This window comes from Nymphaea colorata, chromosome 3 (genome assembly GCF_008831285.2).
Source record: "Nymphaea colorata isolate Beijing-Zhang1983 chromosome 3, ASM883128v2, whole genome shotgun sequence".
Taxonomy (NCBI): Eukaryota; Viridiplantae; Streptophyta; class Magnoliopsida; order Nymphaeales; family Nymphaeaceae; genus Nymphaea; species Nymphaea colorata.
Window position 1 is genome coordinate 12,646,466 of NC_045140.1, and position 57,804 is coordinate 12,704,269.

At 36.6% G+C, this 57,804-nt stretch overlaps 1 long non-coding RNA gene across 1 annotated transcript; it reads right to left on the reverse strand.

Moving 5' to 3' along the window:
• Positions 1-35,401: 35,401 nt before the first annotated feature.
• LOC116249667 (uncharacterized) lies at positions 35,402-42,433 on the reverse strand. Its single transcript, XR_004171238.2, has 3 exons — positions 41,963-42,433; positions 41,664-41,780; positions 35,402-40,619 (listed from the first exon to the last, which is right to left on the reverse strand). It is a non-coding gene; the product is annotated as an uncharacterized LOC116249667 (long non-coding RNA).
• Positions 42,434-57,804: the final 15,371 nt, after the last annotated feature.

Consider the following 57,804-nt stretch of genomic DNA (forward strand, 5'->3'; position numbering starts at 1 on the left):
GTTTTGTAGAGGAGAGGACTGCTTGCATTCTACCGACCAAAAAAGCTACCGTCCGACCAAATGATGTCGCCTAACAGCCAGTTGTGCATGCCCTCACTTCGGGAACCCACACCGCTACACACCGAAACCGTGCTGTCGCTTGGAGCAGGTCGCCGAAGGTTGGAAGCTACATACGTCATCCTCCTCCTCGCGCTGGAAGTTGAATGGTTGAATCGATTCGGTCGACCGTTTAATCACTTGATTCGGCCTCTCATCCCGGGTTACATACAAAAATCGGGTGATACAGATTATAAGTCGGGTCCAAGACTAAGCCCGACCCATTACATCGATCCAACTCAAAAAGGAAGTGCAGGTCTGAGCTTTGGATTTATAGACTACCCAAACTCGGCCCGAGGTACATGTTCCAGACCCATGTCTATGAGGCTTGGTTGCCTAGTGTCCCACTACTGTGTCCCTGGCTCCACGCCGTGTCCCGCCATACACAAGGACGTGTCCTGCTTGGAGACATGTTGGCTTTGTCACGCAACTGTGTCCTATGTTTTGGTTGTGTCCTGCATCACAAGAGAATGTGTCTCACCCAGATTCGTGTTGAACGAGCTTCACCCAACCCGTTAACCGAACAAGGTTGAGTTCACCTTGGTTGCACTTGGCCGAGTGCTAGGTCGACTTTGGCTGTCGTTGGCCGAAGTTGCACCGTCGCTCAAGGCCTATAGCTCGCCATAGCTGGATTCTTGCATCAAACTAACGCCCGGCCTGATGCCGCCCATTGTTAACCTCCCTAGCAACCGAGAGGCCCTTTTGGGAATGAAGCAAGTGGCTGCCCTTGCCTCGCCCGACAGTGATTGATCTCACAGCCATGCCTCATCCGCCCCGCACGTCATCCGCTGCCGGGCCATCATGGCAGCCGATGGTAGGGTCGAATCAGATCCACCCCTCTTAAAATGGAGCCTGCCCTTAGGCTCCTTCGAGTCTCGCCTATCACCATGACGGTGAGCACTCCCTAAGTGGTACTTCCTTCCGCCGGGCATCCCAAAGAAGATGTCTCTGCTTCTCAGCCAAGGCAGGGTGGTTTTGATAGAACTGCCCCAGCTGTAATTATGCTGCCTCACCCTATGCTGCCGAGGAGGTAAGCTCTCGTTCAGTTTGCGCCAGCCCTGTTGAACCAAGCGAACATTGTCCTTAGCAATGAAGTTCTCCCATGATAGCTCTTCGGTAGGAAGAAGACTGCACCATGGCATGCTTCTGCCTTGAGCTTCTTCTAACTCGTGCCCCATGTTGGTCATCCGAAACCTGCCCCTACTTGTGGAGTCCTCGCATAACCTAAACCCAACTGAGGGACAGCGCCTTTGTCTTACTGCTCAAGGATAGAGGACTGATTATGCCTAAGGTTCCACCACCATATGTTGTGACCGGGAACGGTCCAGCCACCCCTCCTAGGCTGCTACAACACATTTCTGGAAGAAAGCTACGCTAAGTGGTATGTGTATTGGAGGTGTTGATGCCACCTTTGATGTCCTCCAACGAACCTTGTTTACTGCGGTGGTTGCGGGTGCCCGGGCATAAGCTGTCCTCCTTGGTTGAGAATTTCTTCCTCTCGGCCTGAGATGACATTGCTTCATTTAGTTGTGGGCTGGTCACTTCCCTTAGCCTGTACACTGTTCCTTTCCTCCGATTTTTCTTCTGTTGGAGGCTGCTACTCCTTGGTCGGAATCGGCCATTACTAAGCTCACGATGTTCTCAGCTTGGCTGCAGGGTGTAAGCATAGATGGCCATGTCTTCATCTTCCTCCTTAAGGATTTTCTTAGTTCTGTCAAGGAGGTGGGCATAATCTCTGTCGATCAGTCCCAACCAATGTTGTAAAAGGCATAGTGTATCGCATATCGATCGGGCCAACCTATACGTTGTATCGTAATGTATCGTAAATGTAGTGTAGCATATCGTAAATTTAATTTTCTAATTTTTAAAAAATATTAAAAAATAAAAAATAGAAAAAGGACATAAAAAACAGAAAAAATAAGCAAAAAATCAGAAAAAATTAAGAAAAATGTATTGAAAGGAACATTCATGTATATGAACAACACATTCCAAAATAAGAAATCAGAGATTCAAATAACATAATAAGCATCAGTCTTATCCTCTTAGCATGCCGAAGAGAATTAGATTACATCACAATTCATATGTTCGAAACATGTAGTTATCAACTTTCATGATTCAATGATAATCCTCGTCATTTGCATCATCATCTTCATTTTCTTCATTAATTGCTTCTATCCCCTCTGTTGGAATCTCACCAACATCAATTGCTCCCCAGCCGCTTCTTCTTCAATAATCTTTGTTGCTCCTTCAATGTTCAAAAAATCAAGATCGTCCTCGTCAAGGATTGAGGATGGTTCTTTTTCAACCGAAGAATCTAATACATCAAAATGGTCAAGGCTGATAGGATCATATTAAGTGTGATGCTTCCTCATATAAGTTTCTTCTATTTGCCTAAAGTGTAACAAGAGAAAATAACAAATTGTTAAAAATTAAAATATATATTAGAATTGGCTATTTTGCATAGCAGATGTATTTAATTTACCTTTGTCTCAACTTCATATATAAAGAACATAAAGAAGGTCATTCAACCTTTTATGTTCCAGTCTATTCCTTTTCTTACTATGGATGTGCTGAAATACGCTCCAATTTCTTTCACATCCAGTTGAACTACATGTTTGGCTGAGGATTCTTGTTACAAGCTTTGTTAATTCTGGAAAATCAAGCCCAAACCTATCTCACCACAAATCTAATAACAGATGGAAAAAAAGTATAAAGTCCCTTTGTGAAATACCTGGACGCAAAGATGACCTGCATCGAATTGCTGTCTCTCTCCCCATGCTACCAGAACCAGTATCATATTTGTTGATCGACACATGGATAGCTTCTTGTTCTCTATAATCACTTACTAATATCTCAATACAATCCAACATGCCATACTTGACCTCTCTGTTCTTCTTAAAAGTGGGAAGATATCTAATAGCAGGATTTAGGTAGTAGGCTGCTGCATGAAGTGGGCGATGAAGATGGCTAGACCACCTTTCATCTATAATCTTCCATATAGGCACGTACAACTTTTTTTATCCCTTCATATTATCCCTAATGGCCTCTTTTGTTCTGGCCATAGCCTCATATAAATACCCAATAGAAGGTCTATCTTCACAGTCAACTAATCTAAGGACTTTCACTAGAGGTACACAAATCTTCAATAAGTTCACATATGATTCCCAAAAGTCAGCATTGAATACGGTATCCACAACTGTCGTGGCCTTTCTTCTATAGGCATGTGGATATGCAGTCCAATCATCACTTGAAAACATCTGCCTAAGAGAATTTCTTTGCTTGACTATACCCTGTACAATCAAAACATTTGTAGCAAACCGTGTTTGTGCGGTTCGAATCTGTAGCACCTTGAACGTTTAGTCTCGTATTAAAGATTATGAGGAATCTTCAAGGGTCTCTCCCACATTGCAGGGGCCAATTTAAAGGTGGCTTCTAGTGCATTGGTGAAGGAAGGGTGACTGTGTGTTCTGGAGTCGCCATGGGTGTGCCTACACTCTGATACCACCAATGATAGGACCACCCAGCCGAGGCGCTGCCGAGCAAACGCTACCACCTTGTATTACCTTCGGAAATGGCTACCAAAAACTGAACTAAGAGAGGTTAACTCCTTGTTACGAGCAATGCCTGGCTAACATGACCCTGGCCTTACAACAACGCCCGACTGGTTACAGAGTTTCCCAACCCAGTCCTACCTCTTACTCACGACACTTCGGCTATGACTCCCTGTCGTCCCAACTTCACCAACAACAGTGGAGGCAGTGAGGTTGCCGTAGACTGAGACCTTACTTGAGATGCCGAGGCGACACTGTAGCAGAAAATGCAGCCGCAGTCACAGTAGCAGAATTCTACCGATGGACAGGGGCAACTTCACTGTTCTACAAGTTTGCGCTCATGGCTCCGATTGGCTTGTTCTATGGCTCATTGGAATCGTGTTGATGTCAGTGAAATGAAGATCTCACTCTTGTGTCTATCGGCACTGGAATCTGAAGATATGTCCCATGGATTAGAGATGTGATTTCTGTAGTCGTAGAGACAGTAGCGCAGGAATAGGTGCAGTGTCACACCTCTACAAATTTTGGGTTTCTGCATGGATTTCCTCGTGCTATGATTCGTTGGAACTGTGAGGAAGTAAGCAAGATGATGAGCTCACTCTTGCAGATTTCCAACACCAGAATCTGAATTTATGGCCCTGTGAACAAATACACATTCTGCTACAACAGGGTCTGCAGTATCAGAAACAGGGGACCAGAAAAGCTTCAATTCCGGTCGGCTCTGGCATCAGTTCTGGTCGGGCACCGGTGCATTGGAAGCATGACTCCTAGATTATGCTGCACGTCTGATTTCCCAACCGAAGAGGGTCTGCAGAATCAACGCTGATTTTTCAAAGTTGGAAGCGGTAACTGTTGGGTTGTTTCACGCACAGGATTGAGCAGCAGTAGTGGCCGCCAATAGGTGAGTGGGAATCGCCAGATTCCGGCCAACTCCGATGTTGGATTTGGTCAAGCACCAATGCGTTGGAAAGAGGACTCCCAGACGATGCTTCTTGTGAAATCCCGAGGTGAACGGATGATTGAGGAGATAACGCCCAATTTTTGAATGTGTGAGACGGTGGTCGGTCGGCCTGCTCCTCATGCTGAAGAAGAAATCACAGCAGGGGGAGGCAGCCGGAAATCTAGAGATTCTGGCCGGCTCTGGCGATAGTTTTGGTCGAGCTTGGGTTCATTAGAACCGCAACATTCTCAGGGTTACTCCAGTCCAATATCTAGGTGTTGTACGTGTCTTATGAGTTGGTTAGATTTTAGTTTTGTTTAGTTGGGCAGTTGTTGGTTTGATTTTATAGTTCAGTCTTTTTCTTTTATTTTATGTTTTACTGGTTTTCTAGACAAGGCTTGTCATCTTTAGTTCTCACTTTTGTTCTAGCATGGGTTGTTTAGGAGAATTGTTGACTTATTTGTTTGGTTTTCATTTTTCAATGTTTTTACTCCATTCTTTTGATAAATAAAATCTGATCAAGTCTAGTCCCAAATATGTATGTACATGTGCTATTTTAGGCTACTACATATAAGGTATTTGACAATCTTAGGATTTCTTTCGTGTTCACTATCATGCTCTTGCATCAGCATGTGTTGGAAAGAAAAACCAAGAAAGAGAGAATTATAAGAAACTCAATTTTAAGGAGTATTCAGTTAGCCCCATACATTGTATACTCTACTTGAAGTCGCCAGTCTCTTGGAAGTGGAATATCAATAAATTGACATAAGTAAATACTTAACTATCTAGGAAGTCTAGGTAGTGTTGTCCATGGCAGTTTCTAGTTGGGAAAGAATGTTGCTTCAGGAGTAGGGATGTAAATGGGATGTTAATCTTGGGCTATGAGTTTGGACTATACAGGTCTATGTCATAATGATTCACCTGGAAAAGTGCCACACCTGTGTATGTATCATGCAGCTCAACATGGGTGTAGGACATGGAAAATGATATTTGCTATTTTGATTCTGTGTGTATGTATGCATGTATGTTTGTGTAATCAGTCACTAGTCACACTTCTTGTATGCTTTTGGACCATTAGTCCTCTCAAAAGTACGTGTCACTATGGCAAAGTGCATCTACATTGTCAAACGTGAAAGACATTCTTTAAGTCTGTTTGTTTATGCAGATGCAAAGCTGTTCTCCTCCCATTAGACATTCTTTAAGTCTGTTAGTTTAGTGCCACCAACATTAAGCCCATTTGTTTAGTACCACTAGGAGCAACTGACTTTCAACATCTATTTATAAGGTAATGCTAATGAGCTATTTGTTTTTGTATTCATCAATGTTGAATTTGTTTAAATAATAACCACCAATTAAGCATGTTAGTTTCATGGTCCTAGTCTATAGATCATAGTTGGCAAACATGTGGATCGTCTGACCTTGGATTCCCAGGGTGGCTTGACCACTTATTTGGTCAAGTCATAATTTTTTATAGTATTTTTTAAAACATTTTTTATAGTATTTCTTAAAACAAAGAGTGGGTAATGCTAATGAACTATTTGTTTTTTATTCATCAATGTTGAACTTTTTTAAATGATAACCACCAATTAAGCATGTTAGTTTCATGGTTCCAGTCTATATATCATAGTTGGCAAACATGTGGATCGTCTGACCTTGGATTCCCAGGGTGGCTTGACCGCTTATTTGGTCAAGTCATAATTTTTTATAGTATTTTTTTAAAACATTGTTTATAGTATTTCTTAAAACAAAGAGTGGGTCCTGAAATGCTGGAAGTAACATAGTAAGAGAGAGAGAGATCAGCAGATAATTGCTGGATATTTCGGGTTCAGTTAATGAGATTAGCAAGATGAGTTGTGGGGAATAACTTTGAATAAAATCTGATTTGGCTTGAGCATGGGTAAAATGACTCAATTTTTACAAGGTCAAAGATTGACTGAAAGCATTGATAAATCAGTTTCAAACAAACTGTTCCAGAATTGAGCAAGTCAACCACAAACAGAATGATTCAATCACAAATAGGTTAGTGCATTGGATGCATAATAAGCAGCTGCGATAATGTTGCTGTACCTGCAGAAGTTCTGCTTAAGTTTTTTAATTTATCATCACTGCAGAAATTGATTGATCTGGTCAAATTGAATTCACAATAAGTTTCTATCCTTCCCATCAATTAAATTTTGGGCTGGGCTCATAATATTGAGGCTAAAGTGCCTGTTGATGACTGCCAAAGTGTTCCATATATGGTGGTTGATGTGCAGTAACTTGATCCGGATCTCCCTGTAGCATCTTCCCAAAATGTTATTATTCTTTTATTCTATTGAAATTTAAAATTAGTCCATCATAATGTAGACTTTTTTGTCAACCATTGTTTTTTATTTGACATTTGTAGAACAAGAACCTTCATAGGAATTCTACAAGTTAGAAGTTGTTTAGCTGAAATAGCTAAGTATCAAACCTGTTGCAGATGTGTGAACCCATCGGCAATGGATTTTTGTAAGGTAAAAATGAGATGGCTAAAATGCCTCCTTTTTTAGGTACCAACGTTTTCCCCCTCTTTTATATTTTGCAGCCAGAAACGCATTTAATGAAGGTTTTGAAAATTTAAAATTGTTGTAGTGAAAGGTTGTGCAATTTTCTTGCTTTTTGTTTTTTTAAATCATAGGTGGCAGAGAAATGATTGCCGATGTATTTCTAGATCACTCAAACTTATGCAAAGCCAACTTCAAGGTAGGGATCTACATCTATTCATGTTGTATCTTGCTAAAGTCTTTTCCAATAACTTGAAAATTTAGAGGGTTGACCTTTTAAGGTGTTTTTGAGGTTCAAGTTGATTCAATTTCCTTTATTTGTTCATTTAGCTATTTTTATCTAAATGGTTGTGGGCAGGTTTGGAGCTGGAACTGTTACAAAGGGTATTTATTGGGCTTGGTGGAGCAATTGATAATCTCTCCAGGTTGGTATGCAGAGAATTCAAATTATGAGTGCAAGAAATATGTGAATTTGTTTTTCTTTTTTTAATTTCTGCATTTCTGTTCATTTCAGTTAGATCGGTCTTATCTCTACCACAGCCTTCACCCTGTCCCGAACATTCACATCTACGGCCCTGTTCCTTCAGAAACTGTCGAGCTCGATGAAGAGCTCTTTCTTTATAGAGTTCGGGATTGGATTTGCCTGGGATGCTTGTTCATTTCCCCGTGGACGGCATGCCATGAGCTATACGCTCAAGCCATCACATTGCTTGGTGGCCAGCAGCCTAACCAAATGAGAACAATGCCTTCTGGGTGCACGAATTTGTGCTCAGTGAGCATGGGATATGATTTGAAGGATTTGATAATACCCTTGTTGAGAGCTGTGTTCTAGTAAAGTTTTGCTGCGCTTGCAAACACTGGATGTGGACTCATTCACCCTCAAGTCCCAAGTATAGAAAAGTATGAGGGTGCCCAAGTGCCAGTAGATCTTATTGCCTTTCAATTAATGAGGCGAACTCCTACTTGATCATCTTGATTGACTAGGCCTCCATGAAGTTCTTAAATTTTCAATTATGGGCATTTGACCATTCTCATCACCGCGAAGCGGAGAAATCGAGAGGGGAACTGAAAGGGCATCGACGAACAATGAAGGGCAAGTTGAAGGAGATTCTTGCAGATCTCAACAATCCCAATGGTGTGGTCTCCGATGCAGATCATCATGAATGTATCAAGAAGGCAACCCATTTCTGTTAGTTTCTGCATTTGTTTTATGATCATGGTATCTCTCTCTCGATTGAAGAACCGATTGCTTAGGTTCATGAGAACCTTTTCTTTGTCCACATGGAGAACTTTCCCTGTTAAGTTGCGTTGATTGCACGATGCTAGAGCATTACTATCCTGATCTTGATTCTGCTGCAAACTTTCGTGAAATTTTCATGAGTCTATGTGGAAATTGCTTGCGCATTAAGGATGTAGGCATCCTTGGAAGGTATGTTTCATTTTTCAATTTCTTTCTATTTTGGGTTCATCGTGTTTCGTTTGTTCGTTCTAGCTTTCCAAATTTCCATTTCTACTTGTATATTTATTATTATTTTTCTTTTTTTTAACTCATTTTTAACTTTCCATTGCCTTTTGGGTTTCCTTTTTTTTTTTTTTTGAGCAATGATTTTGAATAGTTTTTTTTTCTCAATTCTAGTGCTTAATCGAATCAGAAGTTATGGTTTGCGCCACTATTGTGTTAAAGGTTCATGTTAGATTATTTTGTTCTTCGTTTTTTTGTCGGGATCAATGTACGCATGGTAGGTGAAGTTTGAAGGTCTTCTAGATGCAGAATGAAATTGTTCTTTATTTACGTTTCTTATAATTTAGGACTCAAGTTTGTTATGCTTCATGTTTTCCGCTTCAATCTTCTTCATTTTGAGGTAGTATTGGGGAGGATAAGATACTGCCAAGCAATGTTGTTGCTCTTCTGACTTTACGTGCTGGATTCTATTGTTTCTCACATAAAAATTCAGGTTCACCTGAATATTTTAGGGAATTATTAGGTGCGAGTTTGATGCCTGTGTTCCGCCTCCACCTCTCTGCCTGTCGTTTGTATGTCCAATTTCAAATTTGTCATCGATTTCAGGTTACAGTAGCTTTGCTTTCATTAGTGGATGGTTGGATGTTCAAATGAAAGGCTTGTTTCCATTAGGCAGCCAATTTTCAAACTTGGCATTGATTTCAGTCAAAGATGCAGCAATTGCTGCTATCGGTGTCAATTGAGGAAATAAATATGTATAACCGTGTGAAAAAATAGAAACAGAAAAGATATGTGATAAAAAATAGAAAAATATACAAAGGAATCCAAGAGGGAGAGAGAGACATGCTTACCGGAGGGAGAGGGCCTTCGATGCGCATGCCTACCTGCCTCTATGCCGGTGATATTTAGTTAAAGTGCTTAATATAGCGGTGACGAGCTGCACTGTTATAGGCCTACCGCTATAAGAGCATTAGGGGCGAAACAACGCACCGGTTTAGATCTTCGTGTCCGGTATAGCTCTATAGCAAGTGTGTGAACCACCGATATAGTTCTGTAACAGTTATCATCACCACTGCCGCCGCAAGTTATACATACATATGTCATCTTAAAGTCCAATAAATGAAATTTACATCCCACAAGAAAACACTTCTGGTATAAACCTACTTAATGCTGATGATTTTTGTGATCTTAGAAGATTTGATTTTCTCATTATATTTTAAAACATTTGCATTTCGAAACCATAAGGCGTTGGACATCTTGTTATAATATGGTTAGGAGCATGAACACTATGGAATCTGGTCAAAAGGCCAACCAAAACAGCCTCCTGGGGATGTAGACTAACCCATTGGTAGTTGAATATTCATAGTTAAAATCTTTGTAGCGACAAATGGGAAAAAAATTGTCTCTGATTAAGACCTTTTAATTAGATAAACAATATTTTGTTAACGTATATGTGAGTTTATTGTAAATAAATTATTTAACATGTAGGAAAGTCTTGCACAAGGACGATTGTGCATCAAGGATTTGTTATATTAATTTCCTTATGTTGATCTAAATAAACAAAACGGGTGGATTGCAAATATTTTTACCTCTTTCTCTTTTTCTCATTCCCTTTCCTATCATGGCCATCGCCTCCTCTCAACTCTTTAAGCTCGTAGGTTTAGTCTACCATTTCTCAAAATTTAGAAATGCATTTGATTATGGTTGGATACGTAAATCTCATTAATTTGTTCAACTGTACACATCCAACAAGCACCTTATCTTTAAACTAAAATAGCAAAATGAAAGAAAATTTTGCCATCCAAATTTTTTATGAAAATACTTGGCAGCTGGGTGCGCAAGCCAGTAACATAGAGAAATTGGAATTATATAAAAGAATCTGTCCATGTCCTACTGTAATTTGTGTCATTCTTTAGCAAAGTCTATTTGGCTTACAAAATATGTGTCAAACTTGATAATCTTATGTGATAATCAAACAAACATATATATGACACTTTTTTATCAAATTTTATTTAAATGCATTGGCATTGAAATGCCAAAACGGTGCATATATATCTGCTAAATTTGTGTTTGCTTGGACCTTCAAAATTGTAAAAGTAGAAAAAATCAGAATTCAATGTGTCGACTTTCTCAACGTTGGATAACTTCATGACTTATTTTGTGGTGAAATAAGAAAGTGCATTTTCTTTAAATATTTTAGACATATTTAAAAAGACACATATCGACTAAGAAAGAATAGGTTAAGATACGTTTCCTTTTTCTGTTCATATATAAAGAATGAACTGAAAAACCATCAGCCACCTTCTAAAATAACATGAGAAATTGTGTTAGGAGATGAAATCTCTCATATTTATTTTTTGTTCACTCCACATTGTTTTTTATATTGGGGAAATCAACCATTGAATCATCTATCTTATTCAGTTCCTTGATAACCGATTTTTACGGTTTTAGGAATCACTGAAAACAGTTCTTCGAAACCTATGAAGGCAAACATGGGTGGATATGCGGAAATAGAGAATGTGGATGAGTTGGTCGAATCTCAATCCCCGAAAACAGTGGCGTAGCCACATTGTGGCTGGTGTGGCCAGTTGCCCACACCAGGCTCTTAAACGTTTTTTATTTTAAAATAGAAATCATAAATATTTATCTTTAATAAGGACTTCTAGCGAAGGGAACTTGCATTAAAGAATCTAGCTATTTTTGTTATCCATTTCATCTCTACTCATAATTCTGAATGATTCTTCTATTGTTTTGTTACCTTCCAAACACATTTTTCTTTTCTTCCACATACCAACACTTTGTTCAATAGTCAAAGGAACAAAAAGTTCACTTGACTACCTAAATTTTTCTTCAATTCAGCTGTCTCCTGTTTTTCTTTTTCAATTTTCTCAAGTAGCTTTGTCAATTTTTGGGCATGGTCTGATTCCTTGGGCACAAATGTGTAAGAAATGTGCTTTAACACATGTATATGAACCAGTGAATCATCCATTGCAGAGCTTACATAAGAATTGTGTGTAACCTCCACCACCAGGATGAGGAGGGTGAGAAGGGTTAGAAGGAGGAAGAAGCAGTTAGAAGAAGTGACCCAAGAGGGGAATGGATGATTCTAGAGAATCTGATGGTGTCGACCGTTTAAAAGAGGAATAAGAAGCAGAAAAAGGCCCTCGACTCTGATGAATCTGAATGCAGCAATGACTTGGAAGAGAAGGAAGAAGAGGTGGATGAAACAGAGGACACCACTGATTCTAACGAATCCGAAAAATCTGAAGACAGTGAAGAGGCAGAAGGTGGAGAACAAGAGATTAAGGGGAAATTGCTAATTGGGTGTCGCCAGAGCAAGCGACTAAGGAAAAGTGGCACCATACTCTAAAGAGGAACGACTTGATGGTATTTGGAGATGACACAGAAAAATGTTTCACAGTAGAGAGAGATGCTTTCGTTGCAACTTCCCCTTCTATTTTCCTATTGGTTCGTTTGCTTGGTGCTTGCGCAGTACAATAAAGTAATTTTTGAATTTCTTCTTTCTTCTTGAGGAATCATTTTCTTTCATCAAAATGGCGCGTAGATGATTACCTCCACAGTTCCCAACTGCTTCAAACTCTTTACTACCGCAGTTGACCCAGTATGACAAGGCAAAATAGTTCATGCAAGTAATGCCTTCGTATCTTTAACTTGGTACTATGACTATACATCAACTTATACTGATGAAATCCATGTTTTCTCACCCAGGATATTGATGCTCCCACTGTGTCCTCATAATATGTATATATATATACACCCACACACACGCGTATATATATATATATACACACACACACACACAACATCATTAATATATACAAACAAAATATTGTATTATCCCAATAATATTATCTACAAAATGGAAATTGAGTTACACAATTGGCATGAAAACCAATTAACAGACATGCACCTAATGCTCATCATCCATGGACTTCTTTAACCTCCAGGCAACACAAACTTCAGGGAGTGGTCGAAAGATAGCCTGGTGAGCTGTGACGGCCATGGTGGTCTTCGGATGGTCTTCTCTGTCTACCTGATCCTGACCTGCTTTGGCTTCTTAGCGAGGATGACAATCTACTAACATTCCACGGCTTTTTTTGCAGCTAGTCTGAAATGACATGGAGGCCCTAAAACTTGGCTGCAGCTTGTGTACTGGCCATGGCTGCTGTATCATGCATGTTTTGTGCAAGATGCAGCTTAACAGCACAAAATTTTATCATGATGGGGTAGGCAATGATCATGAAGAAAAGAATGTCTAGATCAATTTGTCTTGAATTCTCATGAGCAAACAATATAAAAGCTAAAAGCGAATTGTTAGATAAAGAAACAAGGATTTCCAACACATTTTCAGATACAAGAACTAGGATTTGAGGACAGACGGTGAGCAAAGTAACTGTTGTGATCATGCCTGACATGATCAGATACAAAAACTAGGATTTGAGGACACATGGTCATTACGTCTGCAATGAGAAATGGTTGTGAATATTAAATGATTTGAGCAAAACTATGCATAAAACTTGTTACCTTGAAAAGTTGGTTCTTATTTTGCAACAAAATTCGAGAAAAATAACTTTTTTCAAGTATTTATAGTTGCTTGAAGAGGACACATGGTGAGTGAAGAACAAAAAGAGACACCATTAGAACAATAGATAATAACATCAATGAAAGAGGACTATTTGGTTCAAAACCTCAGCATGCAAAAGAAGCTGACTAAGAATTTTTTAAAAAAAAATGGAAAGGAGGCCCAAAATTTCAAAGAATTCTTTGAAGCTGACTAAGAATTCTTTGAAGCTGGAAATTTCAAAGATTTTGGTTCAACACAAAAAAAATTATATACACCTCCTCCAAGAGAAAAAATGATGGTCAAGAAGAAGCACATAATAGTTTCACCACGAAAAAAAAAAACCGGAAGCCCAATAAACAGACAATAAAACTTTTTTTTTCGGATTTAAGATAAACTAAATTAACTACACCATGTAACAGACCTTTAGAGGAGAGAAGAATTTGAGGGACAAGTTTATTAGGGCCAAGGCTTCTCCAGTTTGAAAAACTGCATCTGCACTTAAACCAATACTTTCGAAGAATTCATGTCAACCTGCTACACAATTAAAGTGGCTGAATGTAAGAATCCAAAAAATTGGTGAGCACTAATAAAACCAGCAAGAAGCACATTTTGTCAACTTCTGTGGCTAAAATTTAGCAAACGTATGTCCCTTTCTCAAGGACTTGAAGAAGAATTTAAAGTACCATTGTATCAAAACATGGTAATAACAAATAAAACAGTCTACCAAACCTCACTATATCAGGATCTGGGTCCAATTTTTTTTCTATTAGTGCAGTTGCTTCAGAGAAAAACTATGAAGGACAAGAAAATTCTACCGCACTGATCTGTAAAAGAGCCAAAAAAAGAAAACTGTTACCTTCTAACTTTAAACCCTTAATGGTAGGATAGAACACATTCTTTCTCATTTAAAAACACAAGATCCATATTGCCATGAAACTTCTGACGGGACAGGGCCATTTATCAGAATTGTTGCAAATAAAAGGACTATGAAATATATGATACTAATATTGGCATCAAGTAAATTAAGATTTATAGATTTATAAAATCACACCCTTACACCAGTGGGCCCAACAAAAAAAAAGAAAAAGAAAAAACAAAAAAGCAGAAAAAGATTAAAGAAAAATTTTGCATCAAGTGTGCAGAAAAGAAAACGTTCAATTATGGGGAACTCCATAGTCCATTCCATGAAACATGGTAGTAGCAAACAATAAGGACCAAGAACAATGCAAAGAATTCATCCACATGTAAAACATTGCCAAAACATAGGAATTAAAGTTGAAGGCAGCAAGCCTTCCAACACATTCTATTTGAAGAAAAGAAAAGCAAAGCACTTGAAGCAAGTGATACATGACCGAAAATACAGGGAGACATATTCAGGCATAAGAAGAGCAGAATACATTATAGATGAACGAGTTTCATAACAAACAAGGACATTTTTATCTACCTTTACTTAAAGTGATTCTGAATGGCATCAAACGCCAAATCGTTACCTAGTCAAAATGGGAAAAACAAAAGACTCTTAGAAAATGCTTAAAACCAATTGTAAAGAATGGATGATCATGCTAAGAAGATCAATATTAGAGAAGGAAAAAAAAAAAAGATTAGTAACACTGTAAACATGAACAACATGTGTCTTTATCCGAGCATCATTCTTTGCAGACATGGTAATTGATGCAATAAAGACTGGGATTCCAAGTCAGGAATCAACAAACAAAAAACTTCCAAAAGCATATACAAAAAATAATTCCAACTAAAAAACATGGAACCAACCAATGCTTTTAATAGAAAACTTTGAACCTGGCAAGTACAAATATCTAACAATCTAAATAAAAACACAGAGGAGAAAAGGTGTGATCTAAAACAATAACACCAAACTGCCAAAATTAAGTACTCAAAAAGTTCTGTAAACATCGAAATACCGGTACAAGCTGACCCTGTTACGTCATTCAAACATACCAGAAACAAAAACCTAAAGTTTCACGAAGACCCCATTGAAAAAACAGAATGAAACATATTCTTTAAAAAAAGAAGCTAAAAAAAGGAAACAAAAAACAAGAAAACCTAAACCGTAGCTAGGGCTACAAATTTTAAGTCAAGAGCTCTGAACTGTTCCTTTGACAATTTTGTCTGACAATCTTCCTAGGGTTGATGGTGAATATCTATGCCTTTCTGTTTCTCTCTCTCCAAAATTTCGCACAGCTCACTTGGCAATTCATTTCTAGCCATTTCAAGCTGATAACGCACCAGCTCACTCCAGAAAATCTGGTGCGTCTTCAACGGTTCATAACTCCAGGACATCAGGCGTGGATCATAACTGCAGGAAATCGGGCGTAACTAATATGGCAGGAAATCAAATCAGCCACGAGAGTCAAGAGACTAAAATGCATCTTGATAAGGCTCCAGCAATAAACTAGAATTCCAGCAAATTAAGAGCAATAAATATGGAAGCAAAGCCAATCGAACGAGCAACAAAAACGCCTCTTCACAATGATGAAAGATTTCGGGAGAATGTCAGTTTCTCCTATTCAAAACCAAAGGAGAAATTCAAGGAAACTAATTGTACGCCAGAAACTGATTCAAATTCGAATAAGACATAGCAATGTATAAATACTGTGCTAAGGGAACCAGATCATCATGAAATTGATGACTGAGTCGTGGAGTAGAAATTTTTATTCCAAACCACGTTAATTTCTTGTGTTCATCATCTTCATCATTCTTTCTCTTTTATGGTATTAGAACTATAAAAGCATTGCGAGAAGCCGGCATTTAGTGCCACAACTAATTGATGACTGAGTCGTGGAGTAGGAATTTTTCTTCCAAACCACGTTAATTTCTTTTGTTCATCATTCTTTCTCTTTTATGGTACTGGAACTATAAAAGCATTGCGAGAAGCCGGCATTTTATAAGTGCCGCAACTACTTGAGGTAACCCCGTCCACCCTCACCGGAGAGAGTTTCTAGGCATGAATTTCTTTGAGGCGCGTCAATTTATGTGGTGTTGGATTCGGGCAAGTGTCTAGTATTTTTGGACAAATTTACAGATTTTTTGGACAATCTTGTGAAGAGATACAAAATTTACAAATGCCGCAGGTCTTCAACATGTCGACTTCCGCAACAAATTCGGCAGCTAAGTACCCCTATCCTTCCACTGTAAATGTGGCTAATTTTGTTTCAATCAAACTAACACACAAGAATTTCTTGTTGTGGAAAACACAAATTTTTTGTCTCATAGAAAGCCAAGATCTGCTTGGGTTTATCGATGGTACGATTCTCACGCCATCTTCTACCATTGAATCCTTTGAAAATGGTGAAACCGTGAGACGACCAAACCCTGATTATTCTGGTTGGAAAAAGTCAGACTGTCTTCTAAGAAGATGGCTTACTGGGTCTCTCATAGAAGAAGTCCTTGGACTTGTCGTGGGACTTGAAACCTCTAAACAAGTATGGAAAAACTTGACAAGAGCATTCGCTCGTGAGTCAAAGGACAAAGAAATCATGCTGACAAGAAAACTACAACTCCACCGCAAACAAGATAAACCTGTGACTGAATATGTTACTGGTTTCAAGGCTATATGTGATGAACTTGTAGCGATTGGGAGGCCTCTTGAGGATGACGACAAAGTCTTTTGGCTTGTTAACGGTCTCGAACCAGGATATGAGTCGTTCATGACTTCTATCCTCAAGCCGCTGATTCCCTCATATCTTGATGCAGTGTCACTACTTCAAGGGCATGAAACAATGAAGGACTTACATGTGGGAGAGGCTAGGTTGAACAACCAAATGGCCTTCTTCACACAACATTCCAACAATCAAACCAACAGAAAACGATACAACAATATTTGGCGCAATACCAATAGCAACAATAGTCGGTTCAACTCGAAGGGCCGTGGGTTCAATCCAGCAACTCAGACTCAAAATCAGCAATGATCGACCAATGGAGAGACGAACAAATCCAAGGTACCATGTCAGATTTGTGGCCTAAATAATCATAATGCCTTTAAATGTTATCACAGGTTTGATCATGCTTATCAACCACGTGATATGCCACGGGCATTTGCTGCTATGAAAATCGCTGATCCTACTAATCAAGACTGGTTTCTTGACACTGGAGCAAGTTCTCATGTGACTGATGATCCAGGTAAACTCAAAAGTTGCATCATATAAAGGAACAGACAAAATCATGGTAGGAAATGGCCAACATCTTGATATTACACATATTGGAGTTGCCGATATCCATGTGGGAAATCGCACAATTCCTCTCGACAACGTTCTTGTTGTGCCCGACATCAAGAAAAATCTTATTTCAGTTAGTCAACTCTTTTCTACTATGCCTTATGTGTTTGAATTCTCTTCAAATTTCTTTGCTATTAAGGACAAGGAGACCAACGAAGTAACTAAAACGGGGTCTAGAGAAGGTGTTCTGTATGCTCTCAAACCAAAACCGAAGAATGTGTTCTTTTCAACACGGTTGCGATCAACTCCTTTTGAATTGTGGCATGGACGACTTGGTCATCTACATCATAAAGTGTTAGAGTTTATGGGTGCAAATAAGTTGATTACAATGACAGAAAATTTGCCTAAAACGTTTACTTGTGCCAGTTGTCCAGTTGTTAGATGGGAAAGGCGTGCAGGCTTCCACTTCTTCCTATTGATGATGATTGTGATTTTTTATTTACTAAAGTGCATTATGACTTATGGGGACTGGCTCCTATTGCATCTTGCCAGAATCTAAAATATTATGATTTGTTTGTGGATCAATTCTCTAAATATTCATGGATTTATCCTCTAAAATAGAAATCTGATTTTTTTGCCAAATTTCTTGAATTTCACAAAAATGATTCAAACAAAATTTGATGCAAGGCTCAGAGTTTTTCAAAGTGATGAAGGGGGCGAGTTTAACAGTTTGGTTCTTACAGATTATTTAAAGGAGAACAGCATTAAACATTAAAAATCTTGTCCTAAGATGCCAGAGCAAAATGGTATGGTGGAAAGAAAACATAGATCGGTTATAGAATTATGTCTTACTATGTTATTTCATTGCCATCTTCCAGCTCAATATTGGGTTGAGGATTTTTCCACTGCAGTTTGGCTTATCGACCGACTTCCATCACAAGTTTTACACATGCAAAGTCTGTATGAGTTGCTTTTCAAGAAACGGCCTGATTATTCTTGTCTTCGCAATTTTGGATCTAGATGCTATCCTTACCTTAGAGGATATACGAATCATAAGTTTCAGCCCAAGTCATTACCTTGTGTGTTTCTTGGATATAGCAACCATCATAAAGGGTATAGATGTCTATATCCTCTCACTGGACGTGTATATATCTCCCATCATGTCGTGTTTGATGAAACCTATAAATCCCAAGATTTGACTCTCCAAGCATACTCTGATGCAGACTGGGAGGGCTGTCCAGATACACGCCGATCGACTTCAGGATACTGCACATTTCTTGGTCCAAATTGTATCTTGGAGCTCTAAGAAATAACCGACTGTTGCTCATTCGTCCTGTGAAGCTGAATACTAGGCCCTCACTGGAGCTGCTGCTGAAATTAAATGGCTTACCTTTATTTTACAAGATCTCGGTGTCTACCTCTCCAAAGCTCCAATTCTATTGAGTGACAACATTTCGGCACTACATACCACTATCAAAACAGTCTTTCATTCACGTATGAAACATTTTGGAACTCGATTATCAAGTCGCACTGGGAAATATGAATACTCAATTCGTCACAACCGAAGGTCAGCTTACAGATCTTTTTACCAAACCATTGTCTCAGCAACGATTCAGCACCTTGGCTTATGTATGCAACCTTCCCTTCGGTTGAGGGGGGATGATAATACACCAGCTCACTCCGGAAAATCAGGTGCATCTTCAACGGTTCATAACTCCAGGAGATCAGGCGTGGATCATAACTGCAGGAAATCAGGCGTAACTAATATAGCAGAAAATCAAATCATCCACGAGAGTCAAGAGACTAAAACACATCTTCATAAGGCTCCAACAATAAATCAGAATTCCAGCAAATTAAGAGCAATAAATATGGAAGCAAAGCCAATCGAACAAGCAACAAAAACACCTCTTCACAATGATGAAAGATTTCGGGAGAATGTCAGTTTCTCCTATTCAAAACCAAAGGAGAAATTCAAGCAAACAGATTGTACACCCATGGAAACTGATTCAAATTCGAATCAGACATAGCAATGTATAAATACTGTGCTAAGGGAACCAGATCATCATGAAATTTATGACTGAGTCGTGAAGTAGGAATTTTTCTTCCGAACCACATTAATTTCTTTTGTTCATCATCTTCATCCTTCTTTCTCTTTTACAGGCTTACAATTAACTTTATTCCAAAGTACTTGACAATGTTAGAGCAGCAGAAACCAAAATTTTCAAAGATCAGAATGTAGAATCCTGCGAACTACATAAGGAGTCAAGAAGAGCAATCTTGCTCTCTGTCTCCTCTTGGGTAACACAGTCGATTTTTATTTTTCTTTAGTCCATGTCTTAATTGATGAAGTTTCTTGAAGAATTCGTGTGGCATCTATGGATTTTCCTTGGCATATTTATGAACGCAGGAAAATTGGTCTCATTTCATACCCTCTTGTTGGGTTTTCCTAGGGTAAAAAGGCATGTCCTGGAGAGTTCCATTTGTTTGTTAGGAAATGGAATTAATTCCAGCTGCGACTTGAAGAATTAAGAGTTTTCAGTGGAAAGGTAAGCTACTTAAATGTGTTTACCAAGTGTAGTTTCCTGAAAGACGATTTCAGTTTTGATATTTGAGTTATTTCTTTTTTTATAAAAAGTTTGTCCATTGTAGAGCTCTGCCAAACACTTGAATATTGAGGCGCAGCCATGGGAAGATTGTATTTTATGGTTATGGTATATTAAAGGTAAAATACTTAGTCATCAGTGTTTAACCACCGATAATATTCTCATGTGCTACTGATTTATTAGCAAGTGGCTGTTTACTGTTTAAGCAATTGTGCTTTCAATGGCCAAAGACTAAAATATCACCTCTTCTTTTCTCTTTGACTTTCTCTCTCACTTTCCTCTTGGAAAAATCAAATGGTCACGTGCCTACCAATTTCTCTCTTTCTAAATCAGCCTTTTTTTCATTTTTTCCAATATATCAAGCTATTTTCCATTTTTTTTAACGGCCAAAGACTAAAACATCACCTTTCTCTCTATATATATATGTGTGTGTGTGTGTGTGTGTGTGGAAAAAGCAGAGAGGGGAAAAGAGAATGAATCTCAAGTTCTTTTAATATGAAAATTTGATTGTATTCATCTTTCATCTCAGCATCCTCCTTTCTATATCAAAATTAAACAAAGAGAGAAAAAGGATACACCAATAAGAACAACTTATGAGAATTAGTGGAAGAGCGGCCTGCTCATGGTTTTCATTCATTTGGCTTTTTTTCTAAAAGCAGTCGCATAGATGTGTTTGAGATGTTTTAAGAAAATGTTGAGTGTTTAGTTGTATAAATTAATTTATAACTTGAAAAGGCTACATATTTTTTTATTCTTATGAATCTTGATCTATTGCATTGGACGTTGGTCATTTCCTTATCTTGTAAAATTGGAAATTCCAGACTTCGAGTGCTTATTTTACTCACTAAATAAATGGCCCTATTTTTGCGATATAGAAGAGTTTTGACAAAATATAACTATAAAATTTTTAAAATAAAGCAAATACCTGTTAAGCAGTCGGTGGGCAAAAGAAGGGTTTCTATTAAGAAATTGAAAATGTGAAGGCACTTTTCAAAATTACAGCAAGATATCAAGGACGACGTGAAAATTTTCTATAATAACCCCGCCAACCGGTAAGGTTCTCTCAAAAATTTCCTGCCAAAAGTAAGAAGCCGGGAAGAGAGAGAGAGAACATCAGAGCACTGACACATAGACCCGGGCGGCGGGCCGAGCCACCGTGGGGTACCCGGGACCCAGGCCAGCTGCCACAAGCGGCCTTGCCGATTAGTAATTTTTTTTGTCGGTCTTGTTTTTAAAATTATTTTGAGAGATTGAGATTGATTGAAACTTAGGTACTGATCGTATTTGATGTGTATAAATTTAGTTCTTTCTTGCTCTTCTTTTTCGGTGTCCTTCATTCTCAATCGACTGATTGAGTTGATAAGCCTAGTAGTTGTTTCTTGCTTGATCTTTTTTGAGAAACTCTGTTGAAGAATGTTTGGGATTTCTAGGTCCGTTGGGCTTCAGGTGACTGGATTTGTGGAAGACCATTCAGTATGCCCATGGATTGGATGTATTCATGATTGTTTTGTTCCTTCTCGTTCTCATTTCTTGGTTATACCTGTATTGGGAAATTTGATGTTGACTCGTTGTTTTGTACACAATTCCAGTGAAGATCGTGCTCCTCCATCAAAAAATTCTTCATAATGTAACAATTACATTATAGAATGTAGCTGCATGTGCATACCAATCATACAGATCTATCTCACTTACAAAAAGTTCAGTAGAAGCCGTACGTTGGATTTAAAAACAGTTTAACACTTGGTATTTTTTTTAAAATTAAACCATAAAAAAAGTAGCGTATATATGTCTTCCCAGCCACTATGTGTGATCTCAATGTATTTAAATCTAAGAATCCACACCAATAATGTTTTCAATGTTTACAAAGACTGCTCCACAAATTAAATGAGAAAAGTAAGTGGTAACTACTTTTGAAAAACACCAAATGTCCAACTTTTCCTTCTGTTTTTCAAATGAACACTTGATCTCGTCAAAAGTATTAAAGTAATCATCAAATGATGAAATTATCCCATCAAATTGAAAATATTATCAAGAAAATGGAATTGAAAAGGAAAAACTCCTAATTAATGGCTCTGGTACAAACTCCAAAGTTATCTAGATCAAGATTGTGGGGATAAGTTTAAGTAGAAAGATGTAACTCACTAATAGCTATATATATGTAAAAGGTATTCTGAACTGACAAACAATATGAGCTATTAAGTTGAACCAAGTTGAAGAGTATGGTCTCAAAAATGTCAATGGCTGATATATATAAAAATGTATCTCAGGGTTTTTGATGTGGCAACATGCAGGATTGATTATGGAATTCTGCCCATAAGACGAAGATGTTTGTGGAGATATCTCAAAGATAAAAATTAAGGATGTAGAAGATATAGTTATAAGAATCATTCACAAACACCAAAAATGAGGACATTTTTCCTTTCTTAACTAAAATTAATTTTAAGACTGCTACTTGGATAAAAATAAAACAAAAGAATTAGTCAACATGTAAAAGTAGGCCAAAGAATGAGCAAACATGTAAAACTAATCCGAAGGTGGATATTAAAACCACCAAAAAGATTCTATAAGTTTGTAGTTCATTGTGTGAAAGCTGGGAACATCCTGACTGGTGAAATTGAGTTCCTTTTCTTTTTGTTGGCAATGTTGTGCTTTGATTGAAGGTGCCATGATTTATTGATATATATATTCACAATTTGATAGAGGGAAAAAGTAATGGCGAAAGCAACAAAATAAGTTACTTTTAAGGGTTGATTTCATCTTTCCAACAATGTCTTTCCTCCTTAAACAAAAATGTGTGGCTACATTTTCCCCAAGTGCAATGACATGTAAGGAATGGATCTCGCGAGACATATCTTTGATTGATTGGAACTGGAACTAGCTCAATGAGAGGTGCGCATCCTTATCTATACTGGTGATTTACTGGCTGGTATATGTGCCCTACAGTGGTGATTTCGTCGCCGCTAAATCCATGTATACCAGTGATGTTTAACATCGCTTCAAGTCTTCACCGCTATACAATGGTAGTTTTTGCCACCGTATATCTTGGTCTAACCAGTATCGGAGACACTGAGAGCCCGCTCGCTTCAGCTGCATGCTTATCTTATCGCTCAAGTGTCCCTCCCTCTCTGTTTTATGATTAACACTTGTAACTTTTCTACAAGTTAGCTATGTTTTTGTTTTAATTTACTTTTCTCTCAACAATATGGTAGAATTTAACCAATGTTGGATTTAACAAAGGTTGTATGTCAAATTAAACCATGTCAAGTTTAATGAATTTATTTTACTTCTGACGGTTCGATGAAAAAGTGCCTCGCCAGTGTGTTGCTTAAATAAATGAAAGTATTATTTTTTTTCATCTGCCATACTTACAAGTTATTAAATATTTCACAAGCTTTGATGGAAAATTGTTGGTAACAACTAAATTAATTTTCTGTCAGCACGCAAACTAGCAGATAGTTTTATCCTTCATTTCTGATTTTGACATGAGATAATAATGCTTTTTGCTTCCTTTTCTTTTCTTTAAATTTTTGACATAATCTTTGTGGGCATTATATGCTAAAACTTATGCATCACAACTTGTTGTTTTGCTAGTTCTCGCTTCACATAAATGAAATTGGGCAACCCTTTAACATTTGACATGCACAAAAAGTGCACAGTAATAATACTAAGTCTATGATGATAATTCAAATGCAAGCAACCAATCAATACTAAAATAACATAAGACATTTACCTCGAGCAGAGAATAAAAGATTTGACGTAATTAGGCCTTTTCCGTGGGGCTTCAAATACACTCTAACAAGCCCCATTGCCTCCTACATCTTAAAAAGCAACATATCTAACTAGAGATGCAACAAAAAAAAATAGCAACTAATTTATGACTGTGACAAAGAACACCTTGCTCATGGAGAACATGAAACAACAATCGACAATTAGACATTTAAAAAACGGATACAAATACCTCCAAGTTGTAACTGGTTCAGTAGTTTGTCAAAATCATCAATATCAATAAATGCTGATTTTGTTGTAGACATAGGCTTCCTTCATGTATTTTAGATTCCCTCCATGGACATCAATAAAATTGTCAACAGTCACATGAAGACAAAAAAGGTATTTTAAAGACTTACCACAAGTACAACATGTTTGACAGTTCTCTTAACTATTATAAATTGTTCGAATATATTAAAAGACTACTGAAAGAACCAAAAAAAAAAGGAACATGTATTTACTGACATTATGGATCTTATAGAAATTTTAGAAGCAAAGTTTCTTATATCTACAAGTTAAACTCACACTGCTGTTAAAATAGATTCCACCAGTCCTTCTTTTTGAAATACATTAGCAATGAGAATGAAAAGAAAATCTCAAAAGAAAGAAAATTGTACTAATTGTTTCATATCTCCATTCATTAGGATCGATGGTATCAACTACCGATGAAATCGACCCCCGCAGATAAATAATATAAAAAGAAAAATAAATAAAATAAAAGGTTACAATTCCTATCTCAGTCTATTTCAAATAGACCATATATATAACCTACATATACCTACCGTCGTAATACATTTAATAACAATAACCAGAAATTAATTACCTACATGAGATAAAACAATAAGATTTTCTCTACCAATTGATCCCATTAAAGCATTGGAGTTGGTTGAATATATTTACCGAAATAACCCAATCCCTTTTTAGTAAGGCCTGCATAGAAATATGCCACTGACGTGGGTAAAGCTAAAGCAACAGTAGTATTCTATGGTACCAGAGTGAATATGATCCCCCCCCCAGACATACGCAACGCTTTAGCTAGTACACGGAAGTGAATACCATGATTCCTCTGTCTATCAATAACTGCATGCATTGCACGGTGGATGTGAAGAAGTAGGCCATTGTCTCGGCAATAATGAGCCAAGCTAGTATTTGCGGTGAATCCCCCTGTTAAGTAGTCATGCATTACGATAGGAACTCCCAACTCTCGGGCACATACCGCAAAGTATTCGATCCGGTTTAACGACAGATACCCAATATTCAGGAGATCCCTTCCCCGAACCCATATGTGTTTCCGCGGGTCTTAGTGTAACGGGTTTGTCGGGGAATATACGTACCCATATTTTTCCGCCATGACGGGCATATCATGTCATTGCGCGGCGCCCTGCTTTTATTTGTCTAGATGTGATCCAAGCGGGTTCAAGTGCTTGAAGCGCATATTTACCGAAACAAATACGATTGCCCCGATAAGATACTCCTTTCATTCTTCCTCTATGTTGTTTACGAAACCTGGTTCTTTTGGGGTTATAGTTGATGGTAGTGTCTCAATTCCATCTCTACTACAGAACCGGACATGAGAGTTTCTTCTCATCCAGCTCCTCGCGAATGAAACGATAAATAAACAATAAATAATATTGGGCGATAAAGTAGCTGGAAGACATGGGAATAAAGGTATCATTTCAAAAAATTTGCCTAGACAGGATATGCCTTATTTGCAAGATGGAACACCTGTTGATATGGTATTCAATCCATTAGGAGTACCTTCGCGAATGAATGTGTACCTTGCCAAAACCAACAACCAATGGTCTTTAACCAACCTGAAACACTGAATTATAGCAATAGCAAGTTTAAGATTTATCCTATCCTAAAAATCCACGTTGAAGTAACATACCAACTTTACAATACTGAGTTAACGTTCTATACATGTGTTTCTATGTGTCCATGATTGTTTGGCTGAGCTTGGCCATGCATCGGTTTTAGGGATTCATACTGAGCTAAATGAGTATAACAATTCCAATCTAGTCAAGCAACTAATGTAAGAAGTGAAGACAGAGGTTGTCTAAATGAAAATAACATTTTCTCTCCAAAATATGAGATAATAAGCTTAATGTATGAACATAATGTCCATGATCTTATGTGATATACTTTTTGAGTAGACTAGAAACATGAAGTATAAATCCAAGAATAATATTGAAAAGAAATAAAACTACTCATGAGCACTACAATGAAACTGAAAAGAGAAATGAACCTCATCAGAAACTACACATTGAAGCTGTGGATCTGATGTTGTTAGATCAATTAGCAGCTTGTCATCATTTGAAGTCAAAAGTTCCAAACCATGAGGTTCATAACAAAGAGCTGGCCATTACAGTGACCAAGAATGCTGTTACTTCATATTGTTAGAGATTCATAAGCTCACATACAAATCCGCAAAAATAGATACTTCAGACAACATTGAGAAATAGATAGATTGCAAAATATAGATGAAGATGGGAAATCCCTTGTTGCTCTTCAACCTAGCAAATATAGACACTCAATAAGAGATGGGTGCTACATAAGCATATTTGTGTGTGTCTGTGTGTGTGTGTGTGTATATACATAGATACATACTTATATCTGTATATATTTTATAATTTTATCCCTTAGGTTCATCAACATAAAGATTGCTGTTGATCTGCAAGTACTTTATGGAAGAAAACATACACAAATTTTACTAAAAGATCAGTAATATTAACAACAAATTCTTAACTGGAAATGTGCTTTCTGTTTTTATTAATTGCCATATGTTCAATTGTGCTAAATGAATATCGACATGAAGAAGTTATATACACACGTACCCATGCATATCTCTCTCTCTCTCTCTCTCTATATATATATATATATATATATATACACACACACATGGGATAGGAACCACATGCAATTATGGCAACAGTTCTTATTCTAGAACAATTATGCCAAGGGTAACACCAAAATAAATACCCTCATGGTCACTTTGAGCAAGATAGTCAGAAGACTTAGATCTAAAGTCTTAATAAACTTATATGCATACCTATATTACATCCCAGAACACAAAAGTCAGATTCCTTTAGGTCCAAAGCCTTCTCTCACGCTACAGGGAACAAGCAGAAGGCTTATGCTTTAGCAAGCAAATATAAAAAATAAAGGATGTGAATGAAAAGCTGCAAACTAGCAGGTTACTAAATGTTTCCACCGGCTCAGCCTTTCCAACCTCTTGATCCTAGAATGCAGTCCCAAACTGAAACTCAACCAGTCACACAGGAAAACATAAGGTGCAGTGCACATGCAAGTGGAAGCAAGAAGTCCATAGGAAATACTGAAGAAGTTTCTCTAGAACTGTCTGCTTCACAATTTTAATGAAGACTGGAAAATATAATGTCATTTAAGGCTACTTCTCCAAGTTAATATAAAAATAATCAACTATGAAACTGTTCCTTTACAAATTACAGTTTTTCAATGAAATAAGTCTTGTTTCTAGGGAAACATTGACTCGTTATAGAAAATATGGCATCCTTTTAAAGTGCCCCTCCCACAATTAAGGAACTGAGTTTCAGAAGTACCTAGGACTAATGAAAGGTTATGGAAGACTGATTTTTTTTTATCCCATCTCTACTGAGGAACTTCAAGACTGACGACCTTAAAAACATTCACTCTCGGTGGATCCTGGCAATGCAATGTGGTTGGACCCTCATGTTGGTCTGAATGAATCAGCCTTTTAGAGGAGGGTGAGTCAGGGCCTGCTACTAAAGAGCATAGCAAGTTATAAGTCTCAGTAGGACATGTATTTTTATTACTATAGGTTAGGTGAGGTTACCATTATCCTTTTTTTGGTGACAAATCTTATGTGTCCCTAATAAAGGGAATCTGTCAATTTTTCAAGGTTTCAAAACCAAAAAGGCATGGAAGCACATGAGATGTGGCTCCAGTTCCTTCAAAAAAGGTAAGATCTTTGGTGCAAAAAGAATGGACAAATAAGATAACAAAGAAAAATAAACGACTCCAATTCCTATCTCAGTTTATTTGAAATATACCACATATATAATCATCATTCACATTATCGATTGACAAGAATTTTCAGCAATCAGAAAATCCAAATACAGTAATGTTTTTCAAATAGATGAATTTCTTTGTACGACGAAGGGTGTTAAAAAGATTGAAAAGTTGTTTGATGTAATGAAATGATTGACAAACACTTGCTTCATTAAATGAAAAAAATTGTTAAAATCTTGAGTAATTTTCATGAAAAAAATGAAAAAAATCACATTTTGTGCATACACTCTCCCTGGGCCTTTTTTTATTAATATTGATACTTATAAAATAGACGAAAATATTGAAGAAATTGTCAAAAAGATGTGGCCCATAAAAATCTTTCTATTCAGGTATTTTCTTTTTATTAGGTTAAAATGGTCTTTTTCATATTTAAAAACAGTGGGGCATGTGCCTGTAGGTAATTGTATAAATATAAATGGTTACTTGTAACTTTTCAGAAGAAAAATGCATCAAACCTAATCGGTCTCATTAATTATTTGTCCGGTCTAATTTGTCTAGCGACATATATATGTGTGTGTGTGTGTGTGTGTAAAGTGGTGCATGGATTGATGAGTTCGATTCAATGATGGTAGGAAGGTATTCATACTCTGCCATATACTGCATTATTCGTTCGTTACAAAGAATCTCATCTTATGCTGATGTACCATCTGGGGTTCTTCTCAATGACAAACTGTCATTTATTACAGCATCATACTACTAATGGTATCAGCTTGGTTTTGAATTGAAATAACATTGTTGTATTCAATGACATGGATGTCAAAAGAAAAAACGTAGAGTAGAAAGAAAACCCAACTCCTTGGTTGGACCACTAATCATTTGTTTGTTGGCAACCTCTTCCTAAATATGCTCAAGTGTTATTCCGTACACTAAGGCATGAACGTGTTTGCAGTACAATAGCTAGAACTATGTACAAGACAATCTTAGGCATCTAAGCCTTTTGTTACGAGAAACATTAATAAAAATAAATTGATATTCAAAAACTTTTCAGATCGTCCTCCAGAGGTTCTTTTATAAGGTGAGAATCTTTATACATAACGAATGATGCAGTATACAAGGTGGAGTATGAATACCTTCCTGCCATCATTGTATATATACAAGAAAATCTCTTGTCGAGTGAACCAAATTGACTTCAAACTCTGATTCTTTCGAGCAACTTCTCTACATACCTTCAACTATTGCAACCTTTCCACAGAAAATAGACAGCCCTCGCCACCATCATCTCTAATTAGCATTGTACTGTAATCTATCAACAGTTGACCATTGCATCACGTGGCTGAGTTTTGTTCCCCCTTAGCACGTGGATGCAGAAGGAACACATTGCCTAAGACATATTTTTGGTTGAAAGGCATGGAAATATTTACTAGAGCCTATAAATGTTTTCTTGAGGAGAACAAATTATGTTTGTGCTATTCTTTAATCATAATAACCTATACAGGTGATGAACGCAACTGGGACAGTCCAATGCCGGTGACGATTACAACTGGTATAGATCTCTAACGATGAGGTAGTTCACAGCCATATATACTTATACCGGTGAAATGTCTTGCCGCTAAGGTATTTATACCGGTGTTCTCTAGCACCAGTAGAAATTTCACCACTATAAACCTATAACAGCGATTTACCACCGTTATATTACCTGAACCCATAATGTAACCACCACTGTTATTTGAATCACACAACTCAACGCACGAAATGTGCACCTCGAGTGCCTGCCTATCGCTCAAGTCTATCTCTCCCTCTACCTCTGTTTTGTAATTAATGCTTGTATTTTTTTTTCATTTTTCTATTTAATATTGTTCTTGTTTAATTTTTTTGACCAAACCGGTGCTGTCATGAGTATGTTGTTTAAATAAACCATAGTAATGTTTTTTTTCATCTGCATTACTTATAAGGAATTAAATATTTTACAAACTTTTATGTATAATTGTTGATAACAACTAATTAAACTTTCTTGCAAATAGCAAAACAGTTCCATCCTTCATGTCTGATTTTGGCGCCAGAAAAAAATGGCCTTTTTGCTCTTGTTTTTAATTTCTGACATGATTTTTGTTGAAATAATATGTTAGATTATTTTTGCCATGAAACTTAAGCTTCACTATGCATCGCTTAGCTACACATTGCATCACGAGCTTAGTGCATCGCTTCGGCTTGTTGTACTTCACAACAAATCAGCAGTTTCACCATTTAGGTCCTTCTCAACGACCTCCTCTTGGGGATCTAGAACAAACTATCAAAGACAGAAGATGAAGACGACTGCAGGCCATCATTGATTGCATCAGTTTGCTGTGTTCTCCCTTGAACAAAACCAGCTTGATTTTGCGATTGAGATTGCAAAGACGTTGATGAGAATGTGGTGCCATGCTCCCCTGTAGTCTGTCTAGATGTATTTTCATCCATTCTGCAAAGAAATCTGAATGAGAACTAAAACCACCAGAATCATTATCGCCCATACCTGTATGTAAGCTACTCCACTGCACCTCCTTCATGCTCGCCCGGGTCTGCTTAGAACCCTTAACAGACGGAAAATCTGCTTCCAAATTGTTGAGATGGGCATTGGCACCGGCACCATGTTCAACCAACTCTACTGGTATGGCAGACTCGTTGGACTCAACAAGCACATCAGAACTACTCCCTTCTGCAACCTGATTTACTTTCTCTGGTTTGAATTCGACCGAGTTACTGACACTAAAGGAGCCCGCTTTTCCGGCAACAGCCTCGTCCACCTGAACTTGTGAATGGTACTCCAATTCACTCAAGAAAAGGTTCGCTAGAGAAGTGTCAGCAGGGGCCCTGTTGATCCCATCGAAATCATTACCCTCCTGTAACTCAGCTGCAGAAGAACCATCGATCCAAAACTCATCATCCACAAGCTTGTCAAAGAAACCTTCATCCGTCTGATCCTGCATAAGAAATGGAGAAGCCGCCATTGATATAACAGAAAGCAGAAAGAAATGCTCAAAATCTCATATCAAAACACCCAACTTCCTTGTGAACTATAATTCGAATGGTCTTCACTGGAATCTACCTTGACGAACAAAATTGACAGCAACCAAGACCTTAATAGTCCTGGATCACATTCCCAAAAGCGATGAATCACAAATCAAACCATAAACAAATCAAAATGAGCAACGAGAATAAATTTCAAAAAAAAAAAACTTGTTCGAAAAGGGGAGTCATGGCCATTGTTACACATGTTAGATGAAATTGTATCAGAAACCACCTGGATGGCACAAGGAAGACCCTTCTCCCTCCTCCAGAAAACCAGTCATGGGCCGGAAAAACAAGAAAGGGATAGAGAAATGGCCGGAAAAAAAAAGAGAGGAGTGAGTGATCGATCTTACCGAAAACCAGCCATCGCCGTGCTACCTTCGAGCTCCCCCTCCTTGATGAGGGCAGATCGTAAGAGGCAACCTCCAGAGGTAGACGAGAAGACGGGCTACAAACCTTTCCCCTGTTTCTTGGGTTTTTACAAGGTAAAAATGTGATGCATTTCGGAAAAATCGTTTAAAACCCTGATACTTATCAACTGCATCAAACATGAACTTGGGAAGAGGACTTTCCTTTTATGTTCTTCAAACATTTTATCGGGGCCAAAGAAAAAAAAGATCCAAATCCATGTTCACATGTAACTCTCTATCCGATCCGAAACAAATAGGAACTTAAGAAAACTGCATCTGCCTCATAATATTTAACGAACGAAGTGATAGCCGATGTTTTTTTAGTTTTTTTCTTTAATAAAAAACTAATCTAGACCTACCGGTTTGGTTGATGAAGCACATCCAATCTGTCATGCTTGTAATAGCCGTTATTAAAATAAAAATATTTTTTTAATTTTCAAAGCATTTTTAAATTTTAAATTGATTTTTTTATTATTTGAAGAAACACTTCAAAACCCGTAAAGTCTTTTAAGTTAGTGCTAACATAAATTCGAAATATGACTAACAAAAAAATAAAACATGTTCCACAATTCTTATAGCCCTTTTAAGCTATATCAAATGATATTATTGATCAATCTCTATATGCAAATAGAAATTATGTCATAAGAAGGACCAAACACTCTTATCAAATTACATAGGGTTGTAAAGCATCTCATTCAACTTAAGATCGCGATGGACCAAAAAAATGCTGAACCCAAAAAAAAAGTTTAAACTTAAAACATTTCTTAGCGACAACTATAATATGAAAAGTGGTCACAGTGAAAAGTATGGGAAACCCTCTTATTTGCTAAACAACTCCTTAGATCCCCCCATAGTTAGCTTCAAACTTTGTCCCCATCAAGTCTCACCTCTCTTATTCTACTATTTGTCCTCATAAGATGAGGATTTATCCACATGTATCATTCGAGAAAAAAAAATCCATTTTGCACAATGAATTTTTTAACAAAAAAAAAAACAAAAAGGTTAGCCGTCTCTACATTGGGTAGGAAGAATACATGTTTCGGTTGCTTTGCGAAGTAACTAAGAAATTATTTGTCAATAGTTTGTCACCATTTACATCAAGGATGGATCCATTAGGAATTTATTTTTTCTTATAAATCGAATATGAACGAGAGAGATCTTATAATTCTCTCATGTAGAATATCTTTGTTTTCAAATAATTCATGCTCTACCATTATAAACCGATCATATCACCATTTTCTTTTTTCATTTTTGCACTGCATTGATTTTACATCACTCTTTCCAAGAGAACACCTCGACACAGTTGCACCGGCAACATAGCAGCACAATCTTCTTTCTGTAGGCGGCAGATGAGTTCAATCAGCCATTATTTAATGCAACATTAAAGAGAAAAAAGCATTCATACAACATTCACACATATATATACTGAAACAGGTCAAGAATAATTGCAATTAGATGCCATTAGTACTCACTATACCACAACTATATATCAAAACTGAGAGATGAACTTAGAGATGAAGCCCATCAACTCAGTAGATGCCTCTCCCTAGGGGCTGCGCACATAGAAGGCATGCTCCTCTTCCAAGAAGACGTGCAACTTCACCACCTTCCTTCCCAACTTCTTCAGCTCCTCCACTAATATCATGCCCCGGTCCCTAGAATGTTTCGGCCTCTCATCACCACCATCACCGCGATGTCCGGCAGCCCCTCTGCTGGTGGTTTACATAAGAGGGGCTCCCTGGTACCAAACCCTTGAGGCCTGATAGATCAGGCACCTGGCTGGAGGTGAGGACATTGTGGATGATCTTCCCACCGACAGCGTCGCCCATGATGGAAAGCCGAGAAAGGTAAGCTGAGACAAGGAGGTGGTGGCAAGCATATGGGGAGGAAAGCCATGGAACTAATTACAAGATTTTTTGTATTGCATTGTTGAAAAGTAATGCTTGTTGTTTTGTGAATTATGAAATTTTTATCAATATATGATTATTTTAAAGTGGTTTCTATCATATTGTACATTTGTATTTGTGTTCATTCTCATCAATGTGCTAATGAACAGATGGCAGAGAAGAAATGCATGCTTAGGCTATCTTCCCACCTAGACATTGAACCACTAGCTTTATTAAATATATAGGCAAATATTGGTATTGCCTGCTATTAAGATTTAATAACATGAAGTCCAGATAAACATATCTATAAACCTAGCCTAACCAAGTGATCATGTAAACTTTCTGGCCACAAATACAACCGGTATAGTCTGATTACAGACTTGCCACGTAAAACCTTAGAAGGTTTCAAGCGGATGATACCACTCCATGAAAAATGTAATGTCTAAGTGGTTCGGGTGAGAGTTTTTACAGGATTTTTCCTCTTCTGCGAAAGGTAATTTTGTCTTTTTCTGTTTTACAAAGAAAACAACTTTTGCATATTTGTCATTTGGGAGGCTTTTTTTTTGTCCTTATCATTAAGTTCAAAAATGGATGCCCAAGTGGCATTCTACTATGGGCCCTATCGACACATGGTGACAAAAAATAGGAGGGAGTTGGTGGGTGCACCACTATAGGTAAAAAAAAAAAAGGTTAGGGCTTAAGATATTTTGAAAATTATTTCAAAATAAAATATTCTTTCTAGTTTTTTATTTTTTAGTTTTTTTGTTATTATTTTTTATTAATTGAGAGCATTTTCATTATTAGTGTATTGGCATGCGGAAATTTTGTGTATCCCGAGGTGTGCAAAAAATGGGCTGTAGGTAAGCTTAAAGGGATTCTCGGCAGCGAAAGATCACTTTGATAGCAACAGGCTCAAATATATGATACGTTTGCCATATCTTGTCTCACCAACTTATATATATATATATATATATATATATATATATATATATATATGCACACACACAATGTTGTAGAATGTGGTAAATACCAATTTAATGATTATTTTTAGCTACAAATTGTTAAATTTGGACAACCAGACACATGAATATAGAATGAGAGAGAGATACCTTTTTTATGTAATGGGCCAACTGTCTCGTAATTTGACACACAAACTCTTTTTTGTATTAAGGGGTGTTTTGTATTATTAAGGGGTGTTCAATGAGCTTGAAGTTGAAGAATTTTAAAATTAAAATTATTGTTTTCTATGAATAGAAAATTATATTTTAAAAAAACAAATTTTTATTCTAGAATTATAAGCTTATCGTCAAATCAAAATTCTGAAATTATGATTATAATTTCAGAATTTTAGAATTTTTCATTCTCCCTTTAAGGCATATGTTATGATGGTTTGAATCCATCAGTTATAAAATTTTAATTACTATTTATCAAACAAGTCATTTTCAGTTTTGAAATCAAAATTTCATTCTATCAAACACAACAAATTCATTTTCCTCAATAATATAATATACTAAGCATGTGCTAGTGGCGTACAGGGGAGGGCTCAACTAACATGTGGCCCTTATATTTGTATAATATATTTCATTGGGTTGCTCGACCCACGTACATATTGACATGTAAATCTTATATGTTTATCCATCTTTCTATAACTATACTTAGCCTTCACATTTCATTCACTTATGTAAGATATTCTGGTCTGGTTCTGGTTCATTCGTGCACCTGTCCCCCCCCCCCCCAACCTCTTTCTGTCGTAATTCAGTAATTGTCATAAAAATTTGAGAAATTCACAAGTAATGAATCTGCTTTTAATATATTTATAAGTAACTGTTTAATATTTGATAAATTGTAAAAAGTTGTTTGACATGGTAAAATGATTGACAAACACCTGCTTCATTAATTGAAGAAAAATGTCAAAATCATGAGTAATTTCTATGAAAAAAATGAAAACTATCACATTTTGTACATACACTCTGACTGGGCCTTTTTTATTAATATTGATACTTATAAAATCAATGGAAATATTTGAGGAAACTGACAAAAGATGTGGCTCATGAAAAATTTTCTATTAAAAGGTATTTTCCTTTTTATTAGGTTAAAATGGTGTTTTTCATATTTTTAAAAATTTTCTATTATTGGGGCATGTGTCTATAAGTTATTGTATAAATATAAATGGTTACTTGTCACTTTCAGAAGGAAAATGCATCAAACCTAGTCGGTCTCATTAATTATTTGTCCGGTCTAATTTATCTAGGGATATATATATATATATATATATATATATATATATATATATATATGAAGTGGTGCACGGACTGATGGGTTCGATTCAATAACGGTAAGAAGGTATTCATACCCCGCCTCATATACTGCATTATTCGTTCTTTAGAAGAATCTCAGCTTATGCTGATATACCATCAGGGGTCCTTTTCAATGACAAATTGTCATTTATTACATCATCATGCTAGTAATGGTATCAGCTTGGTTTCGAATTGAAATAACATTGCTGCATTCAATTACATGGGTGTCAAAAGAAAAAACATGGAGTAGAAAGAAAACCCAACTCCTAGGTTGGATCACTAATCATTTGTTTAGAAGCGGGTGTTGGCAACCTCTTCCTAAATTTGTATAGGTCAATCTGCTATATTAAGCACAGTTAGCAATATGACCAACATCTTCAAAACACTTCAACATGGAACTTCTCTAGGACTTCTAAAAGTACAAAGTTGCAAAGCATGAACGTGTTTGCAATACAATAAGTAGAACTATGTATAAGGCTATCTTAGGCATCTACACTTTTTGTTACGAGAAACATTACTAAAAATAGATTCATATTCATTAAACTTTTTAGACCGTCCTTCTTTGGTTCTTTTATAAGATGAGATTCTTTATAAAGAACGAATGATTCTGTATACGAGGCAGAGTATGAAAACCTTCCTGCTGTCATTGTATATATACAATAAAATCTCTTGTTGAGTGAAACAAAATTGACTTCACTCTGATTTTTTTGAGCAACTTCATCCTCTATATACCTTCAACTCTTGCAACCTTACCAAAAAAACAGATTGCCCTCGCCACCATAATCTCTAATTAGCATGGTACTGTCATCTGTCAATAGTTGACCATTGCATCACGTGGCTGAGTTTTGTTCCCCCTTAGTGCATGGATGTGGAAGGAACATGTCACGTGAGACATAATTTTTGTTGAAAGGCTTGGAAATATTTACTAGAGGTCATAAATGTTTTCTTGAGGGCTATAAATTTTGTTTGTGCTTTTCTTTAATGACAGTAAGCTATACCGGTGATGAACCGAACCGCTACAGCCCTACTGATGACGGTGAGGTAGTTTAGGTCACCGCCATATACGTTTATATCTGTGGTTTTTCTTTGCCGCTAAACACGATTACACTGGTGTTCTGTACCACCAGTAGAAATTTTCACCACTATAAACCTATAACTGTGAATTGTAGCACTGCTATAACATAACCACCAGTGCGTATTACCAGTGGTATTTGAAGTGCACACCTCAACGCACGAGATGTGAACCTCAAGTGCCTGCCTATCTCTCCGTCTCTCTCCCTCTCTTTTGTAATTAATTCTTGTATCTTTTTTATTTTCTATTTCATATTGTTTTTGTTTACTTTTTTTCTCAGCTGCATGTTAGAATCAAATAAAACCGTGAGTGTTGAATTTATTGAACATTTTATGTTGACAGAAATAGTGTAAGTTAGCAAATGTTGGATGAAAATCATAGAGTTTAGTGAATTTATTAAGTCAGTAAATGTTGGATGAAAATTATTGGATTTAGTGAATTTATTGTACTGCTTTCATGAGTATGTTGTTTAAATAAACCAAAGTAATGTTCTTTGTTTTCATCTGTAGTACTTATAAGGTATTAAATATTTTACAAACTTTTATGTGTAATTGTTAATAACAACTAATTAAACTTTCTTGCAAATAGCAAAACAGTGCCATCTTTCATTTCTGATTTTGGCGCAAGAAAAAATGTTTTTTGCTTTTGTTCATAATTTTTGACATGATTTTTGTTGATATAATATGTTAGAGTATTTCTGCCATGAAACTTAATTAAGCTTCACTATGCATCGCTTAGCTACGTGTTGCATCACCAGCTTAGTGCATCGCTTTGCCTTGTTCTACTTCACAACAATGTTGTAAGAAGCATACGCCTCACACAAAAAAATGTGACTCATACCGTTTTTTAGAAAAAAACTCCTTGAGGCCTTGCCGTGAGGCGCACGCATCCTTGAAGCATGCGCCTCATTTGGTAGAGGTGTATGCCTCCATCCGTGGTACACTCTGTGCTTGAGGCGTACACCTCAGGGATGGAGTCTGTTTAGTTTTTTTAATTAAAAAAAATAAAAACTAAATAAAACTGGTCAAAAGGGCTTCACATGTAGCCCTAACTGAACCCCGTTTGTATCCCTAAATCCCATTCTCTCAATCCCAAATCACATGTGAAATTGAAGATTTCAACCATCGTTGCATGCCTGCGAAATTGCTAGAGGCTGGAGCTACAGTTGGTGAAGCCATCACCCAACGTCAGAATTTCAATTGCAACTGTAAGTCTCTCTCTTTGAGTCTCTTCCTCTCCATGGCAGACACTGAACATAGGTGGCCACCTTTCTATCTTTATCTTAATCTCTCTGTCCATGTACGGCACTGGCCATGGCCACCCTCTTGCTCTATCAACTCTCTGGCCATGACTAGCCACCCTCTGCGTGTTGCTGTGATGGTATACAGTGTGTCCACATGGCGCTTTTGTTACTTTGTGTGTATCACCATGGCCATTGCTGTGGCTTATGATGTTGTGGTAATGTGGCTTACAAATTCAAGACCTTGAACTTATTTTCTTCATGCATGCCATCCTTGCACTCATATTACGTGTTCTTCTTTATTTTACTATTGTCATCATTTGAAGTCTGGACATGTACTCCATTGATGGTGGTCCTCCTCCCATTGTTGCCAAGTGTCGCAAGTGGTGTCTTAGTTTATTATATGTTTTGGGATTTGTATTCTTACTTTATGACTTAGCATTTAACGCATCTTTAACTTATTATATTTTCTTTCAAATTTTTTTCATGCCTTAGTTCATGTTATTTTTTTTTGTGCTTCATGGTAGACAGCTATGTTCAATCCTTTACCGAATCAATGGAAGAATATTTTTTACATTATTTTGTTTTATATAAATAAATAAAAAACATGGAAAATTTACATTACTATAATTACCTTTTTTATTATATGTTTTTTTTTGTGGATGCTTTTTTTCTTTTTTTTTCTTTTTCTTTATTTCTAGATCAAACATGTTCTCATTTTGGAAGAGCTGCTTGTCTTCTTCTCTTCTATTTAGATTTGACATCATGTTAAAGAACATGACAATGGTAATTGATGCATTGTCCTAGACAATTCTTTTATATTTTTATGTGTTTTTTCAATATTTGTTTTGCATTAAGTTTCTAATATGTTGTTAATTCAAATTTGTCCTATGGTGTTAATATTTGTTACATTATGCATTGTTAATATTTGGGTATGCTTAGTAATTTGAGCTTTTGCATACAATGTAATTGAACTTATTGGATGCTTATTGAAGTATATTTGTAATACATTGTTAGGTTTGAGAAAAAATGTCACGGTGGGATCCAGCATTGAAACATTGCATTGAAGAAGATCATGATGATAAAGAAAAAATGGGAAACTTGATATGAAATTATTGTTGTAAGGAAACTTATAAAGGTGGTGTTTGAATAAAGAAACAACACTTGGCTGAAACTAAAAAAGTTGCTAAAGCATGTTACAAAGCCACAAATTGTTGTAAAATCTTTCAATAATTATTTGCAGGTACAAAAATGTGAAATACAAAGAAAAAAAGACAATCTTGAATTGCATAGAAATGAATGTTTGGATGAATGAATGACCAGTGGTGGCCTTACATCTCCCAATGTTCATGCATTTGGAATTTCATGAGGACCAATGGATCAATTTATAACTTTAGATATGCAACAACCAACAATCAACAATGCCATCAAGAAAGAGGAAAGAAAGCAAGTACATTCTGCCATAGGTCAGTTTTTTTTTGCAAATGTTTTACACTTTTGATTTATATTATGAACTTATGAGCGGATCAAATGAAGTTATCTAAACTACTCTTCTCATTATTTTTGTCAGTTGATTGGTGGAATACATTTGGCGAAAATACAAAAGAATTGAAAAATTTTGCTATGAGAATTCTCAATCTTACATATAGTGCATCAGGATGTGAATGTAAATGCAGCTCATTCTTTTTGCTAAATAAATGAAACTTTCAAATAATTTATTATGCTATCATTCAAATGTTTTTTTATAATTATCAAAATGATTAACTAATGGAATTACGTGATAGGTACATACAAAAACAAGAAATTTCATTGAGCAAGCAAAACTTAATTCTTTGGTTTTCATCATGTATATATGAAGATGAACACAGAAAGTGTTTCATCTTCTCAAAAGAAAAGTGTTGGCTAAGGTAATGCTATATGTTTGTAATTTTTGAAATAAAGTTAAGAACATTGTCCTTTTTCTTTACTAATTGTTCAATTTTGTTATGTGTTAGTGTTTTTATATGAAGGTAAAACAATAATAGAAGATTTAGAATATGAGAGTTTAGATGATGAGGAAGATGAACTTATTCAATATTTGGATGGTTCAAATGACAATGAACTGTCATCCATTAAAGAATATGACAATGATGAAGATACAATTGACCAATTGCTTACAAAAGTTATTTTAACTTTGTTAAATAGCACTTGAAAATTACACAAATTAATTACTTTCTTTTAATTTTTGTACATATACATATTTCAATATGCTTATATTATTGTTCAACAATACTTATCATTTACTTATTCTCGTAATTGATATTATTATATGAATCTTAGTTTTCCTAGTTTTGGTTATTTATTTTTCAATGATAGTTCTATGACATTTAAGTGTTTAGGACAGGTCATGCTATGCGCCAATTATGCAAGCACTCTTTGTACTATGTATGTTATAACATTGTGTTTGTTTGGATTTAAAAATTATTGTGGTTTGCACATGTTGTATATTGTTCTTCCTTGATATGCTTAGTGTCGTAGTCATTTTTTTCAATTTCGTTGCTACTTTTATAAATATTATATAATTCACAAATTTTTCTGTGAAGCTTACACTTCAATTAATGCCTCGCCTTGCCACGCCTCATGAGAGGCTCAACACCTCGCCTTATCGCCTTTTACAACATTGCTTCACAACATTGTAAACTTTCATGAATTGCTGGCCAAAATTTTGAAAATATAACAAGTCAATGAAATTGGGCAGTTGCCTAAAATTTATATGCAAATAAAGTGCATGTTAATACTAATGAGACTAGCAATAACTCAAATACAAGCAACTAATTAATACTACAATAGCATAAGACATTTACCTCAAGAATAGTCAATAAAAGTCTTCACATAATGATGCATTCACACTTGGGGCTTCAACTACTCTAGCAAATCTCATTGCCTTCTACATCTTAAAAAGCAACCTATCTAACTTGAACTGCAACAAGAAAAGGGCAACACTAAGAGCGATTGCAAAAAATAGATGAAGATGAAAAAATCCCCTATCGATCTTTTGTAGCTTAGATTGTAACAGAGGTTTGCTGAAGCTAGTAAGCACTTCATGAATCTAAACATATGACAGCCAAGCATGAAAGGGTTCAAAATCTCACCTCATCTAATTGAGTGTGGGTGCACCAAGGACAATCTCTGACCATCCCCAATTGAGTGTGTGTGTGATATATATATATATATATATATATATATATATATATATATATATATATATATATATATATATATATATATATATATATATATTATTTGAAAGGGTTCAACGGTCCATCAACATAAAGATCGTGTTTGAGTTGGCAATATCAACAATAAAACTTTGATGAACTGAAATATTTATTTTGATTTGCTAAAAAAATTTTTGAGTTCTCATGACAAACTACAAGCCAAATGTTACTTAAACATGCTCAAACTCTCCATCAAGAAGGCGATCACATAAATTTCCCATAACACACAAAAGAAATGAAAAATTTTGTGAGTTTTTCTAAGATGAAATAAATCAACAAGAAGTAGTATCCTTTAGACCTTCCGAATTAACAAAAAGCAACAAAGTTTGCCTTGTTCCTCTGCAACAGAGTTTGCCTTTGAGCAGCACAAGACTATGCAGTTTTGATAGTTTAGATGTATGCTAGTTATGTTAGATATAGCAGATGCCAACCAAATATGCATGCATGATCTTTGTCTAAAAAGTTCAAAAAAAAGAAAAGACAAGACAAGATAGGTTAGCATTAAAAAAAGTATAAAAAAATGGGAAAACCAGTAAAAGCAGGCATCATGATTCATGACACCATTGATCTGATGCTATTCAGGTGAGCCTGATCAGGCTATAGACAAAGTTGGCCTCTCTTGTATGCTAATAATTAAATAAGGAAAAGGAAGGAAACAAGAAACTTCACTGTTTTGGTGTGTGAGTCTAGTATGTTGAACCCGTGGTCGATATAATCTTAGTAGCTTTGTGAAGCATGAATAATACCATTCTTAATTGAGTAGATTTGGTTTCTGTCTTGCTCAGGAGGAAGAGGACCGTTGAGGGCACAATCTGCTATCGGTCAAATTTACTGCTTTTCCGTGGCCAGGAGGTAAAGAATGCCTAATTTGTAAAAGAAAGATCAATTACTAAATCAGTGAGAGAAAAAAAAAAGACAAAAAAAAGAAGAGAACATCTCTGCTCAGCTGGTGGAATAATGAACAGAATGAAAAAGAAAGGGGTTGAAACAAAAAAAACAATAGAAAACAAAAACATACCTAGTTCCCTAGAAAACAAAAACGTACCTAGTTCCCTTGCTGTATGACACCTTGTCCTTCTCTTTTTTGTATGCTCTATTTTCCCTTTCTGGGAGGACGCAAATAACCCCTGCATCTGCCGGAGCTAATCTAAGCTCTTTGTTTTCAATTTTGATTTTTTGCTTTGGCGTTCCCTAATAAAAGATGATCAGGGCATCCACCATCTGAGGTTTGCCAGTCCTCCTCTCCTCTCTGTTTGACTTCATCCACCTCACCGTTTGTCGGAAAACTGTGATCTCGCCTCTGCTATGGTAATAGCAAAAGAAGTTGGGTGCCACCATGCTAGCGAGAGGACGTCACCATGAGGCGGTCTCACCCTCCTACCATGGTGACATGCCGGTCATTTGAAACCACCATTAATCAGATGTCGCCAGAACCCGTCGGATGCCGGAGATGGCCGGAATCCCACGAAAGTTCAAGGTTCATGTCATGGAAGTTCACAGTTGGATCAAGAAGATCTGAGGAGAGAGAACATATGGAGAACAATGAAAGAAGTCAGGTAAGAAAGGTCCTTAACCCTTTTTTCTATGAGAATTTCAAAATCGCCCCAAACATTTCTAACTTTTTCAAAAATAGTGTCATAGTTAAAGACGTTTAATCCACTGCACTTTCAATATTTTATTTACGGAAAGAGGATCCTGACCCCTTGTTCCCATGCTCATGAAATCTTGGAAATAGGTTTTGAACTCATGATTAACTGGATACAATAGGCAATATTGTTACGCATATAAAGGGAAAAAAAAAGTAGCATTTAGAGTTGATTTCATTTAATAAAAATATAGCACATGATTTTTACAACAAGATTCAAATACAAGAAAAATCAAAATTGACAGCTACTAGAATCTTTGATGGTTTGATATCAATTTAAAGATTAAAAGAAATTTGAGCTGTCAATATTTTATTATTTATAATGAAAGTGTGCATTTTGTAAATAACATACAAATATTTTTATTTGCTGATGTTTATGCAATTCATTCTTTTCATAGAATTTTTCTGTTTTTCTATATTTCTAAATTAAAAAATTTTCAAAAGTTTAGGTTAGAAGAGCTATGATTTTTAAATTTGTTTTTCGTTCATATTTAACTTTTCAATCATACAGGTCACGTTATAGGTTTTACGATGTTGTTAGTACAACAAGTCATATTAATGAAAGGAATGGAACAGCTTGAGTCGAGAGTCAAGACTATTTTCCAAGCCGAGGGTCCATTGTTTGTGTTTGGGGTCGATGACAGCAAAACAGTGCACTAATTAGCCTCTTCCTGATTTTTCTTGAAATTAACATGAAAAATGAGAAAACAACTAAAATTTTGAATTCCTTTTCAAGATTGGTCTATGCGAATATGAAACTAAAAATACTATCATAGTTTTTCTAATATTATAGACTACAAGAACCTATTATTATGTCATTTATGATATCACTATAGGCATCTAATATTCCTATAGATTTTCCTTCACCCGTTAACGCATTGGAGATTTGCATTATTTTCTTAAGACAGAAAAGTTATACATAAACCAACTAAGGAATTATAAAGAAGTGGAAAAGTCAAAACCAACTTACGGGCACTCTTTCAAAGTTATAAAAGTTTCATAAAAAAAAAGAAAGGATCGAAGCTGGTTATATGCAAAAGCCAACAACTTAGTGTAGCTAACCATCAAAAACATTCTTAAGCCAACTTCTTATTGGTAGCATTGGGGATAGTGATGGTGGTTTTTCCTGTCACCATTGGATCTTTGCACTGTTGACTAAACAATCGGTTCGCAAAAAGTAAATTCTTTTTAGAGGGAGTTTGATTACTCCGGATTGAAATTCACATATCTGATATGTGGATATGACATAGCATGCTTTCACCTTGATTTTACAAAGAGGGATGAAAGGACTAATCATCCTTAGTGATTTAAGATCGGGATGTCAAAATCGGCTTAATCAGTCTATTGGTAAACATTTTACCAACAAATAGATGCAATAAGAGGGTAATGCCGCAGGGTGGTCATTGGGCCAGCCCGGTTAAATTGTAATTAAAAAATATAAAATATATTTTCTATATATATAAAGAAATTTTTAAAATTAATAAAAAAATTTATCTAATCAAGAATGTGGACAAATAGTTTTCGTGGAATACTTAGGCATGTTGAATGTTGTCCGATCTCACCTTCATTAATCGCATATATATTATAGTACTCTTTAGTGCTTTCATTTCTTATTTGCCATCACAGAGGGTCCGATCATGTACGTAATTTTCATGTGCTAAAAGTGTAACCAAGTGATTAACACTGTGATTAATGGGTTGCAGACACGGTAATTTGCTTTTAAACCTTACCCCTCCCTCTCTCTCGGATCGTCAAGGTATGCTCCCTCTCCCTCTTCTCATTCTTTTTGTGATTTTCTTCTTGTTGATCCTTTGCGTGATTTTTGTAAGGTTCTCACTTTTCTTGTCTCTTGTACAACTTTCTTCTCACAGGAGATCCAGCAATGTTCCATCAGAAAATCAAAGTCATCTTTTGATTCGCCCGGGATGAGTTCAACCTCTCCAAGGCCATGATGGGGTACAGTTCTACTAAAAGATTGAAGGCTCAATCTGGGATCCGCTGGCTATGAAAGGTAACATTCTCTTTCATTTTCCATATACGCCTCATTTTTCATTTCTTTACAATCTCTAGGGGGCTGTTTGATGGCCTGAAAATCTGGAATTGGAAATATATTTCTGAAAATATATTTTCTGAAAAAATAAATGGGAAAAAATCTTTTTGATTCCCATTTTGATGTGTGTGTGATGACTGAGAAATATATTTATGAGTTTGATGATAAAGAAATATATTTTCAGATTTCCAGAAAATTAATTCTTAGTTTGATAATAAGGAAACATTTTTCCAGATTTACAGAAATTAGATAAATAACCACACCAAATAGATAAATAACCAACAATGGCCAGCCTTTTTAGTACAAGAACAAAAATAACTGCAGTAGAGTTCGAAGAACATATGAACGCAACAAGATACTGTAAATATAAACAGTATCAAATGTTTTAATCAACATTTATGCACAATTCATAAATACTCGAACCATACTCATTGGATATATGTGAGAATTTCACTATAAAGTATACAACAGTAGATAAACCACATACATATTCCCATCAGTGATAAAATATTTACATAAGTGTTCAGAAGAGCTTCATGTACACATCCACCATAACAAAAAGAAGCTCCACAAAATCAAATGTGCCCCTTGCACCACCTTCGAACAAGACGTCATATTTATGTCGGGGTTTCATCTTCGAACAAGACGTCATAACAGCTGATGAACTGAAAATGAAAATACATACGTGTCTAATGGCAAGCATAAGGGCATAACAAGTGCTGAACTAGAAATCAGTAACTAATGACATTGACGACAGAAAATTCCAAAGATATTAGCACAAACATAAGATTTAGTTGTTAAATTATGCAATTACTAAATGAATAATATTCAAAATAAAGGAAGAAAGCAATTGACTTGCTGTTTTCAATGTCTACATCAAAAATTGTAATGCAGTTTCATCTCCAAGTTGCAATAAAGGTCCACTACATCATTAAAATATGTAAACTAACAACTACTCTGAGTATGCATCAACAGTAATGAAGGATGTCAAAGAGAGGAGATCCATCTCAGCCATCTGGTTAAAAAGAAACATACATAATCGAGGCATTCTAATTCCAAAATACACAAATGTTTGGCATGGCATGCAGGAATGCAGTCTGAGATCTTCCTCGGGTTGTCTTCCTTTAAAAGTAATCAATGGTGTTTGCCCATGGGCTATCTCTTTGAAACTTTTTTATTCTAGAAGATACCAGGTATGTGTTTTAGGCTTTTAGCAGTCCTTTCAGACAGCAAAAACATAAACTGCATTATGCAGATAAAGATATCATGCATAAGCCCATTTCATGATGTTTAATGATGCCTTATAGCTTTCTTGAATCAAACTGAAATCCCCTGTGGCAACATTCTATGAAGAGGATTTGCTGATCGACTTGCAATAAAACAAAAAAGTAGGAATCAACTTGTTGATCATGTTTGCAATAAATTAAGGAGAGTTTTCTCACACAGAGGCCTTTCATTGGAACTTACTGATCATGCCTTAACTAAGAATCCTCCCAAGACCGTTACATTTCATCTAGCCTGAATCCAATCGAGTCGAATCAAATCACTGAGTTCAAAAATCTAAACTATTTGATGCAAATGTTAAAGACACAAGAAAATGCAGAATGAAGTGAACGTGCACTTTCCTTTATTATGGCCCATGCCAGCAACCAACTTAAAAGAGTTAGAAGCATAGAAGAGAATCAATTTCATGCTGGTAATCTCGAAGACACCCATTACTAATCTGTGCGTGGAGAGAAAGAGAGACCGGGAGAGATCTGTACTTGGGAAGCATGCACTACCCATTACTAATATGTATGGAGAGAGAGAGAGATCTGTACTTGGGAAACATGCACCTTCCCTTTATGGTCTATAATAACAGCCAACTTAAAAGAATTAGAAGCATAGCAGAAAATCAAATTCATGCTAATAATCTCGAAGACACCCATTACTAATATGTGTGTGTGTGTGTGTGTGTGCGTGCGTGTGTGTGTGTTTGTGTGTGTGTGTGTGTGTGTGCGAGAGAGAGAGAGAGAGGCCTTTTGTTTTTACTAAGAAATGATTATTGATGTCTGCAAGGTATCACTCATTCCAGATGTTTAGGTGAAAGGAAAAAGGAACATAGAAAGCTTTAGTCTATATTGTGAATAAGTTTGGGTTTATCCGAGCATTAGATATTTGAGTTGGGGAACAGCTACAATTTATTAGTTGTACTGAGGATTTGCTCAACGTTTTTTCTACTCTTTCTCTAAAGTGTGTCATCAAATTTAATTTTCTTGAGAATTTATTTTATGGACATTAGACAAAAATGATGGAAGTTATAACTACCCTATGATGTATGCACGTGCATGTATTATTTTCAATACATTGATATGCATGTGAACTATATTCTAAAAGATAGTGCATTGAAGCTTTTATGTTGCATGCCATGAAAGAGATGTCAGTTATGGGATTGTTCAGTGATTGAGTCTTATCTTACAGGGCAGAGGTAGCTATGAAGATCGTTCTGATATACTCCGGCTTATTGTAGGCCTTGTGGAGGCAAGCTGCTATGCTGACAACCCTGAATGGAGATTAACATGATTCTAAACCTTAAAGTGAAAATTTAACTAGCTTAGCAATAGCCACTTCTCATGAAAATCTCTTAGTTCAATTATGAATAGTTTTAGTCATTTTATCCTATCTAAGCTGCATTTTCTCTCCAGTGTTGGTGAACAAGTTGCCAAAGATATTCAACTCTTAGATTCTATTGCTGAAAAACAAACACAGATATTTTCTGAAGAGTGCAAGTTGTTTCCAGCAGATGTTCAGATCCAACCGTTGTATCCTTTGTAAGTGTTTACCTATAAACACTGGAATGAGTTCATAAGTATACTTGTGGTTTTATTTTGTATTCTCTGTCTGCTATGTATCTAAAACATTTTCCTATTCAGTAAATAAGAAAACAGTAAAATCTTTTGTTTGGAACAACACCAACATCAAAAATAACCGCTTTCTCTTCAAAAATGAGAGATTCCATCAACAGGACAGAAGAAAGGCAGAGCTTGATGAGTCTGTTCTAGCTCCAAGCTTTTTCAGAGAAAAAGATAGGAACATTCAATTGTCAAGCTAATTGGTAAGCACGAGTTAAGAAGTTAATGCATTTGTGAAGAAACCAGTCAACTACTAAATGTACAAACTTAACAAAATCGATCTCTGCGACAAGAAACCCTCACAAAAGAAAAAGGGGATAGAGAAACAAACTGGACTTTCTATATGGAACCCTCTGGGGAAAAAAATTCTTTCACAGTAGGAGCCAAAATAGAAAGAGGGATTTCCAAAAATTCAGTGAGAAATGGAAAAAAGAATTAAATACTATTCACCATTCATGTTCAAGCACTAACCTTTCCACGAAAACCTTGCAGATCTGCCCATAGAGTAACAATCGAGCCTCAATTTGTTGCTGCAGAGAGGAAGAGACGGATTCCTGCGCTACTTAACAGGGCGGGCCAAAATCAGTGTTTTCTAACACGGAAGCTGCTGCACAAACGACAGAGGAAGAGACAGAGGGCTTCTTCTTCAGCAAGGGCGAGAGAGATGAGGAGAGGAGCAGGAGAGTGAGAGGGCGAGAGAGACAACAAGGGGAGCAGGAGAGTGAGAGGGCGAGAGAGACAACAAGGGGAACAGGAGAGTGAGAGGGCGAGAGAGACGATGAGAGAGCAGGAGAGTGAGAGGGCGAGAGAGACGACGACCAGCAGGCAGGATGGAGGTGACGGAGGCAGCTGCGGGCATGCGGCAGGAGGGAGAGGGAGGCGATGCATGGGTGCCCTAATGGGCAGAAAAATAAAACCAGCAAAATGTTTCCACCTCTCCCAATGGAAACATTTTCCGAAAAAAAAAAATCCAGAAATGTGTTTAACGGTTATAATTTTCATTCCACCTTTGAGGAAATGATAAAAATTTTGAACATTTGAAATTTTTCTCCATGGCTACAGGATATTGCCAGGCCATCAAATGGCCCCTAGAGTTTTTTCCAGAGCCCCAATCTCTGTTCTGTGATTTTTCTTGCCGTTTTCTTTTGTCATATTTAGGAATGCTAATTTTGAAGCATATTAAGAAATATTGTAAGCTTTTTGACTTTTAAGAACCAAAAGCCGATCTGATGATTCCCTATGCAATCCATCTCCTGCAGTTCATAGAGGTAGGTTTCCAAGATAAGGATAGGTATACTCTCTACGACTGCCTTTCCAACCCATTTATACGGCAACCATCTACATTATCCATTTATACATGAGTGAGATTTTTTATACATCCTTTTTTGCATTGGGGGCATGTTTTTTTTATCTGAAATATGAATTAGTCCACATTTTGCACACTAGGGGTAACCTTTTTCATCGAATAGAAGACTTTTTTTTTGTTTTCTATTGGTCATTGTCCAAATAAACAGTGGAAAGAAACCAAAAAGCTTCTTGTCTTTGTCTTTTTCTTTTCTTTTCTAGCTTCCTTCATACGATAGGCAATGATCAAACCTCTTCAAATGTTAATTCAGACTTTTGATATGTGATTCTTTATGTGCAAATACATTTTATTTCACCAATTTAATTTATATAAGTGAAATGAGTTGCATTTTTTTCGTTTTTCATTTTTCGTTTTTCAAATATGTTTTTTAATTTTTAAATGGCATTTCATTTTCTCACTTTTTTTTTGTATTTTTTCGAAAATAATGCGCTTTTTGTATACACACACAAAGGACGCAGTGGCATCATCAATATCCTAGGTGAGAAAACATGCATTGCATCAGTAGGAGTTGGTGTCTAGTCATAGTACTAAGTTAAATCTTGATTTACGTTTTCCAATCACTAGGCTGTTCTTATCATGCTGAACATTTTGAATCAGCCTTTGTGCACATATAAATAAACTGCTTACATGTGAGACTTTGTTCACAAATATTCGTCAGCTTTAATACCACAGTCCTTTTTGGGCATTGGTTCGGTGTCAAGGATACTTGATGGTCTCATGAAAATGTTTGCAATTCTGGTGGAGTGTGCAGCATCATGAAAGTTATCTGAGCATGTCTGAATTGGAACACATTGCAAAGGTAATTGTAATTCCTGGCTGGCTAAATCATTTTGACCTTTTGTCTATCACATAGTGGACCTCTGTATGCATCTGGGTAGTGACTCTGGCTAACATGGGATTATATTTCTTAGCACCTAGACTGAACAACCATTTTCTTTTGTCAAAAGAAATATGAAGATATTAGTTGCATGAACTATTTTGATGTATAGTGCTTTTCATCATAAGCATAAAATTATTTGCAATAGAACTGCTTGAGAGCTAGTCTTCAGAATGTGAGCGTGTGTTGGTTTGTCTTTTTTTTTTTGTTGGGGAGGGGGGTGGGTTGTGTTGGTGGTGTTGGGGGAGAGAGAGAGAGAATAAGCCTATTTAAAAGTTTATAAGATGATAATGGTTTTGTTGTAACATGAGCTTGTTCGATGGTTTCTTCCTAATAGGTTGATCTTGGTTCTATTGTATCATGAAAATGCTTGATGCTTTCTTCCTAATAGGATGATGTTGGTTCTACTGCATACTTGGCGAGCACTGCAGGTAGACTTTTAGTTCATTCAAGTTGCCTTCTCATACTGGCTGAACTATGGTGGTAAAGAGTTTGAAGCAGTTGAGAACTGTGGAGGTAATCATCTACGTTACATCAAGAAGAAAGGAGAACTTCAAAATTTACTCAACAGGAAAATAGAAGGGAAAGTTTCAAAAGAAAGCATCTGTCTCTCTACTTTGAAATGCTTTTCCATGTTACCTCCGAATCAATGTTGTAAGAAGCATATGACTCACACAAAAAAAAAACAATGCGACTCAAAGCATTTTTTAGAAAAAATGCCTTGAGGCAGGGCCTTGAGGTGCATGCATCCCTGAAGAATGCACCTCATTTAATACAGGCATATGCCTCCGTCCATGGTATGCTCTGTGCTTGAGGCATATGCCTCATGGAAAGTGTTGAAAAAAGTAATGTTATATGTTTGTAATTTTTGAAATAAAGATAAGAACATTGTTTTTTTTTTCTTTACTCACTATTATATTTTGTTATATGTTATTGTTTTTATATGAAGGTAAAACAATAATAGAAGATTTACAACCTGTGTCACCTGGGTACGTCTTTTTTGGTCTCGCACCCACGTCGACGTGATGCGGGTACTGGTGCGGGTGCGGGTGCGCCCCCGGTGCGCACCCAAATGGGTCAAACAAGAGTCGGGTGCGGTCAAAAGCGAGAAAGTCTAATTTGGTCCAAATTTTAGGTTTTTTTTTATTTTTAAGTTTTTAACTCGACCTTTCCGATTTTCCCTCTTCTTCGACTTTTCCCTCTTCCTCCCTTCTTCTTCTTCTTCCCTCTTCCTGGACCTTGAGGCTTCATCCCTCTTCGTCCCTTCTTCTTCTGAATCCCTCTTCCTCGACCTTCATCCCCCTTCGTCCCTTCTTCTTCTGAATCCCTCTTCCTCGACCTTCATCCTCTTCGTCCCTTCTTCTTCTGAATCCCTCTTCTATACGTCGCATTTGGTGGTCAGTGGAGCCGGCGAAGTCGTCGATTGCAGCCTGCCCTGCAGGGTGACCTCCATTCGAGGTAAGTAGCAATCTCTCTTGTCGCTTATAATTTCTTGAAATGGATGATCCAATACGTAGTCGAATGGACCATTTTGTCATGTTCCTCTGTTTTTTCACTACCATTTGCATCAAACCGCAAAGCATCGTTGGTAATACGGGGTTTCTCAACTGTACATTTGCATCGGCATAAACAAGCTAGAGAGGCATGGCGGGCTCCATGACTTGCCGTCTTCGAAAGGCAGGCCCTGCTTCTGACCCATGCATGAGTTTCCAAATCCAGAAAGAGGAATTCGATTCCATGGCTGTTGGGGAGGGCCTTTTGGTCGGTTCAGTCCACAGATGCAATGCAAGCGCCAATGGCTGTTGGACAGGTTTTCCCTGCGACCCCTACAGATGGGGAAGTACAGTTAAGGTGTTAAAAACTTAAAATCCCCTAGTGACCAGTTGGTAGACCTAAACACTCCCTTAAACCATTAAAAAAATGACAGCAGAAACCATAATAGTTTAGAAAGGAAGGAAATTAGGAAGTTGATAGCTCTGCTGATTGATTCATCACACCTCTTGGCAACAGTCATGTGCTTGTATTGCCATCATGTGCTTGTATTGCCGATTTCTTGGCATGGCTGCCTTTGATTTGGAGATAATAAAATAGAATAAGATGTCACCAGAAAAGAAAACCTTAGGCTGCACGTTAGCAATGTAATGACCATTAAGTTCTGACATCTAATCACAAGCTTGCCTTGTAGGCAACTGCAACTACACCTCCTAGCTCCTGCTGCTGACTTTGAATTTGTTGTTTCTGATGAGTGCCTGCCAACACGATCTTAGTTCTGATTCTTCAAATCCCACGATCACCGGTAGAGAGGAAGATATGGAAGAACCAGAGTTCTTATTTAAATCAATCACCAATTGTCTTGGGCCTTGGAGCTTTTTCTCTTATATTTTAAGCTCACTTTGTTTGTTCATGTTGTCAAACACCGAATTGTTCCTTCATTTCTTTGTTTGTTTCTTTGTTGGACAAGCAGAGTACTGGATATCTTCACTCTTCAGCTTGACTTAGATGAGCATGGTTTTTTTTTTCTTGAAAGAAGATCAAAGAAGGTTATAGACTATAAACCTTTTCAAGGTGCTGGACTCAAAAAGAAGGTGAGATTTTAATCCACCCACCTTGTACATTCTTGTTGAATGTTGAATTGATGATTGATAATGATATCATGATTAGCAAATTGCAATTTTGATCTTGTTATTTAATAATTTTGTGGTTTATAGACAATTTTTTGTCATATGCATTATGTACATATTATTGTTATTATTATAAATTAATAATAATAAAAATAATAAAATACTATCACCGCACCGCCGCACCTAAATTTTTTGAGATGTTCCGCACCGGCACCGGCACCCGCACCCCGCACTCAAGTGACATAGTTTACAACATGAGAGTTTTGATGATGAAGCAACTGAAGAGGAAGATGAACTTATTCAATATATGGACAGTTCAAATGATGATGAATTGTCATCCATTACAGAATATGAAAATGATGAAGATACGATTGGTCAATTGCCTACAAAAATCATTTGAACTTTGTTAAATATCACTTGATAATTACACAAATTAGTTACTTTTTTAATTTTTGTACATATACACAGTTCAATATGCTTATATTATTGTCCACCAATACTTGTTATTTAATTATTCTCTTAATTGATATTATCATCTGAATTTTGGTTTTCCTAGTTTTGGTTATTTGTTTTTTAATGATAGTTCTATGACATATTTAGGACAGGTCATGCTTCTACGCCAATTATGCAAGCACTCTTTGCACTATGTGTGTTATGACATTGTATTTGTTTGGATTTGCAAATTATTGTAGTTTGCATATATTGTGTATTAATTTTTATTGATATGCATAGTATTGTAGTCATTTTTTTCAGTTTTGATGTTATTTTTATAAATATTATATAATTCACAAACCTGTCTATGAAGCTACGCTTCAACTAACGCCTCACCTCCCCTCGCCTCATGAGAGGCTGAACGTGTCGCCTCACCTTATTGCCTTTTACAACATTGCTCCAAATACCATCAAGTTTTTCCTCTTGAGAGTATGGTGCGACTTTTTCTTAGTAACTTGCTCTTGCGACACCCAACTAGAAGTTTTTCTTGTTCTCCGCCTTCTTCGTCTACAATACAATATGCATGATGCTGGTAGGTATGGTCATGAAGGGTTTGCATGCAATTGATGTCTAGCAATGTTAAAATGACTTGTACATGACCTAAAAAATCCTTAGATGAACTATAATGGGTCCCACCAAGCATGCCATCTATTTGCTCCCCTCCCCTGAATGGGGAGTAGCGTGAAGCCAAAAATTTGGGATCCGCCTACTGGTATGAGGTCTAACCATGTCTCCCCGCCTTTAACATGGATAATTGGACCTAAGACTAAGCATTTCTCAAAAGTTGTACAAGTCATTTGATTGATGCATTATATATGTTTGTGCATAAGGGTTTGAAATTTGATTTTGAAGTCCATTTGAACTTAATTTTGAACAACCAACGTTTCGACCTTGTTTTAGATAAAATGAAATGGATTTTAAACAAGTTATTTGAAAGTCTAATTGGTTTTGACAAGTTATTTAGAAATTCAACTTGTTTTAGAAATTTGGGCAAATTCTTTTGAATTTTGGCAAAATTGAAAATTGTTCAAAATTGATTCTAGTTGGGACCACTGATTTGATCTAAAAATTTGAGGGTTTAGGAAATTTGGTTGGAAATTATATTTGTAAATTGAGGATTTTATTTGTAAATAGTTGAAAATTGGAGTTTTAGTTCATGAACTTGAAGTTATATGCAATCTTGGATCAAAATTTTGAACTTGGTTTAAAGTAAATTCAAAAATGAACTTGACTTAAATAGTTGATTTAGCTTGAAAAAATGGATCAATTGATCAAATGTGAAAATTGGTTTATCAAAAGATAGGAATTTTGAATTGAAATTGTGCCAAGTTCTCTTTTAGAGAAGATTGTAAATTTTTCAAGTAAAGCTTGGTTTTTGGAAAAATAGGGATTCCAATGTTGTATAGAAAAATTTTATGTTCCAAATATATTTGTTGGCAAGATTGATAGGATGCTTGTATTTTCTTTTCAAAACTAAGTGAGATTCCAAATTCTTTGTTGCAATATAGCTTGGTCATGTTTCGTAACTTGAATTGGTTCACTTACTTTCTAGAGATGGTGCATGTGTGTGTGAATTAGATAAGTGAATGCATGCATGAATTAAGAAAATAAACTATATGTGTGCTTACATTATTCACTCACACTAACTCTCCATGCATCTACACGTGTTAATTTTTTATTCCATCATACACGAATTCATGAAATAAAGAGCAAATTTATATTAAATTGGATATGTAGTACAATGTCTAGGCTATTCTTGGTATTGGATCAAGTATAACTACTAAAATGCAGTCCATAAGCTTGACATAGATAAAATTCTTAAACTTGAAAGTGAAATCTGAAAATTGAATGAAAAATCCCAGTTTTAGAATGGGAAAAACGTGGAAAACCTCCACCTCCTCATGTTAAAATGATTATAAAACAGACCATGTACTGATTTAATGGTTGAAAATTAAGAAATGTCTACTTTGGAGATCTTTCTTCAAAGTAAAATGTAATTTGATAGGTTAAATCTTGAAATTGATGAAACATATATACATATTTTGAATATATACATCTATTTTTCCATTAAAGTACATGTTGGAATGCAAATCAGATCTTAGAAGCAATGTTTACTCCAAATTTGGTTTTAAATCTCAAGGCTATGCAAATTAGTATAGTATGTTGAGAGAATTTGACAAAATTTCTCTTGCCAGTTTTGTGAATTTTAATTACAGCTTTTGGCTGAAATTTTGTGATGTATTAATTTGAAAACCAAACCAATTGCAAAATTGAAAAATGTGAAGTCAAAATCATGAATATCGACCATATTAGAAGCTACTCTCTACAGTGCTGATTAGGCAAGACTATGGATTCGGTCTAATTTCATAGACATTGACAAATTAGTAGCTTCCTTTGAGCTGAAAAAAGTATTTTAGGATCTCAAACTTGATGTTCCAAGATTCTTTGAAAAATCAAATTCTAGGTTTTAAAAATACATATATATACACTCAATCAGCCTGATTTCAAATTTTTAATTGGCTAAATCTTGTAGTTTTGAGCCATCAAGATTCAATGTTGGAAGCAATCTCCTTTAGATTAGCTTAAGGATGTGACCCTTAACCTAATCTTGAAAGAATAATAGCCATTTTCATATGAGATGATATATATATATATATACACACACACATTCGTTTATATACGTAAATGTTGCTTTTTGAATTAAAAAGATTGAGTAAAGGGCCACATAACACATGAACAGTGACAGTTTATGGCTGGGATTTACATCAATGGGGTTGAAGGCATGGCTTCTAACCTCCTTGACCACCTCTCTCAAAAGAAACTACAGAAAATTATGAGATATATAGATTGAAATGGAAGAAGATCAGTGGATTATCTCAACCAATTATTCATTATGTAAGGGTGGATCTCATCTATAATAATGAATCTGTCCCTAATAAGCTTTTGAGACGGGAAAATTCATGCATTGCAACATTTAAATAAAAATTCTCTCTCATTTGGAGACTAACTCAACCAACCAGAAAAAGAGCAGTGGCAGTAGTGTTCTCGGAGCTGCGGCAGAGGTGGAGCCTGCTCAGGAAGAGCTTGCCGGTGGTGAGGTTTTTGCGGGCGGTGATGGGGTAGCTAGCATCCCACGATTCACCAGAAAGCTCATTGGAGTGATGTGTGGGTTGCTGGGAGAGTGGCTCCTCTCATTGGGAGAGATCCACCTGTGGGTGGTAGAGATGCTACCGTGGACTGATAGCTATGGCAGTGTTTGGATGGGCAGTGGAATTCAGGCAATGGTCACCAGTTTCAAGTGGGGCACTGCCCCACACAAATAGTTCAGAACAAGAAACGCGACAACATTAATGCAGGAATAAATGAACTTGTCAAATAAGAGAGAGAAAGTAGAGGGTGCCATGTTGACATGGGATGACGTGATGCTGATGTGGTGCCAAGGGGGAAGGTGTGGGGGCTAACTGGGTGCTAGGCTAGAGCCTGCACAAAGAAAGGCCAGCTTAAGGAGCTAGCACCGCATGGACTGGCTGGGGCAGTGCCTTGAGCAAGTGACTGGGAGAGGAGCACGGCCCTTGGTTTGGTTGGGCCAATAATGGCAACGTAGGTAGTCGATGGCAGAGAGTGTGTGTGTCCTAAGAAGCTAGCAGTTTGGGTCGAACCTCTGGTGGCATGTTGCTATAGTGGCTGGTCCACGGTGGCCAGCTCAGTCTGAGTCATCCTAGAAGCAGGGCTGATTGCCTAGGGCAGCAAATCAGCCTCTAAGTGATCAAATGTGGTAAAAAAAAATGATGAATTTGGATCAGCTGGCATACCCATGCCATGTGGCAATCTCTGGGGTCTGCTAGTGGCATCCTTGGGCACTGGCTGGTCCTACATGGCACTGGGCAGGTCGGGCCCTAGATATTTATTGGCCAGGTTGCCTTTATGCACCCCAACTTCCCTCCCTAGTTGGCAAAGGGCGCCAAGGTGGAGGGCATTAATAGTTCCACGCAGAATTTGGGGGTGATGTCTAGTCCACTATGGAGGAGCCAGGAGGTCGACCTCTTGAGCGGCCCCATCTAGGCCAAGCGGCCATATAGGTGAAGGTAAATTTTGAAAGCATGCACATGCACAATCAGTGAACTCTAATACGATGTTGCCAAAGATGGAGAGTTAAAACCATGGGAGAAACAAACATTTGTTTTCGATCAATGCTTAAATTGAAAGGGGTTGTATGGGATTCTAAATGTAAGTGAACATGAATAAATCACTCTTAATTCTAAGTCCTATTGCACACAACACTATTAAATGGTTCTGAACCAAAGTACTCTACTTAGAGGTCTGCATGAATCTATAGCAACTATTTGGATTGACATCTCGCATAGTGTTCAAAATCAACTGTGATATTTTTTGCATATATGTACACTTATGCATTTGGATCTTGGTTTGGGATATGGTTCTGAGATTCAAATCATGATATCCATAGAAGATTCTAGATGATAGGTATGGGCATGGATTTAAGATTCAGATCAAGTTCTAAATCCATAGAAAGTTTCTACAAAATGGATCTTAAGAGATTTGGACTAGATTCTAAATAAGAGATCTGCTTGACAATAGTTCATAGATCTAAAAATTTTGATGTAAACATTGTAATTGATGCTTCAAATACCATAACGTCAAGTATATCTAGCATATAGACTAAGTGAAAAATGACATTATTGCAGATGAAATTGTTGTTTTACCCTTGGGCATGGGTAAGAGATTTAAAATGAAATGACTTTTTACACTTGGGTGAAGATTTGGACCATCTATTATGTGTTTCAAATGATTTCAAGTTGGAGCTTTGATGTTTTAATCATGACAAACTTGATGACGTTAAGTATATATGACATATAATCCTAGGTTCATGTAGAAAATATGGATTAGAAAAAAATTGATTGGTTTACTCCTTGTGTAGATTTTGAAC